Source organism: Phragmites australis, chromosome 4 (genome assembly GCF_958298935.1).
Source record: "Phragmites australis chromosome 4, lpPhrAust1.1, whole genome shotgun sequence".
Classification (NCBI taxonomy): Eukaryota; Viridiplantae; Streptophyta; class Magnoliopsida; order Poales; family Poaceae; genus Phragmites; species Phragmites australis.
In genome coordinates this window covers 14,714,187-14,769,917 of record NC_084924.1, presented here as the reverse complement: position 1 = coordinate 14,769,917, position 55,731 = coordinate 14,714,187, and the positions used below count along the sequence as shown (strand labels likewise).

At 43.6% G+C, this 55,731-nt stretch overlaps 1 protein-coding gene and 2 pseudogenes across 1 annotated transcript; 1 reads left to right on the top strand and 2 right to left on the bottom strand.

The window, feature by feature from the left end:
• The first annotated feature begins 7,318 nt into the window (after window positions 1-7,318).
• Window positions 7,319-35,874, top strand: LOC133914624 (putative cyclin-dependent kinase F-2; annotated as a pseudogene).
• Window positions 35,875-38,308: 2,434 nt separating this feature from the next.
• Window positions 38,309-45,656, bottom strand: LOC133915793 (methyl-CpG-binding domain-containing protein 11-like). Its single transcript, XM_062359098.1, has 3 exons — window positions 45,448-45,656; window positions 39,395-39,536; window positions 38,309-39,274 (listed from the first exon to the last, which is right to left on the bottom strand). Exons 1-3 carry the CDS (start codon window positions 45,556-45,558, stop codon window positions 38,625-38,627), a joined length of 903 nt encoding a protein of 300 aa, XP_062215082.1. The 5' UTR covers window positions 45,559-45,656; the 3' UTR covers window positions 38,309-38,624.
• A 2,729-nt stretch (window positions 45,657-48,385) lies between these two features.
• On the bottom strand, window positions 48,386-50,829 carry LOC133914623 (uncharacterized; annotated as a pseudogene).
• Window positions 50,830-55,731: the final 4,902 nt, after the last annotated feature.

The window sequence follows — 55,731 nt, the reverse complement described above, 5'->3', positions numbered from 1 at the left end:
TGTGAGATGATCTCCCGCTCAACAGCTACAGGTGCAGGTTTAAAAGCAGCTGAAGTAGACGTAGAGGCTGCAGGACTCTACCGGTGCCGAAAAAGTAGGAGTCAGCTCGAAAGAAGGTGTGATGACATGAAGTAGTGGATCATCCTCATCATCATCGAGAGTTCGAAGGTCGCCATCTATAAAGATACTTTCGCTCATCTCTTGTTCATCTGCACACTCAAGAACAGGGCTAGCACAGCGGGTTGATTTATCAAAGGTCACATCACATGATTTTATAATGGTGTTAGTGTCAACATTATAAACCTTATAAAAATGACCATGAAGGAAATAACAGAAGAAGATCCCACTAGAAGAACACGACTCAAACTTGTCAAGATTGTCACACTTTAGCATGAAATAACGACATCCAAAAACTCTTAAGTGAGAAACTTTCGACTTCCTCCCAAAGCGCAACTTATAAGAAGTCACATTCAAGATCGAGCGCAAGAAAATCCACTTGGAGATATAGCAAGTTGTGCTAATATCCTCTACCCAAAATCTCCTAGGAGTTCTATGCTCATCGAGCATCATCCTAGCCATCTCCACCAAAGTTCTATTCTTTCTTTCAACCACATCATTCTATTGAGGAACATGTGGGGCAGAAAATTGATGCTCAATATCATATTCAAGGAAAAAAAAAGCATCAAAGAGATAATTCTTGAACTCAGTATCATTATCACCGCAAATTGCTTTCAATGCACCAGGGAGTTTCTTGAACACTCCAAAAGTATGAGAACACTTCATCCTTACTCACAAGATAGAACACCCGAGAATAGCGAGAGTAGTCATCAACAATGATGAGTACATATCACCTCTCACCAGCCAAACGAACTCAGAAAGGACCAACAATACCTATACAGAGAAGTTTTCCAGGTTGTTCAGTCATCACCAGATTAACTGGTGGGTGAGAGGCAGTAACCATCTTGCCATATCGACAAGGAGCACACAAAATGTTCTTCTCAAACTTGAGCTTGGGAAATCCTCGGATCAAGCCTAGGGTACTCAAACAAGAAAGCAAATCAAAACTCATGTACCCTAATCTCTTATGCTAAGTCCAAAGCTTAGAAGAAGGTTGAACAATTAAGCATTGAGAAGACCCAAAAGATTCAGAGAAATTGGCTCCAAATACTCTCCCTACTTGAGAAATCTGACAAATCAAAGCGTCTGAGGAATCAAGAACTCGGGAAGCATCACGTTTAAAGCGCACATCCAAGTCCTCATCTAGCAACTGAGATACAAGCAACAAATTCTATCCCAGATGCTCCTCCAAAGTCTCGTCTTTTAGTGTGAAACTCTCACTCACTCTTACCATACCTTTGACCTTCACTCTTCCTTTTCTATCATCCCCGAACATGATGTACTCGTGTTGCTTCGTCGGGATGAGGCTGGAGAACCATGATGCATCTCCATTCATATGACACGAACAACTGGAGTCGATGAACTACTTGTTCTCTAGGCCTTCGCCTACCGCCTTAAAAGTATCAAGCTCGAGGTCGCTGTCGTTGCCGTCCGCCATGAAGCAAAGGCCGGTGAAGTCCTTGTTCTTCCTCTTGTGCTTCACAGGCTATTGCAATGAAAGTTGAGATGCCGCCTTGGCTGGCTTCTTGGCCAACTTGTCGCGGTTCTTGAAAGAGGGCTTCTCGGTCTTCGTGGTCATGGCTGCAGTCTTCCTTCTTCTTGAGTCTTGGGAAGTCTTCCTTGAAACTAGTGATGTCACTATACTCATAACAAGCACAAGAACCACATCTCCTTCAGTCTCGTCGATTGTTGTAGAAGCGAGTGAACTTCATCATGATCAAAGTCAAATCATCATTATCAAGTGTGTCCACTTGCTCCTCAGTGATAGAAACCAAGAAAGACAATGCAAATCAACTAGGTGAAAGGTTAGCATAAGAAAAGACACCTCCAGACAAACTACCACTATTAGGTCCTGAAACTAACGCCATGTTCTGAGACATCGGGTTTCCTATGCCTATCCTAGACGCCTTGTTTGTCTCGATGAATTTGAGCTTGCTAAAGTGTTTATCACAAGTTAATGTGTCATAACTGGATGACTCCTCAATGCTCAAAATCTTCACTTCCCATATGTTATGGTTAATAGCATAGAGGAGTTTGATTGCTCTCGTATGATCTGAGTAAGACAAAATCGTAGGAGATCTGAGATTGCTGAAAATCCCATTAAATCGAGCAAATATGACATCCAAAGATTCTTCAAGGCTCTACATGAACATCTGATATTCTTAATTGTACGTGCTTTGGTGCCGAGACTTGATTTGGTTAGTGCCCTCATGAAAGACACTAAGAGTCGACCAAATCTCTCGGACAGTACAGAGGTGCTAAACTATATCGAACTCATTATGACTCAAGCTTATGAACAATATAAACAATATATTTCTAGCCTTATTGTTAGCTTCATATTGTTCAATCTCGGGCTAAGAAGTGCGAGCGACAGGAATCTCATAGTTGGAGTCTACAATCTTCTATATTGAACTTCCTTTGCTTAAGAGGTAAGCCTCAACACACATCTTCTAGTATGAAAAGTCATGACCTTCAAAGAGATGGATCCTCACATGTCTCTCCATTGTTGCCTACAGATCATAAAGCCGGTGAAGATCAACAAGTGATCAAATCGGCTTTGATACCAATTGTAGGACTAAGAATGGTGACTAAAGGGGGTCAATAGACATCTTGCAAATTTCTTTTGAAATTGATGAATTTCTCCTATTTTGCTCACCCAATGCACCTAAAAACTAAAAGCGAAAGCAAGAACCAGAGAGAAATAAGTTGTTATGGAAATTTTCAAGGAAGAACATGACTCTCATGAATGTACATGAACCCTAGATTCCATTTATACTCATTCCATAGGTCATACAAAATATACAAAATATATCCAACAAAAAGATCACCAAAAGAAGAGATTATCCAAATTGATGATTTAGAGGCAAGTGAATTGAAGACTCACTTGTATATATTTGTATGTGAATTTTATGCCTCTAGAAACAAAAAGAACAACTTTTCAAGATGAGAAAATGTCAGCTCATCAACCAAAATGAAAATCATAAAAAAAAAACTCGCAACAAAGCAAGAGAGACAAAAGAAGAAAATTAGAAATAGATGAACACAAGCATCGGAGGAAACATGTACTTCATTTCTTCAAAGGCTAGCCTTCTTTTCGATAGATTACAAGGTATTTTCCTCATAAAAAGCTCTCATATATTACAGAGGCTAAACTCTGCTCTCTCCTTTCCTCTAAAATCCTAGCATACAAACTCAAATGACTTGTTTAAACCTCTCACACAGTCCTACCCCTCTATTTATAGGCCTAGAGAGGTAACTTAGCCTTTAAGTTTTCTTATTCTCAAAATACCCTTCTCTTTTAATGGCCTCTTACCTACCACCAGGATATTTTGGTTTATTTTTTACTCCGTCCATCGAACGGTCATGGCAGTTTTATGACTTAGCTTTGCCTCAACACAAGTTTCACGATGATGCCACTTGTACTCAATCCATCTATGGTTTTGAGGCCAAACTGCCAAACCATTTTGCATGCTTCTCAAAGCATAACTCACTGCCATTTGCTTAAGCCTTAAGCAAGCATCTGATGTTAATGTGTGTACTCCATCTTGCGATCTTGACCACCGGAAAGTCTCTCTCGCTTCCGATCTCTCAGACCGTCTTGTTACTTGCAACGGCATCCGCTTCACTTGACTTTGTCAACACGCTATCTTCATCCATCTTCACACGCATTACTTGACTTCCACATACATAGCTAGGATCACCCTTGACTCCATCTAGCCTCCTCGAAGGTCCGGCACCAAGCACCCCGCTTAGCCCTGATCATCCCACCGCCGGCCGCCAAGTTGCATCCATCACTGCACAACATAGGACAAGCAAATATGCATCTCTAACACCATTATAGATTAGCCAAAATCAAAGTCCTCAATTAAAAGCACAACATAGAAAAATCGTGTACGTTGGATGATCCGGCATTCACACCTCTGAGCGCTGGACCATCCGACATATGCTATGTCCTCATCCAAGCTGTCTACAACCTCTGTGGATAAATTAGCTCGCCATGCATATCATCTCATTGCTGGACCATCCGATGTGTGTGTCTCCACCAGACAACCATTTTGCATTCTCTCTGAAAAATTTAGTCCGGCGTTCACTTCACACCAACACCGGACCATCCGATGTGTACATCTTCACAAGACCAGCTTTTCAACCTCTTTGAAAAATAGTCCGACGTGTACTGCTATCCATCGCTGGACCATCCAACGTATAGTTTAACTTATGCTTCCGTGACGTGAAGTCTTCCTGAGCACCGGATCATCCAGCGTGTACAAATTTCCTAGCGCCAGACCATCCGGTGTATGCAATTTTTCCAAACTCAGAGACAAAACACCAACTCTATTTTATTTGCAATTTGGGTTAGTTATGATCATAATTACAACACATATATATGTTTATGCAATCCCATAAATCAATAAATCAAAATAAAAATCTTATCAATCACTCATCATATATAAACCAAGATACATTTTAACTTGGTTTCTCCATTCATATGGTGTTTTGCACATAACAGCCTGCTTGTACATCAAAATATTGCAAGATGAGATGTAAGTCTCAACACCTTCTGTCTGGTCTGCTCTAGAATGGATGAGGACTGTGGACACCCTTTTTTCAATTGCAAATCAGTTCATGCATGTTGGCAAATATTAAACCTCTCTGAATGTCAATCTGTACTTACTCAAGCACGATCTAGGAAAGAAACCCTTGAAAAGATATGGGAAATGAAGGATGATGTACAGTTGAAATGCATTGTTTTCTTATGGTGTTGGTGGTCTACTCGAAACAAATGCAATTTGGGGAAAAGTGAGTATTAATGAGATATGCTGCGATGTCATTTATCATGGTAGTGTATCTAGATCTGTATAACGGGAGGAGCGTCGCCCCCTAGCACCTCATCGCTGCCCGCTGCCACGTCATCAACACCGCCGAACAGGCAAGCACCCAGGTGATTAAGGAGAATGCCGTCCTCTTGCCGTGCTTCGACAATGGCCCTACGGCTTCCGGCCTGGGCGTGATGGATGGTGTTTCTTCTTCCTCTAATCGGGCGGTGTGTGATCCTGGTGGTCGCTCTCCTTCAACTGCAGAGATCATACTGGCTACTCGGTTGGCAAGTTTCTCCGAGGATGAGATCGTCCAAGCTGAAAGGGATGTTGATGGTTCACTGGCTTCTCTGATCGTCGAGGCCATGGCAAACCATATCATCGCCGAAAGTGAGATCTCGGATGGGGGAGTTGCTCATTGGACGGATGGTTCACCTCCGAATCATTTATCCAAGGATGGTTCTTCTCCGAGTCATTCATTGAGGCTTTCCGTGCCTCATGGATGTCGGGGGAGATGCCGTGGATGGCTTATGCGGCCATGGAAAGGACCGTTGCCAAAAGCGTGACCCCGTCCGGTGGTTGTTTTTGGTCAGTTCATGCTGGCAAAATTGAAGACAGAGGTTTTTCCCAATTGACCAAATCATGATTGCCTTGGTGAAAAATCTACTGGCAAGGATCCCGATCAAGGAATGATTAGTGGATCGGCTCCGGCTGCTTCCTTATTTGAGGGGTCACACAAGGCAAGTTTTGGGAGAAATTGGAAGGATGTTTTTGGTGACATATGGGAAAGAAAGTGCTTCAATCTAGGACATTCACTTCCATCAGAATCATCTGTGCCTGCTCCACACCATTGCCGTGAGCTGAGGGGATCTCGGAAGTCGTATGCTCAGGTGCTCATGGCCAGACATGGGGAGGATCAGTTCCCTGACCAAAAGGCCGGTGGCTCCAAAGGTGCCTTTCGTGCTTCCTCTTCGGCGCAGAACAAGCCAGTCCAAACTCTCTCTGGCCTGGGAACTACTCTTCAATCTTCGGCTCCGATCATCAACTCCCTTTCCTCCGCCAATGCAGCTGGTGCTTTTGGAGGCTTCGGAGGAAATGCAGGACCTGGTTCTGGACAATCCAGCATCTTCTCTTTTGGAGCTCCTGTGAAGCATGCGTCGGCTGCAGGGGCTCTTAATCGGCCGCGTGGTTCAGGGCGCGGGCATGGAAGACCACCGGCTGCACCTCCGTCCTCAACGACTGGTGCTCCATTCTGGACGAACAAGATAGCGACATGATCTTCTTCGCTGCAGACAAATGATGCTCTGGATGGTTCATCAAAGCTAAATAAACCTTATTGCTTCCGGTGTAAAACCAAGGGGCATACTGCAGAGTTATGCAACGCGACTCTCTACTGTGAGATTTGCGACAAGAAGGATCATCTTCCAACCAAATGCCCACTACTACGTCTGCCAAAGCCAAAGGCGACTCCCTTCGGGTTCGGAGGAACCAAACTAGGCTTCTTCCATATATCTGAAACCAGACATAAAGGTATCGCTCCTCAATCCTCTCTGACTGCTATCGTATCTGTGACAAGAGGCCGGGTAACAGCGGATGTGATTCAGAGCGAATTAAGAAATCTCATACGTTCAGATTGGAACTGGGAGGCTATTCCAAAGGGGGCGGACACTTTTCTTGTGGCTTTTCTGACATTGGATGAGCTTCACAGGATGATCAAAGTTGAATTCCGTCTTAAAGCACACGGGGTAACACTCTCTTTTGGAGAATGGATGCCGTCCGATGTGCCTTCCCCTAACTATCAATTGAACAATGTTTGGGTTCATGTATCTGGAGTCCCACCTGCGTACCGACACTATTTGGCCACCTGGGCCATTGGCACAGTGCTTGGCTCTCCACAGGAGATCGACATGAAATGTTTACGGCAGCGAGGCATTATCCGCGTGCAAGTTGCCATGATGGATGCTAAATTGCTATTGGTAAAAATAGACATTGTCTTCGTTCTTGATGGGTATGAAATCACTTTTACTCTTGAAGATCCGAGCTTCTTTGTTGAGGTTGGTACAGATCCACCTTTGGGTGGAGATTTCAATGAGGATGATGACGATTTGCTTGATGAAAGTGATGACCATACCAACGGATAGAAAGAATAGTCCAAAAAATCAAAAAAGAATGATTCAAAGGCCTCAGACAATATTTCAAGTAATTCAGCTCCTATGCAGGTGGACAAAAATATGAAAACATGTTCTCGGCAGATGGAACATGGGGCACGGCATTTACCGTGTCTATCATCACACATGCCGAGTAACATTGTGGTCACACCTTTCAATCTGAAACACATATGTTTTTCTCTCTCGCCGGGCAGCACTTCAGACAAGTCTGCGGGGGATATGCCGACGCCTCTTGTTTTGCAGGATTCATGGGATGATCATCCTGAGGAGGAGGTGCTATCCCTACCGCAGGCGCCTCCCATGTTGGCTGCGCCATCAATGGAGATGGAGCCGGTTCAGAAAAGCATGAAGTCTGCATTGCCTTCGTGTGCTATGGAGGGCTCATGCCTTGGGCGCGAACCTTCTAACCTCATCGCGCCCAGGATCAAAACGTTGCCTCAGGCGGAGGGGCAGGCTCTGCAGATGGCTCTGACCCAGAACGGCATGCTTCCAAAGACTTTAAAGGTGCAGGGGGCTGCGCCGGTCCAAAATGTTCCGTAATCCATAGTTGCTATGGATAATGTCCAGATGTCGACTCCGATTCTTCGCCGAAGCAGCCGTGCTAATGCGGTCTTATCTCCGGACGAAATCGCTACGGCGGATGAAGATATCATGTCCAAGTCCACGAGGTGGGCGGCTGCTCGTAACTTGGATTCCCCTTTGAAGGAAAGCTCAGCTAGTGCTCACTGTGACACTAATCCAGGTATGCTGCAACCGTCTTCCGTTTTTTCTATTGCTTCTCTACCGAATGATGCTTTTACTTCCATTTTGGGTAAATTAGGCTTATTGCTGGGTAGTAGTAGTAATGAAATAAGCTTATCAATCAATGCTTTAAAACATATAGAAGTAGATAGATTGAAGATGACACCTTTGTGCAAAAAGACGAGTAATCTACCAAAGAATGTCTTCACAAAAGAGATAAATCCTTTTGATATAAGTGATGACGAGTGCACTGAACCTGACGGTGACCTACTCGCTCATTTGATTAAAGATGTTTCCGAGGTTGATTGGGATGAGGCGGAGCTAGGCACAAAAATATGTGACCTTTTGGCTACTGCTAGAAAAATCTAAATCATCCTCTAAGAAAAAAGGGCAAAAGGCCCTGAATAATGACAAGAAATTCAACAAAAATGTTTCCCAATGAAAGGTATCTTCTGGAATAGCAGAGGTCTCTCCGACTTGGCTAAAATTCGGTATGTTGCAGATGCTATTAGGGAATATAATTTGGACTTTGTGGCCTTATTAGAAACAGGGAAGCGTGATATGTCAAAAAAGAATCAGGCATGCCTTTCAGGCAGTGCAGATTTTGTTTGGCATTGTCTCCCTCCTCGCGGCAGGTCAGGGGGCATTCTTCTCGGGATTAATCCCTCCATGTTAGATTTGTCTATGATTGCAGAAGGGGAATTTTTTGTTAAATTCCATTTAAGCAATAAGATAGACAAATTCAAATGGATTTTCATGGCAGTCTACGGACCAGCGCAAGATGACATCAAATCCAGCTTCCTTGCGGAGTTAGTGCATGCTTGCCAGCAGAACCACCTCCCTACCCTGATTGGCAGGGATTTCAATATCCTAAGGAATAGCAGTGAGAAAAATAACATCAGTTATAATGACCGTTGGCCTTTTCTGTTCAATGCTATTATTGATAGCTTTGATCTTAGAGAAATTGAGTTAACAGGTCAATAATACAGTTGGGCAAACTCCCTTCCTAATCCGACTTATGAAAAGTTAGATAGAGTTCTTATGAGTACGGAATGAGAGTCTAATATCCGTTGGTCTATGTACACGCTCTGGATAGAGGTGTTTCGGACCGTACGCCTCTGTTGCTTGACACTGGAACGGCGGCCTTCCCAGGGAACCGGAGGCAGTTCAAATTAGAACTTAGCTGGTTGAAATCTGGAATAAGCAGGTAAAAGGTCGTAACCATACCCAACGATGGAATAACAAGATGAGCGCCTTGCGCAGACACCTTCGGGGTTGGGCGGCCCATTCTAGTGGGACTTACAAACAAGAAAAGTCCAACCTTCAGTCCATTGTTAATGATTTGGACATTGCTGCCGAGGCACGCGGTCTATCCGACATTGAGAGAGAGCAGTTAGCTCAATCTAGAGATCGGCTAGCTAGACTTCTTCGTGAAGAAGAAATCAGATTGTACCAACGTGCAAAGGTGACGGACGTCCTGCTAGGTGATAATTATACTAAGTACTTCCAGATGGTTGCCAACGGCAAACATAGGAAGAAATGAATTTTCTGCCTAGAGCAAGATGAAGGCAAAATCGAAGGAGAGATGGCCCTAATGGGCTATATTACCAATTATTATAAAACCTTGTTTGGGCCGTCTGAAGACAACTCTTTCTCACTGGATGAGTCCAGGAATGAGGACATCCCTCAGGTCTCTCAGGCTGAGAATGAATTCCTTACGGCTCCTTTTTCGGAGAAGGAAGTTCGGGATGCAGTGTTCAACATGGAACACAATAAAGCTCCCGGCCTGGATGGATTTCTGGTAGAATTTTACCAGAGATTCTGGTATGTCATCATGTTTTACTTGATGAATTTATTCCACGAATTATATGTGGGTGAACTGCCGTTGTTTAGCCTCAATTTTGGGGTTATAACACTGTTACCGAAAATCAATGAAGCGAATCGGATCCAACAATACAGGCCTATCTGTTTGCTGAATGTCAGCTTCAAGATTTTCACAAAGGTAGCCACAAACCGGATTAATTCCGTTGCAGATCGAGTAGTCAGCCCAACCCAAATTGCGTTCATGCAAAGTAGAAATATCCTAGAGGGTGTCGTCATCTTACATGAAACAATACATGAACTTCCCAGAAAGAAATTGAGTGGGGTAGTTTTTAAGGTAGATTTCGAGAAGGCTTATGACAAGGTCAAATGACCCTTCCTCCTACAAACTTTACGAATGAAAGGCTTCTCATCCAAATGAATCTCTTGGATTGAGACTTTCGTTTTGGGAGGAAGTGTAGCAATTAAAGTGAATGATGATGTCAGGCCTTTTTTTCAAACGAAAAAAGGTCTCCGACAAGGTGATCCCTTTTCCCCAATTTTATTCAACATTGTAGCTGGCATGCTTCCTATCCTTATCAAAAGGGCCAAAGCAGCTGGCCAAATTTGTAGAGTGGTGCCTCATCTCATAGATGATGGTATATCTATCCTACAATATGCCAACGACACAATATTTTTTATGGATCATGATCTAAAAAAAGCTCGTAATATGAAGCTTCTGCTTTGTGCTTTTGAGCATTTATCGGGTCTTAAGATCAATTTCCATAAGAGTGAGTTGTTTTGCTTTGATGAGGCCCATTCCATGTCCGAACAGTACACTGAACTTTTCGGTTGTGGGACTAGTGACCTCCCTCTGCGATATTTAGGCATTCCTATTCACTATAGAAAACTGAGGAATGTGGATTGGAAAGGGGTCGAGGAAAGATTGGAAAAGAGACTCAGTAGTTGGAAAGGAAAGCATCTTTCAACTGGTGGGAGGACATTGATAAATTCAGTGCTCAGTAGTCTTCCCATGTATATAATGTCTTTCTTTTCTTTACCGAGAGGGGTGCTCAAAAAACTTGACTTTTTTCGATCTAAGTTCTATTGGCAAAGTGACGGTCAAAATAAAAAAATACCGTCTTGCTAAATGGAACATTTTGTGTGGACCCAGAGATCAAGGAGGCCTGGGGATTCAGGATCTAGATACTAAAAATATTGCATTACTCAACAAATGGCTCTTTATGTTGCTCACGTATGATGGAATGTGGCAACAGCTGATTCGCAATAAATACCTAGGATCTAAACCCCTATCACAGGTCCAGTGAAAAACCGGGGATTCTCATTTCTGGGCTAGTCTTATGAAGGTGAAGCGGGATTTTCTACGCTTCGGAACCTTCACCATCAAAGATAGCACTCAGATCAGATTTTGGGAAGATCTATGGTTGGGAAACTCACCTCTGCGAGAACAATATCCATGCCTTTACAATATTGTAAGGAACAAACAGGATACTGTAGCAGAAGTTCTTCAAACTTTCCCACCAAATATTTCTTTTAGAAGGAACCTAATATGGCAAAAATTAGTAGCGTGGAATGCTTTACTTCCTCAAATCGCTAATATCGTGCTTACTCATGAGCAAGATGAGTTCCGCTGGAACTTAACCCCGAGTGGGATGTTCTCGGTGAAATCTCATTATCTTGCCTTAGTGCATAGTGATGTTCCCAATATTAACAAACAACTATGGAAACTGAAGGTGCCTCTCAAAGTCAGAATCTTCCTTTGGTACTTACGACAAGGTGTTGTCCTCACAAAAGACAATTTGGCTAAGCGCAATTGGCAAAGTAGTACGTGATGCTGTTTTTGTCACCAAGAAGAGGCAATTAAACATCTTTTTTTTTTTACTGCCGTCTTGCCCGTACCGTTTGGTCTATTATCACATATATTTGATACCTGGTTACGTGGTATTAGGAAGGATTTGAAACTGAAAGTCTTGCTAGGGCGGCGGCTGTATGCTAGTCGCTTTGGTTATACAGGAATGATATGGTTTTTGATAAAAGAAGTATTCATCTCCTTTGCAGGTTATCTACCTTTGTACCCGTTGGCTCCGTACCTGGGTTATTTTGCAGAAGCCAGACTCTCGGGATACGATTACGGTGGCATATCAGCAATTGGAGAGGGTGGTCAAGGATTGTTTTACCCAGGTGTATGGGTGACGGCCTAGATGGACAATCGGAGCGTCATAGCTTTTCCTGTCTTCACCGGTTTTTATACCTTTTGTCTTTTCTTTTTTGGCTGTGTGCATCTTTTGCAGAGGCCGGAAGGGTTCTCAGAACTATTATATCACCTAGATGTAATTTTCTGAGATCAATAAAATCTTTCTTTATCGAAAAATGTCATTTATCACATCTCGGATTTCCAAAAGACGTATCCTGTTTCACAGCAAATATCACAGAGTGCTGTAGTACATTGGCTGGCACCATCTGAAAACTTCTACAAGGTGAACACTGATGGCGCTTTCTTTCCAGAAAGCCAAAATGGAGGGTGGGGTTGTGTTATTAGGGATGCCACCGGAGAGGTTATGGCTGCAGGTTTTGGCAAACGCACACGCCTTCATAGTGCTCTGCATGCTGAAGCAGAAGCTTGTTATCAAGGACTTAAAGCGAGCTGCAAGATTGGGAGTGGAGAGGATCATTTTAGAAGTGGATGCTGCTAATCTAGTATCAGCGTTACAAGGAGACATGTTTGATCGCAATGAGGTGGAGCTTTGTTTAGGGAGATTAGAGATTTCATGCGTTTGGAGTACACTATATGCAAAGTCTCTCTTTTAGGAAAGAAAAACAAATCATAGACCATAAACAGATAGATGATACATATGTCATAAAGAAGAAATATGGAGCAGATAGTAGAAATCGAACCTGTAACCCAAGGTTACCAGCCTTGTGAGCTACCAAACAGCTCTACCTACTTAAATTAAAGAGCACGAATAAAAAGAAGTTAGATACGTCTCCCTACCATATCTATAAAAAAGAATAATCCATTTATACATAATGGTAAAGAAGGCTTTCTACAATCATCAATTTCTGCCGTCGAGAATGTAACATGGTAGCTGATTGTTTGACTAGCCATGGTAGTTCTATAGAGATCTCTGATCAGCCTACCTGGCTTGGTCATTCCCCTGCCTTTTAACAGCTTGGTCTCCAGCGATTTGCTTGATGCCGGAACGCATAGAATGTCATGTTCTTTTTTTTTAAAAAAAAAATCTCCTCCGGCCAACGGCGTCGTCCTCCACCCCGCTCCTCGCCTAGATCTGGAAGAGGAAGGCTCGACCCCTTTGGATCTTGCCGCTCTGCACTGGACCGCCACCTTCTTGGTGCGGACGCGAGGTGACGATTCCCCTCACCGGCGTGGCTTGGAACGGCAGCGCGGTCCGGATCTAGCGGCGCCACTCTCCCACCGGCCGCTCCAACTTCACCGCACCCGAACATCGTCCTGCGCTAGACTGCTAGATGCCGCTAGATGAAGAGGGTTGGTTGGATTCCAGTACTATTTTTGCAATGAACAAAAAGAGTTAATAATTTTTAGATGTCTGAAAATGCCTTCTCTTTCAAACGACAAAGCTCGGCTGTTAGATCTACATCTAATAAAACTGCTCTTCTCTTCATCTTCTCTACGGAGCTAATTATGATACCTCGCCTACAGCTCGCCTCCTTCCAACCCGCTCCTACTCCCTTTCTATCACACTAACTACTCTATTCCAGCTCCCTTCCCTGATGCTGATCCATCCAGCGGTTCTACGCTGGCTACGGGCACTGTCCCTACCACCCCACCCCTACGTCTACCACCATTGTTGATCCTGCCTTCCTCCAGCCGCCTCCCTCTAATCCTATCATCAGAGACATCCTTGCAAGACTCCAACCCCTAAACCCCTTAGCTCTAACCATAACGCCCGTCGCGTATCCATACATATTCACACCTATAGTATTTATCAAGATTTAGATGCTTGAACTATAAGAAGTATAAAACAATAATGGTATGTGAGCAAAGCCCTTTTGTTATATTATCTCTGATCATAAATATTTTATTGTTTTGATTAAGATCTGATCGAACTTTTAAAATTTTGACTATCAATAATTTCTAAAATATTTAGTTTTAAAACATAAAAATTACAGATATAGATTTATCTTGAAAATACTTTTATAATATTATATTTTATTAGATATTATAACTATATTTTAATAAAAAAAATAATGGTTGATGTTGTACATTAAAAATTATAAAAAATTAAAAATAATAAGTATTTATTATCGGAGGAGTAACAAACTTTTCTTTTTTAGCCATGCTAGTTTGTACAGTATGCCTCGGGCTTTTGCCGAATTGGCCTGCTTTCACCAGCCAAGCAGCTCTATGATAATGGCTAGAGTGGCACTACTTTGTCCGTTTTCAAATACTTGTCAGCATTGATGTAGTGGTCAAATTTTAACTAATAATTAATTTAAATATTTAGGCAGGTAATATTGCTATTATATTTGCGTTGAAGGTACTTTAAGAATGTTATATACTTATAACTGTCTACCTATGTAATTGTTAATATTTAAACAGTAAGTTCAAGGTTGACAAGTTAAAAATCGGAGGTTCTGTAAATTTACTCGATTTCGCATATTGTTATCGTTCTGTTGGGGATTTGAAACTACATATATGTAGAGGTGAAAATGCCCAAGAAATCAAATCTAAAACAGGGAAGACAAGTAAAGGATGCCCTGGGGGAAAAAAGGGAGAGTAAAAGATGGAAAAGTTTCCCCCATTAATTATTTTCACGCCGGCTCTGCTCTTTCTTTGTTTTGTCGAGGAAAGTAGTAGACTAGTAGGTTGCAGGTCACTCGCAAATGAAATCGCGCGGAATGGCTCGCTACCGATGGTCGGGTGAGCCCAGCTCAGGGCCTCGCAGTTCTGGGCATGCTGCTGCTGCTGCGAGCCGGGTGGCCGGATGGACGGATGAAAAAGAAGATGCATTGGAAAAAACGAGTACCAACTGCAACGCCTGCAGGCGCGGCTTCCTCTTCCTCCTGCACCGATCGACCGACCAAGCAAATCGAATCAGAACGGATGGAGTGGCCGGCATATCAGGGAGACGGCAGACGTACAGGTTTTTGACGACATGACCTCTTGCTGCATGCTGTAGCCAGTCGATCACGTACCCAGTGTAGTCAAGGCCACCGTCCGAGCTTGCTGATCGGAGTAGTAGGCCCTGCAATTACCAGTCAGCAGCCACGGAAAGAAAATCTTTACCCTCGCGCTCACATGGATTGGGATTGGCTCGGCCGGCGGCCAGCCGTTCGGGCTTTCGGTGGCCGGGCAAGATTTTGGTCTTCGCTGGTTCGTCCTCCCTCCCTTCCACGCTCCTCTCTCGACACCTCTAATTTCTTCATGCAATTGTGCTTTGCTATCATTGAGTGTGCTGCTGTATCAGCTTCGTGATCAGAATGTGTGATTTGGGCGTAGTTGCCTTGCACGCTGTTTCATGCAGACCACGGTGGTTTCTTTGTTGAGCCATGGATTCCCGTGTTTGTTGTTGGCACATCCATGACAGCCTGCAGCAACACCGGTGCCCGGGTTCGAAACCGTCCATTGATGTTTGACTAATAGGCACCATAGCTATGATAACAGCAAAGAAACCAAATCATATTGTTTGATAGAACTAAGAAAAATATCTCTTTTACTTCTTGGTGTATCGGCTATCTTCGTCATTCATTTATTTCCCCTGAAAACAACATTTTGGTTTAACAATTTTGGACTTAGGTGTCTATCTGTACTATCAACAAAAATTGGTTTGTTTAATGTAAAATCTGAAAATATATCTGGTTAAACTCTAATTGGTTATGAATCCTTTTGTACCAGTGATCTAAAGAACATAAAATGACCTGAAATTCTGTTTGAATTCAATCCATGGCTCAACGCCAACCCCAGCGGTTTTTTTTTTTTTTTTTTTTTTTTTTTGAGGAAGAACCCCAGTATATCTTTCATCATTTACCTGCTGCAATTCCCACTCAAAAAGAAACTGAGGTAGGCAAGTAGCATATGGGTGATTTTCAGTATGTCCAGGTTGTGTTCTGTGTCAACACAATATGGCTATAGCTCCAAGGTTTCACTAGCTACAGTTTTGTTTTCCTTGGTGCCTTTTAAACTTGGAAGTTCATAAGAGCCTTCATTCTTTCTATAGGTTCCTTTTAGTACAAGCTACTCATTCAGTAAGTAGAGTTGGCTTTCGTACTTTTTGTGAAGCAACACTTTCCCCTCTATTGGCCATGCTTTCCTTCTTTTTTCTTTTTGTGAAGGCACACTTGCTTTTGCAGGGTTATCTTTAGTTGCCACGGAAGAAATAGTTTTGTTGCCTACTCCTGACATGCAAAATATGAACCGAAGATTAGGGTAGGGAAGCACTGGCCTTTCACCCTCACATTTTACGTTTGAATTTCTTTAAATTCCATTCCTTAACAAAAGGAACATATGTAACTCTTATTTACTTAGATGATCGAAGTAAAGAGTTTACAAACATTTCATTTAGCCCTTTTCCAAAGAAGGGAAGAACAAAACTCAACACGCAACCACGCCCTCCACGGATGTGGTGTAGCATGTCTCCCTACCTAGTAAACTATAAAGCAACGACGCCCTCATTGCCCAACTTTCTCCCTCTTTGTTCCATTCCACCACCCCAAGTGCCAAGCCACCAAGCTAGCCATGGAGATGGTTGTGAGTGCCTCCCACCTCACCATCATGTGCCTTGCCTCCCTCCACCTCCTTGCCCCCACCATCACCAGTGCACACCTCCTGATTCGCAGTCTCACCAACACCAACACCCGCCAACTGCACACCTCCACCTTCCTTCTCGTGGTGTGTCCGGGATATACCGCTGAGATCATCAGGATGGCATACCTTCTCTCACCGCTACTATGCGGTGCCGCCCTCCCTGTCCACCATGCCCAACGCCTCACCGCCACGTGCGTGGACACTATGGAACTTGCTATGGCCATGCTAGCATTGATACACTCGTGACCACCATCAGCGTTGCATATGCCATTGATTCGGCATGTGAGAATCGTCCAAATTGTATTCAAATTAATGAGGTCATGGCCAAACAACCGGTATAGCATGAGATAATCGGCTCCTCCTTTCCATATTCGGGTGTGGTAGTACGGAAAGTGTTTAAGACAACAACACCAACGATTGGTGCTTAAATGACTTGGATGGGCCTATAACAATCGAGACTCCATTTCCAATCCATCCCTATTACCCACTCAAAACTTGCCTCATCCTCATAACTCATTAATCCTTCATGATTAAATTTTGTGAGACATAAATAAACCCCCTAAGCTTGCGAACGATGGATGAATCTTCGCTCCACTTCTACCGGTGACCTAAGCGTTGCTAAGCACAACACGTTCATCTTAAGTTGGACATTTACATGATAACATCCTAGGTTATAATGGATCGAGAGATATACAATATCAAGGTAGAGGCAATGCAACAAAATATGATCTGCCCACAAAACCCTGACATTGACTCGCTAAACATGCATAATGTACATATAGCGATAATTTATCAAATTAAACAACACATGTTCCAAAGTAAGGGTGAAATATGCATAGATGCATACCTTGGTGCTCAGTAGCTTCACAATCAACATTACAATTAGGTTCTACCTCGAGAATACCCTCGTCGCCCTCCGGTTCATCGATCGCTAAAAGAAGGATGATGCAACACAATTAATATGATGAATGCTATGAAGTATGCTCCAAGGTGAATGAATGTGTAGAGCTGTAGTACACTAAGCTGTGAGTACATTGACACGCGAAAGAAAATAAAGTCCCTTTGATGGGAGCATCCTGGTAACATCAGAACTTTCGATATATTGGACCTTTCAAAAATTTGAAACACTGGGTCCTCGGGTTGCTAATAATATTTGATAGGAACTTCCGGTATTTGGTCAAAACTTCTCATCATGGTCGGAATCTCCGGTTTTTGCAAACGTGGATTTCTTAGGTTGTTTGATTTTTACTTAATCAGAAGTTCCAGTATTTGGTCGTAGCTTCCGATGATGGTCAAAATCTCTGGTTCTTGTGAATATGAGTTTCTCGGGTTGGTTGTTCTCTATTTAATTGGAAGTTTCGATCCAAAAGTCAGAACATCCGATCGAGCTAACATGCTTAAGTTCGCATCGATTCCCAGCCGATTCAACCCACATGTCAAAATCCAATCCATAGGAGTATGTGCTTGCACTTAACACAAAGATTCTAGGCTTCATTGACCAATCAAACGAGAAAAACTCATAGGTGCTTACTCTAAACCATCTCCCTCCTAATAGCTCGTTTGCAACAAGGAACACAGTGGAACTTCACAAACATGAGAATGCAGCTCAAATAAGAGGAATTTAACTTTTTGCCACCCTTTTGGATGGCGCACTCCAAAATGTCACCCTAACAGATTCATGCGCGCGTCCCTCATGCCGCGCCGTGCTATCCCATCGATTTGGGTTGCGCACAGACGAGGAGAGCCATCACCATAGCGCTGCTCGCGCGCTACCACTTGTTGTCGTCGGGCTGTTAGGACACGTCGTCACCTGATTCCTTCCTCTGGCACCATCTACGTGGTGCCAAGAGTCCAACTGTGCTACCGATTTGAGATGCGAATGGCCGTGGAGAGTTGCCCACAAGCGCATGCCGCCACCATGTCGCCCGTCATCTCTAGTCATATCAACACGTCACCGTCAGAATTGCCGCCTCAGTGAGCTCCAAGAAGGCCCAAGGAAGTGAGATCCATAGCCCACTTCGCTTGTGTTGCCTCCCAGTGAGCCCTCATTGTGAACCCCTCCTGCTGCCACTCAAGTTGGGCGTCAGCCCAATTTCAGCCATCGCCGTCCGGCGCACCGCCTCAAGTGGGACCATCCTGGTCCTCATCTGACACCCTGAGGCTAGTTCTCGTTGCCAGTGCTACTGCTACTACCGATGCCTGAGCCGCGCCTTCGGCCACGCCCTGTGCTGCGCAAAGAGGCAGTGTGGTGCGGCATGCACTACGTAAGAAACCATCAAAGGAGACATTGTATTAGTGATGGATGTTTAGTACATGTCACTAATGACCCATTAGTAATGGCTCACAGTGACGACACGTCACTAATATTATCCGAGCTAGGACCCATATCAGGCCCATCACTAATGACAAACCATCACTAATAAAAAACCATTAGTGACGTGTGAGAAAATCATCCGCCACTAATGACAATAGTGATGGGTCATTTCACAACCTGTCACTAATAATATAGTCATTAGTGACAGGTTACAGAGGGACCACTCATTAGTGACGAGTGATAACAACACCCGTAACTAATGTAATAGTCATTAGCGACGGGTCTTGAAAACACCCGTCACTAATGTGAAGAGGCGGTTGCTACTGATCGAACTTTCTATCCAACTGAATGAAGAGCAGACTCAAGTCTGCACTGTCTCCCTTGTGTGCCAACCTTATCTCTTCTGTGCCAGCTTTACCTCTTCTCCTTGTCCTCCTCCCTCTCTCTCATGAGTGCTCTCCCCCCCCCCTTCTCTCTCTCTCTCTCTCTCTCTCTCTCTCTCTCTCTCTCTCTCTCTCTCAATCTCCTCACTCGTTGGCCCGCACGTGCACAGTGGTGGTGGCCAAGCATCCATAGCGAGACAGTCCGGCCCAACCGAGGTCGATAGGGAGGTGCGGTCGCGGTGGGCTCTCGCAGAGGGGGCGGCGGTGGGTTCTCGCGGTGGCGTGCGGTGGCGGTGCCAGTCGGACTAGGAGACCACAATTTGGATCAGGAGACCACAATTTGTATCTGCTCCAAGACATTACGGATCGTGGCATGGTGCCCACCTTCCACCTTGCTCCTGACCTGCGGCCCGTCCCTTGCCTTTGCTTCGGTCTAGGCTCACCACCCTCTCTCTCATCTCCTAATGGTGCCCCCTTGGATCTGCGCTTCCCAGAGCCATCCTTCCTACTGCTTCACGTCAGCTTTTAGGCACTTGAGCAGCCATTGGTGCTTGCAGTGGTGGAGGATTTGGAACCTTGGGATGGGTTTGCAGTGGCTTCCTATTGGGGTATGCTTGGGCAGTGCGAGATCTGGGCAATCATTGATGGATTTTTTTTTATTTGGTCGTGATTTTATAGCCTCCTTCTTCCCTTGCTTGCTTCCCCCACCTTGTTGGTGGTTCTATGCTTAGGATGGTCATTCGGATGAGTGATAACTAGCACAGCTCCACTTACATCAGGGTGTTGTGTAGCAAGAGATGTTAGGGATGGGTTCCAGTGATCGAGCAAAGGTGAATCTTACCCCTCCTTTTGCTACACAGATGATCAATTTTTGATGTGGGAAAACTAGCTACATGCTGCACCAGATCGCCACTTAGGGGCTACCTTAACCATGCACTTGCTGCTGGCCACTTAGGTTGCAGTGGTGGGGGCTGGGAATCATAGGTGGTGTTGTCTGGTGCAGCTCCCGAAATGATGGTTTTTTTCATCTGAGGTGATATGAGAGATTTTTTCTTTTGTATCGATGGATGGTTGTTCGCTACTTGTCCTCTGGCTACTAATGTTGTGCTGAACTTGTCCCAAACAGGTCTGAAGTGCCAATGTGGGGCAATGATGATTAGCCTTTTCTAAGAGCATGCCTTTGACTTTGAGCAATTGAGGCAGGTGTGGGGTATCAAATTTTAGTTGACCCTTTCCTCTCTTGGAGCCTATGCTACCATTCCTTGTTTGTGGTTTTGTGCCTAGGATGGTCACTCATACGAGTTGATAACCAGCGAGCTCCACTTACATCAGGATGAGTAGCTTTTGGTGCTAGAGATGTTAGGGTTGGGTTTATATGATTGAGTAAAGGCGAAGCTGAGCTATCTTGATGCTATTTCACTTTTGATGGTACTGTCATGCATGATAGTATGTTTCACATTGTTTTTTCTCCATTCATTTTTGAAGCCATTGTCAACTTCATATATATATGATCAGTTTTTTGATGTGGGAAATACATGTTGCATCCAGGTCTCCACCTTAGGGGCAGCCTCAACCACATCCTTGCATCTGGCTGGAGGCTCTTCACAGGAAGAGGCTGTAGACATTAGTGATGTGCATATGTTTGGAATGAGTTTAATTAAAAATCTCAAGATGTACATGTAAATATGTATTTTGTGTTACATGGCACTATTTGTCATGATGTATTTTGAGGTTTTTGAACTTAATGTGCATGTAAATATAAACTTACATTTTGGATCTGGACCCGATCTGGATATTTTATATTTTTATTTTTAAACACACATTAGTGACGGGTCTGGACTCGACCCATCACTAATGTGCAGTCATTATTGAAGGGTTTGGTCCAGAACCATCACTAATGTATGTCATTAGTGATGGGCCCAGACCCGTCACTGATGAGTTCACATTAGTGACGTGGTAAGAGTGACGGGCAAAATACCCATCACTAATGGGGGTTATCACCCATCACTAATGTGGATTTCTAAGGTAGTGGTGATGGACGCACGCGTGAATATTGGCCGGGTGGCATTTGGGAGAGTAAATCCGGTAGGGTGACATTTTGGAGTGCGCAATTTGGTAGGGTAGCAAAAGTTAAATTCCCCCTTAAAATACTCAAGTTACACCCAACTAATGCATGCATTACCACCATGGGGCTTCTAGGAAACTTAACCCAATGTCTTTGTTGAGGGTGGTGACCATCGGTTGGGGAAAAGGACAGGGAGAGAGCTCGGGGAAGAGGGGAAGTGTTGTTGCTCCTTGTGGCTTCAACCAAATTAGAGAGAGCGATTAAGAATAACGAGAAAACCTCAGCGCATGTGCAAGATACTTAGATGGATGGAGAGCCTAAAGACTAAGGAATGCAATAGTATAAAATGAACACCTTGATTTCAGATTCTTGAGGTGGGAATTGGAGTGGAGAAGAGAGGAGATCTTGCTCTCTCTTTCGATGGATGTTTTAGTGAGAGTGAGAGTGAGAGAGTGAGAGGGTGACCTGTTGCTGAAAGGAGGGGGCCAGCTACTGGGCCCCAGTGAAATAGTGCCCCTTTATCAATTTCCACCAATTATCTTTTCCTCTCTTTCTTAAAACAACCCATGGTGTTCTAGGGCTCCAAAACTTTAAGAATTTTTTCAGCAACTATAATTCAAGATGAACTCATTCGAATTGGATTCACCTCCAAAATCTATATGGAAATTAAACTAAAATTCTCCAAAGTTGTTTACTCTCACAACTTCTAATGTTGTGTACTAATTTCCAAAATTATTTCCAACCCATTGGTTATTTGGTGAAAAAGTGAGTTTATTTATAATGCTTTGTTTAATTATATTTTTATCATTTCATGTGATTCTCACTTTTTAATTCAAATTGAATTCAAACCAATTCAATTTGCACAAATTCAAACAAAAACTTATGAATGCTTATGATTTGCATGTAAACACGAATATGCATGAATTTGGGGTGTGATATGGCACCAGGCGGTGTCGTCTGCATCATCGCCACGCTAGCCAAAGGTGTGTTTGGTTAGGTGGATATACCTGGATGGGAGATGACTATCCTATTTTTAGATGTATTTGGTTGGATAGCAAGTTGGATGGGGTGGCCAAGTAGAGAGAATATTCCTCCTAGAGACTGATTGAGTTGATCTTGTGAAAACTGCTGGATGAGGCCGCTCGTGACTCAATTGAATCCCTCATTGCCTTGTTCCTCTCACCTCCCCCGACTCAATCAGCCCGTTCCTCTCACCACCCATCCCTCCCTACAGCCAGACCCCTCCACTCAAGCCACCCTCTCCACCTGAGCCACCCCCTCCCTCCCCTATCACTGGCCCCCTCCACCTGAGCCTGCTCTTCATAACTAATAGTCTGGAGGCAGGGGCAAGTGAGCAACGGTGATGCACGCCTGCCCTCTCCCAGCTAGGGATGACGAGATCATTTGTTTGTGGCAAGTGTGAGGTAGCGGTGGTTCTCGTTGGCTCCTCCTATGGATCTATAAAATGGAGCCCTAGGCTCCATTCCTCTCCATCTTGTGAAGCACCACCATCACCTCCTCTCTCCTCCACCTCTCTCCGCTCAATCTTGCCTAAGGGTGGCAACAGGTCGACTCGAGGCTAGGTGGAGTGAGAATGCACCTGACCCAAAATCCAAACTCTAAACCTGATCCGGCCTTGAAAATCAAAATGGGTCCGAAACCACCCTCGACCCTGGCCCTAGCAGGGACCCGAGACCCAATTTAATTTTATCTGCAACTCTACACTCTGCTATCTTTACAATTCAAGATTAAGTAATACAAGCACATGATGACATGCAACACAAGTTCACGACATTGCGAGTGCACACATTAAAGATAGCTTTGAGCATAGCACGGATATGCGATGAAGAGGATGAAGACTGACGAGTAGGAGGAGAATGACCCCTCCTAGAAGCTTCTTGAGTAGATGACATGGGGGTTGATTTGCAGCTCGTCAACCTAATCCTCAATGGCTCATGCTTAACTTCCTTGAAGAATTCCTTATTTGTCACTTTCTCAATCAAGAACATGATATAAGGATCATAAGCACAACTCTTATTTGGGGTGTGGGATGTTGTGTGAATCTCTCTCAAATAAAATCAACCAAAATAAAGGGATCACATTCATTGGACTAGCAAGCAAATTCCTTATGATCGATTGCACACTAGCGGCATCACCACTTTTTAGAGTAAGAGTGGCACAGAACAAAAGGTTGAGATACTTGTAGAATGGCCTCATGCCCTTGGTTATTCCAAATGCCACTTCACCAATATTATCATCATACATAAATTCCATCTCATTGGTGGAAAGTTTTTGCTCAATATGAATCTTGGACTTGCTAGTGTCACGAATGTCAAATCCAAACAAGTGACCAAAAGTATTGTATTTGATTTTGTACTTTTCACCCTCAATCATCCAATGCATAGTTTGCTTGTCTTCATGATCATAATAAAGAGTAGCATATAACTATGCAATTACCTCAACACTCCAATTATACTTAAAACCCATGATTTGATTGACTTTCCAGTGCTCACAAGCGGCTATGACTTCATTGAAAGATGGATCATTCTTCTTGGTCATATACTCCTAATCTTTCTATTACATGGGAGTGATGGGTTTCTTCTTTGAAAGGATCACTATTTCATAGAAGTCGGATTGAAAGTCAATCAAAAACCAAGGATCTGATGCATTTTTATCGTACACAAATGGATCTACATATCTTTCCTTCCCATATTTGCCAAACTTGTTCATGTAATTTACCACTTTTCTGGGTATCTGACTAAGATTCACACCTGCATGGTAAGATTTGTGAAGCTTCAAAGGTGGAAAGATAGTCCTTTCTTCTTGTTCCCACACATCCTCTTCCATTTCTTCAACTTGTGCTCGAGAGCCAAAGGCCACTGACTTTCCTTGCCCTCTGCTTGCACCTATTCCTCTTCTAGGTGGCAAAGTACCACCACGACCTACATTGATGGTTTGAGCTGTCTCATCAGTGTGAATGCCGCTAGATCGAGATAATGAAACTTTTCGAATGGCCTTGGGGCTTCATGTTGCACTTGCTCATTGTCACCATCACTGCCACTATCATTTCCCTTTGAATGTCTTGGTGCTTCAACTACGGGATCATGTCGAGCCTTTGTTCTCTTTTGGTAAGATTGATTATCAAACCTCTCATGCCCCATCTCACACTATCTTAATAAACATAGATGATATGTTTTAGATAGCAAAATATTGAACAGGAAAGGGAATTGAGGAACATGATTTAGATGATAGTTACTAGACAACCTGGAACTTCCAGGTTGCGTAAGCAAGGGTAGGAATTAGGGTTTTGAAAGATTCATCCAAAGAAATTTCAAACCCTTAAGATCATGATTCTAGTATAAATGAGGAACCATATTACCAAAGGAAATCAACTCTAAAGCTTGACATTGAGAGATCAAGGGAAAATCAGTTTGAGGTATACCTTGAGTTCAACCGAAGATCCTGGAGTCGATTCGGAGGAAGGGCTGGAGATTCTGACTACATGAGGAGTTGACTTGGAGGAGTACTCGAGATTTTGATGGAGAAATCTTGAAAACACTGGAGATGCAACGCCGGGTTGAGAAGGTGTGAGACGAGATGAAAGGTTAGAATGAAAGGGTAGAGTGAAAGGGTATCTCTCAAGTAAGGGAAAAAGGTTCCAGAACTCAGAACTTCTAGGTGAAGCTCGGAACTTCTGGATAGACTAACAGAATTTGGAACTTCTGGGTGGACCTGGAACCTCCGGGTTCAGTCACCTTGATAGATTTGGAAAGAATCGAGGAACTTCCAAAATCCAGAACTTCCAGGTTGAGGCTAGAACTTCTGTATTCGGGAGGATGACAGAACTGATTTTGAACGAGATTCGATTCGGATATTTGAGAGATTGGATAGTTGGACATATAAGAAGTTTTACAACTTGTGATCAACCAACAATCAACAATACATAAAAATGATCACAAGTAGCAAAATATGATCAAAAGACCAAAGAATCAAATCTTTTGGAAAATTCCACTTAAAAGGAGATTTTTGCAAACTTCTAGCTATCAAAGCTACTAAACTAAATCAACCAATTGTATGCAGCATATCAAACCACATTGCGAGAATCTAGGATATTTAGCTCACTTCTGAACCCGCAAAATCTTTTCTCATCTAGTGACTTGGTGAGGATATCGGCTAATTATTTTTTGGTTCTCACATGGCGAATATCGATATCCCCTTTGGTTGAGTGGTCTCTTAAGAAATAGTATTAGATATCAAAATGTTTGGTTCTTGAGTGTTGTATGAGATTGTTGGCTATTTTTATAGCACTCTCATTGTCACACAATAGTGAAACTTTGGTCATGTTATAGCCATAGTCTCTCAAGGTTTGCCTCATCCAAAGTAGTTGAGCACAACAAGAACCCGCTGCAATGTACTCAACCCCGGTGGTGGATAGTGATACGAAATTTTGTTTCTTTGAGAACTAAGAGACCAATGACCTACCCAAGAATTGATAAGTCTCTGAAATACTCTTCCTATCCACTTTATAGCCGACATAATCAGAATTCGAATATATGATTAGGTCAAAGGTTGAACCTTTAGGATACCATAAACTAATGTAAGGGGTATGAACAAAATATCTAAGAATTTTCTTAACGGCAATTAGATGACACTCTTTTGGAGCGGCTTGAAATCTTACACACATGCACACACTAAGCATAATATCAGGCATAGATGCACAAAGGTAAAGTAGAGATCCAATCATAGAGCGATATACCTTCTGATCAATGGCCTTACCTTCTTCATTTAGGTCGAGATGTCTATTATCTTGTATGGGAGTTTTGATAGGCTTGGCATTCTCCATGTCAAATCTTTTGAGTATATCCTTGATGTACTTGGTTTGATATATGAATGTCTCTTCCTTTAGTTGTTTGATTTAAAATCCTAGGAAGAACTTCAACTCCCCCATAATTTACATCTCAAACCTTTTGGTCATAATCCTACTAAATTCTTCACAAAAGGATTAATTAGTAGAACCAAATATAATATCATCGATATATATTTGGTAACTAAATAAATCATTATCAACTCTTTTAGTGAAGAGAGTAGTATCATCTTTACCGATATCAAAGCCTTTTTGATAACAAAATCCCTATGGCATTCATACATAGAGGTGCTTGCTTAAGCCCATAGAGTGCCTTATGGAGTTTGTACACATGGTCAGGGTATTTGGGATCTTCAAATCTGGGTGGTTGCTCCACATACATCAATTCAGAGATTGGGCCATTTAAAAATATGCTCTTCACGTCCATTTGATATAGCTTAAAATCATGGTGAGTAGCATAGGCAAGTAATATACAAATTGACTCAAGCCTAGCTACGTGAGCATAAGTCTCACCAAAATCCAAACCTTTTATTTGTGTGAAACCTTAAGTAACCAACCGTGCCTTATTTCTTATTACGATCTCATTCTCACTTGTTTGTTGTGGAAGATCTATTTGGTGACAATCACATTTTGATTGGGTCTTTCCATCAAGGAACATGCTTCATTCCTTTTGAAGTTGTTGAGCTCTTCTTGCATGGTCATTACCCAATCCGGATCTCTAAGTGTATCTTATACCTTCAAAGGTTCCAAAGAGGAAACAAAAGAGTATAATTCACAAAAAATTTATTGAACATGTTGTTACCCCCTTTTGTTTATCACCAAGGATGTTGTCGACGGTGTGTTCTATTTGGATGCTTTGATGAACTCTTGGATATGGCACTCGGGATTGGTTTTGAATGTCTCCCTCTTCATCATTATTAAAAAAATTGTTGGAGTCATCGTGAGATTTATCTTGATTATGATCTTGTTCTTGAATTGATGTAGATGGCTCCACTTTAGTTGATGAGAAAGGTTGATCTTGATTACTTTCAGCCATTTGCAACTTTTGAGGCTCTTGAGGCTTGATTTCACCTATTGCCATCTTCTTGAGCGCCTCACTTAGAATTTATTCATTACATAAAATAATAGTATCAACTTTCTCTACTTGAGAGCCATTAGTCTCATCAAATGTCACATCACGCTTGATTTCAACACAACCAGAGGTTTTGTTGAAATATGGTATGCATAGGCATTTGATCCATATCCAAGTAAGAAACCTTCATCAACTTTAGACGCAAAAATATAGAACTTTTGGCCTACTTATTTAGAATAAAGCATTTACTGCCAAAAACTCTAAAGTAAGACACGTTTGGTTTGTTACCGGTTAGTAGCTCGTATGCGGTCTTCTTCAAGATCTTGTGGAGATGCAACCGGTTGATTGTATGGCATACGGTATTGACAACCTCCACCCAAAATTGATCTGGAATCTTATACTTATCAAGCATGGTCCTTGCCGACTCTATAAGAGTCATATTCTTCCTCTTGACAACTCCACTTTGTTAAGAGAAGTATGGTGCCGAGAATTCATGCTTGAAGCTTTCTTCATCAAGAAAGTCTTCAACTTGAGTGTTCTTGAATTCACTTCCATTATCACTTCTCACCCTTTTTATTTTCACATCAATTTAATTTTGAGTTCTTCTCATAAATTTCTTTAATATAGCTTGTGTTTTACTCTTATCATGTAAAAACAATACCCAAGTGCAACGAGAAAAATCATTAACAATAATTAAGCCATATTTGTTACCGTTATTACTTATGTAGGTAATTGGTCCAAATAGATCTGTTTGGAGAAGTTCCAATGGCCTTGTGGTTTTCATCACATTCTTGGCGGGGTGAGGAGACCCTACTTGCTTTCTTGCTTGACATGCGCTATAAATTCTATCTTTCTTAAAGAAAATATTTGTTAGTTTAATGATGTGCTCCCTTTAGAAGTTTAGATAAATTACTCATTTCAACATAGGCTAGTCGGCGGTACCATAGTCAACCCATATTAGACTTAGCAATCAAACACTTCTTAGGTTTTACTTCATCCGTTAAAAAATCAACAAGATAAAGTTTGCCCTTCAAATGACCGGTGAAAGCTATTGGGGAGTTATCCCTTCTAGAGACGGTCACATCCTTGTTAGTAGAAAGACAATTTAGCTCATTTCATAAAGTTGTGATACAGACAACAAATTATAGTTAAGAGATATGACTAACGATACATTTGAGATGGAATGATCATTAGAAATAGTAATTTTACCTAGATCCATTACCTCTCCTTTCCCATCATCACCACACACAATATTTTTATCCTCCATTCTCTTCAAATGATGAGAACATACTCTTCTCTCCGGTCATATGATTTGTACATCCGCTATCAAGCACCCAACTTGTTCTACCGGAGGAGTATGCCTACAAAATGAATTACACTCTTGCTTTAGGTACCCAAATTTGTTTGATCCTTTTATGTTAGTTACAAGCACTTTTGGCACCCACATATTTCTTTTCACAACACGATTCTTTGTACGGGCACCAATATATAGAGCAACCACTTTAACAAGGTTGTTCCTCTTAAGCACATAAGAAGCATAAAAATGTAGCTTGAGGTGCATGACCTTTGGATTGCTTGACTTGTGTGGTTTGATTAACTTGCTTGCCTCCTTTGATGAACTTATGGTATTCCTTACCATTTATCACCACACGTTCATTTGAATTGCTCATATACATATCAAACACAAGCCCTCCTTTTTGTTTATTGTCCTTGACCTCAATGGTCTTGTATAGGGCATCCTTGGATTTGTATGTCTTAATGCACTTATACTTGACTAAGATATTTAGCCTCTTATTTTTCTTTTGTAATACTTGCAAAGATTGAGCATTAGTAGCACAAGCATTTATATCAATATTATACCAACAAGAGCAACCTTGACTAGAAGCATTAGAGAGCAATGTTGCATCATTAGAGGATAAAATGCTATTCCTAAGGATATCAAATTGCACTTCAAGAGTTTTATAAGTTTCATCCAAACATTTGAAATTCTCTTGAGTGTGGCATTGCTAACATCTAGACTAGCAATAGATTCATCGGCCAAGCTTAATTGCTTGGTCAACCCCTCAACCTTCCCTTTCTCTTTAGCAAGAAAGTTCTCTAGTTCAAGGTTTCTATCCTTTTCAATGATGAGCAAGTCATCTTGCTTCTCGAGAATCTCCTCTTGACTCTCTATTATTTCCATTAGTTCTTTTATTTTAGTTATGGCATTTTTGCTTAAACCTTTTAGCAAGGTTTCACAACCACTATCGCTATCACTATCAAGGACCTTGGGTTGTGATTTTACCTTGCACCCATTTTTCCATAAGACAAATGGGTGTGTCATCATCGTCGCTCATGTCACAAAAAAATGACTTTATCAGTGGAGAGGAACAGATGATGATGGTGGTGACCCCTTCATCATCGGAGTCGGAGTCGTTGGAGTCCCACTCCTCACCATTGTGAGCTTGAATCGAATAGAGTTTCTAGTGGGTCTTGCGCTTGTCTTGCTTATAAGGCTTGCCCTTTTTCTCTTCATTGTCCTTGTTCTTTTTCTTGTTAGGACACTCAACTATAAAATGCCCACCTTCGCCACACTCATAGCAAGCTTTCTTGGATTGTCTTCTCTTGGACTTGTTGTTTTTGTACTTGCTATAGCCGTCTTTCTTCAAAATTTCTTCACAAATAAAGCAATTTCTTTATCATCGGAGCCCTCTTCTTCACTTGAACTAGATTCTTCATTTTGCTTGTTTTTGCTTGCTTTCAATGCCACTTCTTTGACCTTGGAGCTTGAGCTTTGCTTGACAAGGTTCTTTACTTCCATGGATTCCCCCTCCATGAGTTCATGAGCTAGGATCATTTCTAGCACATCACTTGGCATGAGTTTCTTGTAATCCTTTCTCTCACGTATGAGTGTTATCAACGTAGGATTCCTTAGTGAGAAGGCTCTCGACAATCTTCTCACCACCTTATGGTCATCTAGCTCATCACTTCCAAGCCCTTGAATCTTGTTCACAAGTACCATCATGCAGTCATACATATCTTGAGGGGTTTCATTATCTTTCATCACAAACCTTCCCAATTTTCCTTCCAAGGGCTCGATCTTTAACTCTCTCACACTTGTGGTGCCCTCATGTGCCACTTGGAGCATCTTTCAAATTTCCTTAGCTTCCTCAAGCCCATCCACCTTGTTTTCCTCGGGGCTCAAGGCACTAAGGAGGACGCTCATTGCTTGAGCATTCCAATGAATTACTTGTTCTTGCTCTGGTATGAGTTCCATGTCTTCCTCCAGAAAATTAAGACCTACACACACGATCTTCCAAATGCTCAGATAGAGCGAAATTAGATGCATCTTCATCTTGTGCCTCCAAGCGGCATAGTGCGTACCATCAAAGTACGGTGCACACTCGGAAGGCATGGAGATGAAGCTGTTAGAAGATGAATTTAATTTGCTATAATTGAAACCGACTTTGACTCCCCTTCTATCCTTAGAGCCGTTTGTTGTTGAAGCATCGCCCAACTCAATAGGCCTCTTCGACCCGTCGCACAATGTTTCATCCTTCGGACTTTTCAGACTCTTCTCCCGAACGCCGACATCTTCAATTTCTCCAAGCGGTGAAGCCTTGTAGAAGATTAGTCTCTGATAGCAATTGAATATTCGATATGTCTCCTACAGGGGTGAATAGGTGTTCCTAAAAAATTAAAACTTTGCAGCGGATTAACAGAATCTGGAACTTTTGGGTTCAATCCGGAACTTACGGGTACCGGAAGTTCCGAGTTCAACATGGACTTTCCAGATGCAGAGAATGAAATCGAAATATAAGTATGTCTAAGCAAATCTATTTGATTCTAAGTGTTACCACATGTTACTAGAAATGTAGTAGGTCATTTCCACAAGTCACATGCAGTCATAATCACATAAACACGTAGATCGTGGCAAATCACCCAAGAATCAACTAGAACAAGAATGAACACAAGTAAGTAAGGAGACAAGAATTTGTTTCCTGAAGTTCGGACCCCTCTAATGAAGCTCCTACATCTCCATTAAGGAACTCCAAAGAGTCGAGTCTCTCTTAACCCTTTTTCTAACCAAGCGACCACTTAGATCGAGCTTAGGCTTAGTCAAGTATCATTCTCCCTTGTGGAGGCGAGGATGATCCTTCACAAACGTTCTTGCGGAACACCACACACTTGGGTGCTCACAAGCGACGCCTAGCCGTCTAGGAGCCCGAAGCTCCAAGAGTAACAAATGCGGAATGATCGGCTTGATGACAAGTGCTCAAAGAATGGAAATGTAACTCACTAGAACTCAATCTCAATCTCTCAACCCAACTCTCAAATTCTTGCAAGAATTAAAGCCAAAAGGAGTGAGGGAGAGCTATTGAAATGGCTTTGAAAACATTTGTCACGTGGTAGGTCAGCAGCAAGTGAAGAGAGGGAATGAGGGTGTATTTAAACCCAACCCCCAAAAACTAGCCGTTATGCACCTTTCTGGTTTAACCTGGAATTTCTGGGTTAGTACAAGATTTAGCAACCGAGAACTCAGCTCGGAAAAAATCTAGAGGTTTCGGCTACCTGGAACTTCCGAAAAAACCAAACCGAGCTCCCTGCTCAGAGCCCTACCCGGAGGTTCCAGCTACCTGGAACTTCCGGGTCAACCCGAAACTTTCGGGTTGGTTTGAAAAACAAAACCGAACACCCTGCTCGGAGCCCTACTCGGAGGTTCCGACTACTTAGATTTTCCGAGTTGCACCCAAAACTACTAGGTACACAGAGCAACTTAGAAAACCCGGTGTTCGTGGGGTGTTATGTGTCTCTCATGTTTAAGCTAAATGTGTACTTTGAGCACTAAAACATCCTTAAGACTATCTATACGTATCTCTCTTAATAGTACGGCATAACTATACTAAATTGTAAAAAATAAAATGAATTTAAATCTATTGAGTAGGTATATGACGCTTCTCTATTCATTTTTTAAGGTCGCTAGCGTCTTTAACTTTACATTTGGACTAACACATGTTGCATAAACTCATTAAACTTTATTAGTCTCTTAATCGCTCGTCATCAATTATCTATAAGGAGTTTGGATGCACTTTCAACAATCAATACCATTATCTTGAGTTAATTGATCAGTTATTGAATGTCAATTAGTAAGGCATCATTATAGAAAAAAAAAAGGGTTCCTGGAAGACAGTTGTTTCCATTATAAAAGGACAGGGAGACATCCACGTACATGAAAAAAAACTAACAAATACCTCCATCTTTCCACATCTTCTACCTTTGGTGATTTGTGTTGTGTGTTTTGAGTTGCTAGACCTCGTCGGATCTCTCATTGACATGCACCAAGGTTGAGAGTGAGTGGTATCTTCAAGCAGTTGCTATCGCGAAGCTTGTATGAAGGGCGGCAATAAGGTTTCTAGGCAGTGCAACCGCTCGTATGTTGCCTCATTGATGATCTGTGTGGCTGCAACTCATTACTGCATCAACTCCTCTCTTCATTGACCGAATGAGTCCATATCGTTCTTAATATTTATTCTGGTTCATAGCCTATTATTTGTGGTAGATTATTTTGCATCAATTAATAGTTATGAAATATGTATCCGAATAGAATCTGTTATTATTAGAATAATACACATATTTCCAACAAATTAGGTACTAGCTACTCTATGTGAGGTTGAGCCTAGTGGCCAATGTTCCACCATTTCTTGGGTTTAGGTACATTCCATAGTGCTCCAGTGGGTTCCGATCTCATCATTCATCAGTGTTTGGTCGGCATATTTTCGCAAGCCCTTGCATCTTGATGCAGAATTTTGGTGAAATTGACAATTTGCCACTCACAAGGAACGGTTTTGATAAAATGCTATCTTAAGTTTAGGCTTTGATAAAATACCACTCTATAGAAGTACCCTCTTGATTATATGCCACTAAAGTTTGGTTCTTGCCACTAAAGTCTAGTCATTTCTTTCTTTCTTCTTCCACCTTGATGCTACGACGCTCCTTCTTCGCTCCTTGTTGGACAAGCCTGCCACCACTTCTTCTTCCCCAACACCGGTTCCTTCTCCTAACTCGTTGTTGTTGCTAAGCGGGAGCGAGCTGGTAGCAGTGAGTCATAGCGACATGGTGAAGAGCCCAGTGTGGAGCTCATCAACGGTGGTGGCAGCTCAAATCCACCCTAGATAGATCTTGGACATATCGTTGCCAGCCTCGTCACCCACATCAAGGCCTAGCCTAGCATAGAGCCTCATCTCTCTTATCCTCCCCTCGCCTATATGCGACATCAGCCTTGAGGAGTAGGTAGCATGAGGGAGCAGCGACCTCGTTGGACTTGTGGTAGTGGAGAAGGGAGCATTTCTCTAATCTGTTATAGTAGCAAAGGATCAAGAGATATCCTTCTCGGGTGATATTTTGTTGAAGTCCAAAATTGAAGTGGCATTTTATCAGAACTAGTTTTATCAGTGGCAAATAATCAATTTCGTTAAGATTTTCTTTTTTGTTTGTTTCTAGAAAATTGTGTTATTCATTGTACCATGGGCCATGGTAGCGCTGCTAGCCCAATGGCTAAATTTTCTAGATTTGTTAATCTAACACATTATTGGTCGTATATATGAAAGGTCATCCAAAGTCGTTGTTGCCTGAGTGGCACGCGCTTAGAGCACGATCTGAGCGAATCGCCGCCAAGAACCCACAGTCCGCACTGCACTGCTCCATCCTCCGCCGCCTTCGTCCTTCGCGCCTCATAAGGCTTCGTTTGGCAAGCTGGTGAGATCACCCACGTGGGGCCTAACCCCCACTTGGATTGGGTTAATCCATGTCCAATCACCCAATCCACGCCAGGGTCAAATCATATCAAAGATATAACCCGGGGTTATTTGGAAGTTGTTCGGTAAAGTCCTTTGGAAAAGTTAGAAACAACTAGAACACAGACGACCCACAAATTGCATGGGAAAACATCCATAAACCTGTTTGACGCATCCCATCGATGAACCACAAATTGCAAGGGGACAAATAAGAACCTCTAAACATCTCACAAATATTAGAAAAAAAAACATTACTCCTCATTGTTGACACATTTCATCAAACACGCGGCATGCATAACGTGTTGTTGACACACACCTCTTCGACACAGGCCTAGCATTGTCATCGTTGCCATCGGAGACATGTCATCGGTGTCGGTCCGCTGGCAACTTTGCATGCTATAACCTACAGGCTACTAAACATGGAAGACATGATGTTCACTCACTGGTGTTTGATCGCCAGAGTTTGATGTTCATATACAGCCTACCCATCCAAACTACGATGATGCGGTAGAGATTTCTTCGAAGAGATCCCTTATCGGCTCATCGTAGTACAGTATGGCAAGACACCGATGTTGTCACCATCCAAGACATTGATGTATCCCTGGACGGCCTTGTGTCGCTGCTCCACAAGGAGAACCCACCGATCCATGAAGTGACATCGCACAGCTCCCTAACGGCTGACACCCACCACGATGGATCTGAGAAGTTGGATGGGCATAGGGTGCGTGGTCGTGTTGCATGCTGAGACCGCCGTCGATCGGGCATAGAGGTAGCCTCTTGGACAGTTAGTGTTGTTAAGGTCGCCGCCGTGTTGGATATGGTGTTCAACTAGCACCGTATCCTCTACCCAGCGCCTCTTCATGACAGTCGGAGAAGCTAGGCAGCGTCGCCGGTGGAGAAGAGAGGTGGCAATTGAGGAGAGATGTGGCTCTCGTCGTGATGGCTAGAGAGGGTGATCGTGCTACTCCGTGACAACCGACGAGGCAAAGAGTGGAGAGATGAGAGAGGGAGGCGACGGCGATGATGGGCGCTGAGTTGCGACGCACTCCTCAGGAGGGGATAAGTTCCACGCCTCCCAACTAGAAGTTTAATATCCCCATTTAATCGCTTGGATTGGGAGGGGATTTTCCTCTTTCAAAGTACAGCCAAATGCACTTTTTACTTTGGCGGGGAAGAATCACATGGGTGGTTTGGCACATGTGGATTGGGCCCTGTTCCCCGCTGATCCAAGGCTTGCCAAACGAAGCCTGAGGGCTTCATCTCCATCAAGCCTAACACCATCACCAAGGGGGTGACCCGCAACAGGAGGCGCATCACCGTCGGTAGCACCGAAGAGTACGAGGTGACGTGCTTCCTCAGTGAGGATGGCTTGGGCACCATCGTCAAGGCACGCCACCGGGCAGACGGTCGCCATCAAGCACCTCAACACACCTGACATCGACCGCGCGAAGGAGCTGCTGCGCGAGGCACGCTTCCTCGAGGCGCGCAGCAGGAACCCTTTCATCGTCAGCTTCCACAGCCTTGTACGCGGCCCAGCCACCATGGACCTCTACCTCGTCATGGAGTGTGTGGAACAAAGCCTCCACGACTACCTTCGCCAGTGGCGTCACGGTGACCCGCCGCTCCTGGAGGCCACGGTGTGCGCTGTCATGTGGCAGCTGCTGACGGGTGCCAAGAAGATACACGAGTGCCACATCGTTCACTAAAACATAAAACCCAAGAACATCCTCTTCGCCAAAGATCAGACGCTCGTCAAGATTTGCGACTTTGGGCTCACCATGTCTATGTTCGTACAGCTGCCGTACGAGCCGGCCAGCACGGTACAGTACCAGGCGCTCGAGATGCTGCTGGGGAAGCCTGACTACGACGAGCTCGTTGATACCTGGTCGCTGGGCTGCGTCATGGCGGAGCTCATCAAAAGGAGGGCTCTGTTCCAGGGCTACGGCGAGGAAGAATAGCTCCACGAGATCATCGATGTGCTTGGCGTGCTAGACGACAGGATGTGGCTGTGGTTCTTGTCCACGCCGTACGCCACCAAGGTGTTGCCGGAACTGGACGTGAAGCGGCAACCTGATGTTAACGCGAAAAGTTGTCACGCCAAACACACCGAGCACTTCGTGTGCAATATTCGGCGAGCAGCACCCAGGATGCTCTAGTCGTGGCGCTACGTTGTCGATCCTTCGTTGTCACCTACGCTCGGGAGGAACCCTGTCGGAGTGCGGGTGACCGGTGGTTTGTCCTTGGTCATCGAGATCAAGAATAGGAAGCAATATAGATGGGAAAAAAGAACAGGACTACGAGAGCTAGACAAAAGACGAAAGATATTGTAAATTGTATTTGATTGATTGGTTGATGCCCTCAATTGGCCATAACCCTCTCATATTTAAAGGGCAGTAGGTCTTAGCCGTAAGAGATCAGGACTCCTAATTCAAACCGAACAAGAGTTACAGATATAATTCGGCTATGCCTACCTGATCTTCAAACTTTCTATAACAAACATATATTTCCTATTTGAACACGTAAAACTCTCATATATCTACCTGCATACGCTTTAATGTAGTTCGGCATTCTTAGATTCGACCAATTCTTCTATCTGTCCTGAGACTAACTGTTGGAACAAACCATGATCACTGATCGCCTGGTCATTAGTCATAACCACAGATCGTGTTCACTGGTCGAAGGTTACTATTCACTAGTCTGAAATCACTGTTCACTGATCGGAGGTTACTGTTTATCTGGTCGCAAGTACTATTCATCTGGTCATGGTTACTATTCACTGGTCAGAGTACTGTATATTGATCGTAGGTACTGTTTATCTGGTCACAGTTACTATTTACTAGTCAGAGTACTACGCATTGATCACATGTACTGTTCACTAGTCAACCAGAAAATTTCCAGAACTAAAATTCTTCATAATATACCAATTTCGATCGTTAACACCTGCTGCGCGAGTTGTTTCCTAAGGAGAAGCTGTCAGAGGAAGGATTCAAGGTCCTCAACGGCCTCCTCACGTGCAACCCCGACAAGCGGCTCACGACGGCCGCCACGCTCAAGCACCCATGGTTTCGCCAAGATCGACGCGATGGCGCTGCCAAAGAAAGATGAGGTGGCATCGGCGTTGCCCGAGAAGACGAAGGTGCTGATCGTTCCTCCGGCTCGGAAGCTGCAGTGCATGTGACTTGGGAGTCCTCCGATCTGCATTGCATATGCATGTAAAAATCGATATGTCTATTGATTCTATTCTTCCGAACAAATCCTGTAATGTTCTTCTGCAATGCATGTAACGATCATTGACGTCGTTGCAGAGCTTGGCCTCCTCGAGGGCTTGTGCGTAGGCGTCGATGGCGCAGCGGAAGGCGGCGAGGAGGTCCGGTCAAAAAGCGTCGCCGAGGCGAGGTCCGGCCCGCGGTAGTAGGCACCGGTAGCCTCCCCAAGACCCGCGCTTTGGTGATGGTCCGAGCTCATCTTCATCTTCGTGGCCTTGCGCGGGGTGACACCCGGCGAAACGTTCTCCCTGTCGTCGTCGTCGTCGTCGCCCCCACCGCCGTCGTAGACGATCGGGGGCAGCTCTTTCGCCGCCCTCGCTACATCAGCTATTTCTACTTCTTGCTGCGACGGCGATGAGGGGCCGGCACTAGGAGGTTGCGGGAGGAGAAGGTTGGACTGCGCGGCAACGTTGGGGAAGGACTGCAAGGTCCTGAGGATCCTCGATCTGAGCCCTCCCATTTCTCCTCCTGACCTTCTTTCCCTGTGTGTGATCGCCTCTCACGATTGCTGCTCGATTCTATGGAATGGAGATACATTGATTGTTTAGCTTCTACATGTGCCTTCTTTTCTCTGTTGATTATTAGGATGTGCACAGGGCCATGGCAAGGGGGACCCTTGGGTGGGCCTAGCAACGGCTAGATCAAAGGAAGGGGAGGATTTGTGGCTTGCCGTTTCCGAAGGAAACAGGAGGCCCAATGGGAGCGCGAAGGCACCAAAATCGATCGATCTAGCACCAAAATTAAAATTAAGGTTATGTATTTACTACACTACAGTGGACTGAAATCGCAAAATAGGAGGCCGATGGGAGCGCAAAGAACACTAGGCGATCCATCGATCGATCGATCTAAAAAAACTAGGTGATCTAGCACCAAAATTAAAACTAAAATTACGCATTTAAATACACTATGCAATCTCAGACTGTCAGATGGAGCGCCGCTGGATAGCTGAGGAGCATGTCACTGTGTCGCGCGGGATACAAAACGAAGCTAAGGTTGAAGAAGATACAGTAATCATCAATTCACGATGCAAGACCAAGGCTCATCTCCAAGCCGAATAATCATTAGCACAAGATACTTAATACAGCCCAATATCATACAAGCAATACGGTGAAAGCTGCGCTGCGCCTGAAGGTGCCAAGGGAAATGAGAGCACAAGGTACAACCCTCATGACCTTATTTATGGATAATTAGGTCATTAACACAAGGTACAACTCGCACAACATCACGTTACAACTCCAGTCCTCTCCTGACATCAATGTGCACGCTAACGACTTACACAGGTTGGTACAAGCCTGCGTCAACACAACACCGCTGCCTTAACAAGGGAAGGATAGCTACATGCTGGGAAGCCTACTGCTACTCAGCGCTGTCAGATCAAACACGCTTACAATTATCAAAGCAAATGCGACGTATTGTTCTACACACACAGTGACGGAGCATCTTCAGGTGCACTTCACGGCGGATGCACCAGGTTGGATCTGCCCCTTTTTGTCGCAGTTCACCGCCGATGGTTCTTTCGGTGCGGCATCCACCCCGTCATCCTTGTGGGCGTTCTCAGTCTCTTTTACTGCCTGTGCTGCAGGAGCGTCTGCCTTCGTTTCAGCCACAGGTGGTGCTGCGGGTTCAGTCGCAACGCCATCCTCTTTCTTCTCTCCCTCGGAAGATGCTGGGAGACGCACCGCGGATTCAATTGGCAGACTGTTCTCGGTCTTCTCACCCTCTGGAGGAGCTACTTCAGATTCAGCTGGCTTTCCGTCTACTTTATTTTCTGAAACTGGGGCAGGGACATTATTTGGCTGATCTGGGCCTTCAACCTTGCCTTCGCCACCTTCAGTCTTCTCCACAGCATTTGCAGTAGGCGCCTCTTTCTTCTCTTCTTGGGCATTTTCAGCATCTTTCATCTCCACATCAGTGCCTTTAGCTTCTTCTGAAGTGCCATGATCTCCAGTTTCAGTGGCATCCACTGCATCTTTTTTTTCCCTTTTGCCCCTCTTAGAACTTGATCTTTCCCGTTTAGGGGTCTTCTCGTCCTCTGGGCTCTCCGTTGCCTTAACTTTCTCACTTAACCGTGCTGACCGCCTGGGAGTATCACCTGCTTACAAGCTTTTTAGAGGGAGCAGCCAGTCTTTGAATATTGGGAGTCCTACCAGTATCATGATACATAACAGAACGATACAGATATGATCAAGAAAAAAGGAGAGTAGGTGCCTACTGGTGTTCCAATCGAATTCTGAAGATGCAGGACCTCCAGGGTGTGCCTTCAGGTATTGGCTCAGCTGTCTCTTGCTCTTAATCTCCTCACCAGTTGGGGAAACAAAAAGAACCTCAAATTTTCCACCTCGAATGGGTGCAAGCTGCAATGGAACAGGAAGAAGTTAGCTTTACAAACATCTGATGAAACTATATTGCAACAAAAAATGGTATGAGCCAATCTGAACGAATGAGCTGTTATGCAGGTGGTATTCTAGACCTAATATGTGAAGCAATTCCAGCAATCTCAGATTATTATATGATACGAACACTGTAGAAAAGAGCCAAGCAAACAACATGCATATGAAACAGAGAAAAAATGAATATTGCCACGTGGCAACCATAACTATATATGCCCAACAACACAACTAAAATATGATTGCAACACATGTAATGTACTAAAGGTCCAGCATAAATTCAGAATAGATACACTCTAGAAAGGTCATACTAAATTCAGTCTCCAAACGAATGCTCCCAGATGATTTGTAGCCACTCATTGAAGTTTTTTAATGCATTCTGCTTATGAGCGCACACTACCAAGACTTGGATGCTGAAAGTTGCAATGCCGATGCCCAAATTACTGAAACTGGCTTAATATGAACTCATTGCAGAAACAATTAAAAATTTCCACTTGAGATTCCTTTCTCTTTTGTGAGGACCTCTTGTAATTTGCCATAAGAATGTTAAGCATGCATTGCCACGTTGGTTCCACAACCTTCAGGAGATTTTATCTACATTCTTCAGATATGAGAAGAGCAATGCATTAGATACATAAATAAATGAAAAGCAAATTTTTAATTGGAACCATATATTCAGAACTCACTCGTTCATAATAACCACTTGTTTGAAAAGGAAAAAAAAAAACACAACCAACTATACCAATATCATGCTGTCGTGCTCTATCAATATCAATCTAAATACAAACAATATCATTTTTTATAGTATTATCACTTGTTCGATAAGGAAACACCCCATGCTTTGTCAGTTTCTCTCTATATAAGTTGGTTCTACAATTCTGTCTGCAGGGCCTCTTGGTGTAACTATGACAGTGTTAACACTCGAAACACCATTAGTCCATCTAAAAATAAACAACAACAACAAAGCCTTTCAGTCCCAAACAAGTTGGGGTAGGCTAGAGATGAAACCCATAAGATCTTGCAAGTCTAGTCATGACTCTGGCACGTGGATAGCTAACTTCCACGCACCCCTGTCCATAGCTAGTTCTTCGGTGATATTCCAATCTTTCAAATCTTTCTTTACAGACTCCTCCCATGTCAAGTTTGATCTACCTCGACCTCTCTTGACATTATCCGCACACTTTATTCTTCCACTATGTACAGGCGCTTCTGAGGGCCTGCGTTGTATATGCCCAAATCATCTCAAACGATGTTGGACAAGCTTCTCTTCAATTGGTGCTACACCAACTCTATCACGTATGTCCTCATTCCGAACCCGATCCTTTCTTGTGTGGCCACACATCCATCTCAGCATGCGCATCTCCGTTACACTCAACCGTTGGACATGTCGCCTTTTAGTTGGCCAACATTCTGCGCCATACAACATCGCAGGTCTAATTGCCGTCCTATAGAACCTGCCTTTTAACTTCTGTGGTACTCTCTTGTCGCAGAGGACGCCGGAAGCTTGGCGCCACTTCATCCATCCAGCTTTGATTTGATGGCTCACATCTTCATCGATTTCACCATCCTTCTGCAGCATCGACCCCAAATATCGAAAGGTATCCTTCTGAGGTATCACCTGCCCATCAAGGCAGACCTCATCCTCCTCGTACCTAGTAGTACTAAAATCACACCTCATGTACTCAGTTTTAGTTCTACTAAGCCTAAAACCCTTCGATTCCAAGGTCTGTCTCCACAGCTCCAACTTTCCATTTACCCCCGTCCGACTATCGTCGACTAGCACCACATCATCTGCAAAGAGCATACACCATGGGATATCACCTTGTATATCCCTTGTGACCTCATCCATTACCAAAGCAAAAAAGATAAGAGCTCAAAGCTGACCCTTGGTGCAGTCCTATTCTAATTGGAAAATCTTTGGTGTCACCATCGCTTGTCCGAACACTTAGTCACAACATTATCGTACATATCCTTGATAAGGGTAATATACTTTGTTGGGACTTTGTGCTTCTCCAAGGCCCACCACATAACATTCCGCAGTATCTTATCATAGGCTTTTTCTAAGTCAATGAACACCATATGCAAATCCTTCTTTTGCTCCCTGTATCTCTCCATAAGTTGTCGTACCAAGAAGATAGCTTCCATGGTCAACCTCCCAGGCATGAAACCAAACTGATTTTTGGTCACGCTTGTCATTCTTCGTAAGCGGTGTTCAATGACTCTCTCCCACAGCTTCATCGTATGGCTCATCAGCTTAATCCCACGGTAATTAGTACAACTTTGAATATCCCCCTTATTCTTGAAGATTGGTACTAATATACTCCGCCTCCATTCTTCGGGCATCTTGTTTGCCCAAAAAATGAGGTTGAAAAGCTTATTTAGCCATACAATTGCTATGTCTCCAAGGCATCTCCACACCTCAATAGGGATACCATCAGGGCCCATTGCCTTGCCTCCTTTCATCCTTTTTAAAGCCTCCTTGACCTCAAACTCCTGAATCCTTCGTACAAAACGCCTGTTGGCATCATCAAAGGAGTCGTCCAGCTCAATGGAAGAGCTCTCACCTCCTCCATTGAACAGCTGGTCGAAGTACTCTCACCATCTATTCTTAATCTCATCTTCCTTCACCAGAAGTCGATCTGTCCCATCCTTGATGCATTTGACTTGGTTGACATCCCTCGTCTTCCTCTCACGGATCTTGGCCATCTTATAGATGTCCCTTTCCCCTTCCTTCGTGTTTAACCGCTGGTAGAGGTCCTCATACGCCCGACCTCTTGCTTCACTCACTGCTCGCTTTGCGGTCTTCTTCGCCACCTTGTACTTCTCTACGTTGTCAACACTCCTGTCCAAGTGTAGGCGTTTGAAACATTCTTTCTTCTCCTTGATAGCCTTCTGAACATCCTCGTTCCACCACCAGGTATCTTTCGCTTCGCTTCTACTTCCCCTCGTCACCCCAAACTCCTCGGAAGCCACCTTCCGAATGCAAGTCGCCATCTTTATCCACATATTGTTTGCATCACCTCCTTCCTCCCAAGAGCCCTCCTTAATTACCCTCTCCTTGAAAGCTTGAGCCGCTTCCCCCCTGAGCTTCCACCACTTCGTTCTAGCGACTTTAGCGCGCTTATCCCGCTGGACACGTATCCGGAAGCGGAAATCAGCCACCAAAAGCTTATGTTGAGGGACAACACTCTCTCCAGGTATCACCTTACAATCTAGGCAAGCACGCCTGTCTTCTCTTCTCGAGAGGACGAAAAATCGATCTGGCTAGAATGTTGGCCACTACTAAAGGTCACTAGATGGGATTCCCTTTTTTTAAAGAGGGTGTTAGCCACGATCATGTCGTAGGCTAGAGCAAAGCTTAAGACATCCTCTCCTTCTTGATTCCTGCTTCCATCTAAAAATAAAGACCTGAAGAATTAACACGTCACAGGACAATTTTTCTTCAGAAGTGATTACACCCATTCTTACTTTTAAGAATGTAATGAATCCAAAAACATTGTGATGAACAAAGGTCATGCCACTAGCTAAATTCATCATGATCTCTTGCGACGCGAGACCATAACTAAACAAATAAACAAGGTTACAACAAGTTCAAGCAAGATACATGTAAACTAATTCCAGCAGTGTTATTGCTCAGCCTTTCCCAGCATCTCTAGCAGGCTGAAACCATCATTTACGAAGAACCATGTACTATCATCCAAAGAAAGAACTGTTTTATGATTTACAAATACTACATAACATCACAGTCCTGTAGACTTGACAATTGTTTTGACTTTTGAGCACTACTGAAAATACAAACTGAAAGTGACCTAACACTAGTGAGATGTCATTGGAACATCATTACTTAGGGAATGGCTATTCAGTGAGAGAATTCCTTAAGGGTGAGATGTCATGCATATCATTAGCAAAACAATGAATCAACAATCACGCATATGATACTTTGACCGCAACCATAAATCATCCGAAAGCCAGATATATTCAACGAATAAGGACAATGGTGTCGTCACCAAATGCTTGGGCACTGTTATTATCCAATGGAGAACATAAGGTCGGATGCTCTAAGCATGAAGGATACATTAACAATGTTCCTGGGCTATTTGGACAACATACTTAAATAGTTGAACTATCCAAAAGCCAGGCCCCATTATTATCTAATGAATATTATAAGGCTTGGATTTGAAGTCATGGAAGATAACTTTACAACAATGTGCTAAGATGTTTTAGGGAGTTAATCTGTACTCTCAAATAATTGGATAAAACCAGCATTGCGGAAGCTAAAATGAAGGATCCTGCAGAGGAATCCTGCTAAAGGACATATGGATGATGCAACTAAGATAGTATGCTTCCTTTTCCTCTCATTTCGCTTTAGATGCGAGATCAAATAAAGAACAAGTATAACTGTGCCAGGCTCAACAAACCACGTACTGTGCCTCAACACAGATTAGCTAAAGCAATGCCGACCAAGAAAATAAAGTTACACACGAACCAAATGAGCCAAGATCAAGAGAAGATGTAGAAAATAGTTAATATTTGCTATAGTCCAGATGAATTTATAATCCATTTGGCATAGTCTAGTTTAGTTGACGAGATATAATCTATAGAATAGCATCTTACTATATCAGTGGGACTCAAAAACATTAATGCAGGCCAGTCCAAATCACTAATCAAGACTCTGCAATCCACCAACAAAAAATTTACCACAAACTGACATTGGAAGCGGTATGTCCTATACATAGGCAACACAAGCTCCAAAAATCTATAATCTGACCAAATCTACAAAGACGCAAATTATCACCACCATTTACAAAATTAACTGCATAACTGGTAACCAGATGGTTACCAGAACGCCTGTCTGGATGGACCTTGATCCCCACTTCCCTTTAAATGAAACTAGACCTATTTGATTCTGACTCATGGCTGATTCCTGGACATTCTAGGCCTTCACTCCTATGTGTCTCTAGCAAGATATTTCATAAGGTTGCTAAGAGAATCATTGCGAACTAAATAACTAATAGACTTTATTTTCACTCTTTCTTAAGAAAAGGACATAGTTGTAAAAGCTCAAACGTCCCGACTCAGGTTCAATTATAGCTTCATTTCAACTAATGGGTCTTTAACATTTATGAGCACAGAGCTCCTAAAATTGTTGTACTGTACAGACATGACTGAATCTGGAAACGTTCAATGAAACCAGATTCTTCATCCAAGAAGTTCGGACCTCGAAAAGGTTCCTGAAACAGACCCAACACGAAAAAATGGATTGCACCACGAAACATGCTAGGCAGCACCCAAACTGCTTCACAAGGAGGAGGCCTTAAATGACCTACACAAACAGCCCAACAACGTCCATGTCCTGTTCGTCCAAAAACAGAAGAACAACAATCACGGTTACAACAAAACCGCACAGCCATAAACTGGTTAAAACAAATCCAGTGGAGGCCCTAAGAAAACCAAATCTAGTTGGAGCGGACAGATCGAAGCTGCAATAGGGCGACCTAATAAATCCGTAGTCTATAATACTCGCAAATGTGTCGAGCCAATCGCGTGCCACGAACAACGAGCTCTAATTAAGCTCCGAAACCTTTAAACCGTGCCCGCGTAGCCTTAAGACTCCGTAAAACAACAAGCGCCGCACGTACACCAGGACCCCTACTTCAATCGAGCTCAGAAACCCTAGAATCCGACGCCTCAGCCCTAACCGCTCGAGCAAAGACCCGCGTCGAAATCTCCCCCCCCCCCCCCCCCACAAACCGAGACAGGGACCCTCAGATCCGAGCCCAGACATGGCCCACGCACCCCCCACGGACCGAAGCAAGCGGCGAGCAAAGAGGACGTGTGGAAATTGGGTATGGGCCGGCCGAGCGGCAGGAAGCCAAACCTTCTTCGTCCAGCCGGAGGGCGCGGGGAGCTCCGTTGCGCCGGCCTCCTTCTTCTCCAGCGTCTCCTCCTCCGCCGCCGCCGCCGCCACGCGCTCGCCGTCGGTGGCCATGCCGCTCGCCGAGGTTTCGAGTTCCCGCTTCCCGCTCTCGCTGTCGCAATTCGCGCAGGCGCTGGCTGCAGCTGCTGATGCTGAATTGGGGAATGGATTGGAGCGGTGGGGACGGCAGAAATAACGGTCCTCGTGGTGGCCTGCGCCCCCCGTGTCTCGGCCACGCAGACGGCGTGAGCGGACTGAAAATTGCTTGGGCACGGTGCATGGACTCACGACTGGGAGTCGTTCGCGTGCTGCGGAAATCGATCGGTGGATGGAGCATGGACTGGGTGCAGAAGGACGTCGTGGGCGGCTGCGGGGAGCAAACGGCGGGACCGAGAAGGTGGCAGAAAACCGCATTGCATTCCGCGAGCCAGGACGGTTCTAGTCCGCTGTTCTGCGAAAGGCGGTGCGTACGAAGCGAAATACCAGTACGCTACCGAACCGGCTCATGACATGTGGGCCTCAAAAATGAACTACCCCCACATGTCATTAGATATTGGTTGCCCTCTCCACGTCGCTCCCCGCTGCGCTGCTCGGCGCGTGGGGGGCTGGCTCTTCGGTGAGAGACACGTGGCGAGTTTCGGTTGGAGTTTGGTAGTTGCACGCAGAGGTAGGTAGGTGCGATCCTATCGAGCGCTCGGCACGTGCTGTGCGAGGGGGGCAACGCGTGGGTCGGAAAAGACGAAGACTGGAGGATTACCCTATGAGTATGATAGACTAAGAAGCTTTATACTCCCTCTTTTGCAAAATACTGTATCCTTGCCTAAACTTTGAAGCGAAATTTTCTACCAAGAGCTCCTCGAAAAAATTTACATAACAGCTAGTTATCTTGCGCGTGATTTTGGGGTCAAAATCATGCGCATTCCTGATCTTGCAAATGATGAGTAGATTTGTGTTAGAGGCAGCGTAGCCATCCTCTCTGTCGTGCTCCGGTTGTCTCTTCTTCCTCTCGGCACCACCGGATTAGCATTAAGGATTAGGGTTCGAGAGCTTTAAGACCTATTTATTTCAACTTAAGATTATAATAAGCAGCTTATAGACGGTGGATTATAATAAGCTGAATTATGATAAGTTATAGGCAAATAAGCTGTAAGCTGTTTGGCAATCTGTATTATTGAAGTTTAGATTATTATTTTTTAATGTGTAACGTCTGCAATGCCCTCAACTTTTTTAGTGAATTGTTTTTTCTTTTGTGACACAGTAAATATGCAATTGAATTAACAGAACATTTGTAAGATATAAAATTAATTTTTCAATACCTCACATCATAGCATATTGAAGTGGAAACAAGTTAATATGTGTGTCCTTACATGTTGTCCTTACACATATGCTCTCACAAACAAATTACTCTCTCCTAACAAATAGAGCATTAGCAATATTATCACGAAAGGCATTCATGCCTCCCTCTTCATCTCCCAATTGACTTGCACTCCCCTGAGATGAAGGCATCGGCATGTAGTGTTCATCTCGATCACACCGGTCAAACTCTTCATCACCCAAAGCACTATCTCGAATGAAGTTATGAAGAGTCATGCATGCATGTATTATTTTAGTTTGCTTGCGCATAGGATAACTTGGCAAGTCCAATAAAATTCTCCACTTCATCTTCAAAACACCAAATGAGCGTTCAATCACATTACAAAGAGATGAATGCAAGTGGTTGAATACCTCCTTCTTGCCACTTTTACGCGGACCATTCCGAAACTCTGGTAAGTGGTATTTGGTCCCTTTGTATGGAGAAAGAAAACCAAGTCGGTTCGGATATCCAAAGTCAACTAGATAAATTTTTTCTAAAACCAAAATAACACACCATGAGACATAGATTAATTTCGTAATCTAGTGAAATGTAACCAGATAAAATGTTACTATACCATGTGGAGGATGTGGGAATTGAGCAGCATATTTATGTAAAGCATCATTGAACACTCTCATATCATGTACCGATCCCGGCCATCCCGCAACAACGAAAGTGAACCTCATGTCAAAGTCGCATATCACCAACACATTTTGAGTAGAATATCCATGCCAACCCACATGTTGAACCACTTTTGCCGAAGGCACAACAACTGGTATATGAGTTTCATCTATTGCACATATGCAGTTATTGAAATGAGGCATGAACCGAGAACTTAGAAGTCTTGGATGAATCGTCGAGAAGTTTGGGTCTCTAGGTTTGACAATATCTGCTGAGAGTAGGTAAACACTTTCTAACACTTCATTGAATTTCCTACTAATTGTTTCTTTTGACCTTGCAAATCGGTTCTTCACTTGAGTAAATGACTGAGGAGCCCCAACAGTCCATAAAAACATGCCTAAAGCTTCAATAGAACTCATCTTACTACTTGACTTCAAACCATAAGTTGACACCAACAAGTTATACAATCTATCAAAAAGAGGTCTACTCATCCTAAACATATCATAACAATCTTTTGGAACATTAAGGGTCTTCATAACCCAATCGTGACCTGAAAGAATAGGTTCAATCCTCTCTGACTTGTTCAAATAAGTATCAGTATAGTACATACCAATTGCGCAAGTAATATCTCCATATTGTTGCATCATATCTAGTTGATTGTGTGCAACCAAAAAAGTATCATCATCACTTCCATACAAGTGCATCTTCATACATTGGAACAAATATTGTCACACAAATAGTTCAAACAAATAATATTACATAGCCAACACAAAGGTACATAAGTTCATGAAAATCAAATACTGCCCCATATAGGTTGAAGCAATAAATTACATAGGCAACATAAAGTAGATAAAATCACTGCTAACATAAATCGCTCAACTCTAGTAGTAGATTTCTACACCAAGCCTTCCTTCGTACACCACCTCTTCAACCAACTTAGCCTTCCTTCCTTAGTGGTAAAGGTTTTGAACATATCACGGTGTTCAGGTTTCACAAATAGTTGTGTTGCTATGAAATGCTCCACACTTCCTTCTATTGCCCCGCATTCCACAACCAAATCCATCACTTCTTTAATTGAATTATACCTAAATTCACCTTGCATCACCTTGTTTGCAATAGCACAGTTGTTCTCCAAAGTGGCATGAATGCCCTTCATTACCTTAACCATGGGGTTCTTAGCTACCTTTTGTGGACTATTAACCGTGCTACTTAAACCGTGCTTCAATGGATTGGTACCCTTTGAAATGGTCTCCAAGGAACCATGTCCTGCATGTGTGTCACCAACCCCTTCTCCAATCACACCTCCAACACCTCCATCATCCTCACCAGGTATTGTAGAAGAAGAACCATCAACAGCAACAACGCCGAACATTTCCTTCATCAGATCTTCACACTCCAGTGGACCATGCTGCAGCTTCTTTCATTCTGAATGTCCCTAAAAAAACCGTAAGGAAACTTTAGTTTGAACACTACATATAATACACATATTTCTGTATTACGTATGTTTTAACACATAATTGTTACCTTGGTGACTTTTTTTTCCAATAATCATCGCTTGCATAAACAGTTCCTTTAGCTTCATCCCATCCAAGGCCGGTATCTTTGAGAAGGCCTAGCCAAAAGCTATACAAGCCTTTGAGTAAATTCCATCGGTTCTTCAATTGTGTTCTAGAGTAACGCAACCCTGTCCTTTGCAAGTACTTAACAGCAATGTTCTAGTAGCCCCTATTAGTCATGAGCCCAATGGGCCTATTCCCAGCCCGTATTTCTTCAATACAAATTTCACAAAAAGTCCTAATGTTCGAGGAGGACCAATCTGCTTTGTCGAAATCCTCTTTCTATTCGGTACATAGAGGTTAAAGATGTCAAAATCAGCATACATATAAAAATTTGCAAACTGAAATTTGCAAACTGCGTTAGATAATTTCAGCTACCATACATGTGTTAAAGATGTCAAAATCAGCATACATATAAAAATTTGCCAACTGAGTTAGACTACTGTTGGACTCTGTTTGACTTGACTTCCATTATGGACATTATGATCTTGTATGTGTTTTTGTTTGGTCATTCGTAAATTCAGGCAGCATCAAAACTGATCAAAACCTCTGTTGCACCTGTTCTTGAACAATATAGGCCAGTAATAATAGCTTCCCTCAAGTTCTCAAAAGTCACTCTTGGTACTGAAGTACTTGAAATAAAACAAAAAAAAATAAACAAAAGAGTTTTAAGAGTCCACTGTGTGAAGACCCCTTTATCTCTTTTAGATGCATAATACCTTGTCAATAAACAGAGCTGTGTCCTATGAGAAAAGACTAACCAAATATGTGGTGTAAATCCGTAAATCTCCTGGTGGATGCTAACCTGTAAGTTTGTTTACTGATTTGGTGCATGTGTTTCAATAGTTGACAATAAGGACTCAGGTATCATTATGTAGCTAGAGATGAACTAGGATGCCAATCCAAGTATCATTCTAGATATAAAAACTATACTTGGTGAAGCACTTCCGATACAGGTGACCTATTTCACAGCTCTGCCTTTTGTGCAGTAATATGAGTGCTGCAATACAAATTGCCCGCATGAATTATACCTAGTTCACATAACTATTTACCAGCATGGTTACTCTTTCTCTTTTGGAACAATGAATTGATCTTCTTGTGCATCTGATAAGTAACATAAATTTAACAGTTGAGAGTCAAATGTTATCTAGTTTACTCAACATCCAAAATTGGAGCATTTGATGTTAGTTCATCAGCCAACTTTATACCAGAATTGACCATGAGCCAAATGATGGTTAACATGAGTTGGATAATTTCAGCTGCAAAACCAGATTGTATGCTACACTGCCATTCATCTAGAAGATTAAAAACAAGGCTCCATTGAATCAACTCAGTACTCAATAGATGCTGAAATTAACTAACTCAAATCCATCTGTACAGACAGGGCAAGATTACCTTGTTGCTGGTGTTCACATGCGCAGCAGCATCCGCCTCACCATCGTCCACTACCGTGGCCGCGTCGGCATCATGGCCACCAGTCACGGAAGATGGACGCGGCGCCTTGTATGGGTGTTTCCCTCGCTGTGCAGCAGGGGAGCCATCCGCGACGGCCGCACCTTGATGAACAGTCGAGTCACGCCTCACTCGCCGCAGCAATGCCGGGGAAACCTCCCCTGAGTCCACGGGCACCGGGGCTGCAGCGCCAGGCACCGCCCCCACCGAGATTCCGCCCGCGTCGGAGGAACCTGCCACGCCGAGCAAAGACGAGCCACCTTGCGTCGCCAGCATACTGTCTTTGGCCAAAGCATCCCGGTAGGCGAGGGCGAGGGCGAGGGCGAGGGTCTCCTCCGCATCTTCAACGTTGATTGGCTCCATCCTCCCCTGACCACCGGCTAGCTCATCGAAATTGGGGAGAGAGAGGGGGGGGGGGGAACCGGATTGACCGACCTTGAATTTCTCGGGGGCGAACGGGGAGGCCGAACGGGAGGCGACTTCTGGAGAGTGGCGATGCCGGAGAGACCGAACGGAGAGGCGCCTTTGGGAGAGGTGCCGCCGAGGAGGCCGAAAGGGAGGCACCACCGGGGAGTCCGAAGGGGAAGCGCCACCGGGGAGGCCGAACGAGAATTGCTTCCTGGGAGACTTATCGGGAGGCGCCTTCGGGAGAGGTGCCGCCGGGGAGGCCGAAAGGGAGGCGCCGTCGGGGAGTCCAAAGGGGAAGCACCGCTGGGGAGGCCGAACGAGAATCGCTTCCTGGGAGACCTATCGGGGGGCGCCGCCAGGATTGAAGAAAATAACGGAGTCGCTGCAAACAGAACGAGGAAGAAGCGGTCGGTTCGATGTTATGAATGGCAATTGCGGGTAATAAAGAGAAAAACTATGGGTACTCTAATAAAGGATGGAACTATAAGCTGAAATAAGAACCTCTTCTACAACTTATAGGATTATTATAATCTAGACTATAGCTTATAATAATCTGAAGAAATAATCTACCTGTTTGTTTCCACTTTGCACAAATAAGTTGGCTTATTATAAGCTTAAGTGCAAACAAACAGGGCCTTAGATGGATGGCCTAGAGGTTAGTCGGCCTGCACGATGGTGGCAGGTGGTGAGTGAGATAGTGAGGGCCCCGCCGACAATGGTGCGGGGGCAGTGGTGGCGGACTTAGAGGTGGGAGCTGTCAAAGATGTAGGAGGAGGGTGACATGGGGGTGCCCTACCGGACAAATATCACACCCAGTTTTAAAGGAACAAAATCAAGTACAACATATGTATGTCAGGATCAAATTTTTATACATGTGTTATATCATCAGTGTATCGTCACAGTGCCATAATTATAATAACGTTATTAACTTATTACAAAAGGACTCGAGTGTCTAAAAGAAAATACAGCGGAAAAAGAGAGCTTCAACCCTAGAGGGTCTTCCATCTTCCACAGGTGTCAACTGCGGGCACACCAGCCTAGAACAGGAGCTCCGGATCGAAGTCGTCCTCATCGAACAATGCAGTTTCATTGACAGCTTCTGAACAACAAAATGGATGTAAGAAAGAGGAACAACGGGTGTGTACAATAATGTACTATGCAAGTATAGAAAAATATGATATAGGGCTTAAGCCCAGGAAAGGTTAGACACTGGTTAACAGCACTAAGCAACCTTAATCTATGACTTCAACAACAGACATCCTATTTACTAAGTGTGAAAATATAACTATAACAAAAGGAATGACTCATCGAATTCTATCCGACTACCAAGACTCACCAGGTAATACCATTATCTGGCTACCTGACCATCCATACCAAAACCTTAATCCTAGCAAATCAAGAAGAAGTCCAAGCCGCTCTTGACCGTGAGTACAACTGATCGATCAGTTTGACACTCGGCAGAGTTTGCACAGCTTTTCCTACGAGTTGTGATTCTCGTGTTGCTTCACATTTCTAGGGTGTGAAGTTGAGATCTCACTATAAGGCCTTTACAAAGCTCCTACTTACTTGGATACATCCACTGAGGTTTCATCGCTAACAGTGATTCCATCACTGTAGAAGCTCCCTTTTATGCCACACAACCGTCCACTGGTGCCCATAGAATCGGAGGGATGGCTAATTAGTTGGCTACGCCGTACCCATATAAGCATCGTGGTTGTGCGGTTTTACCGGGTTACATGCTTCAAGAACCAGTCCTTAGGATCCCACACAGGAACAACCACAAACAAACTGTGCATTACCCACATACATGCATTCCTGCACCATCATCACACAAACATCCTGTTAAGATCCCTATATCATGTTGCTACAAAATTATCATACCCAGTTCTTGTTGCATACATATTAGTCAAGATTAATATTTATCTAACTATGACAGCACTAACATAACTACTCATCATTACCCATGATTCATCAACGATGACAACGATAATCATACAGAATTTAGTAACCCTAACATGGGATTCCAATTTAGACAAGCATGCAATAAAGAATAAACAACTATATAAATATCCTAAAATAGGAGCAAGATATTAAAGGACACTTGCCTTCAGCTGAGGGTTGCTCGAAGTCTTCAAAAACTTGATCTTGCAGATTCCCAAACTGATCACCTCCTAATGACACAACAGAAAAGTATATAAGAAAACTACTAAGAACAGTATACCAAACAGTACTAAAACTAGGTTAAAAAAACCTATAAAAAGATTCTACATGTCGCTTTAAACATTTAAGCTCAAAAATCGCCCAAATCGGAGCTACGAACAAAAAGTTATAAGCTTTTGAAGTTCTACGGGCTATTCTGCAAGTTTTACTTGATTTCTGAGAATAAACCGATTTGTTTTTATACTAAAAATCTTATTTATGATGTCATAAATCAAATAACAAAATTATTTTTCAATTGAAAAACGCATGGAATAGGTCATGGACCACTACCTGGAGGCCAGTCCATGATCCATGGTGGACGGATTTCTCAAAACAAAGGGGTATACGATCTCGTCTGTTAGATCAAGATCGGACGGCTCAAAGGCGAAGGGGTGGACTGGGCGGTGCTGGACACGGCTGGTGGCCAAACGACGGCGACGCGTCGCCAGAACCTCACCGGAGAAGCGCGAAAAGCGCATCTGGCCATGGAATTCGATGGGGAAAAGCATAAAATGAAGATGAGGGCATGGGGAGTCTCACCACGGGCTTCTCAGTGGTGGAGAGGGATTGTGGGAGGCCGGCGACGATGAGGGGCGGTCGGGTGGAGCACGAGCTCAGTGCGGTGGCGCTCCGAGGGTCGGGCGACACCGAGAAGCGGTCGGGAGTCTCTACGGCGACCTTGCGATGCCGTAGAGGGGAGATATGAGGTTAGAGGGGCTTGGCCATGCAAAATGAGCGACGGCGGAGCTCTTTACCGGTGTTGGGGAAGAAAGGCACAACGACAATGGAAGAGCAAGGGAGAGAGGGCAATAGCGGCCAGACAGGGTGGAGAACGAGCGCACGATGCTCGGGAGGGGCTTAAATAGGGAGGAGGGGGCTCGGGAAGGGAGATCGACATGGTCGGAGCCCTTTTCAAACCGGTGGCCACCTTCCATAAATCAGAGTAAAGAGAGGGGAAAGAAGGGGAGAGGGCCCGGGCAGTTTCCATGTGGTGTGTAAAGGAGGGGAGGGGATCGTGGGCATGGCATTGAATCGGCGAGAAACGGCTCGGGGAGGCGCTGGATTTGAATGGCCGGTGGGAATTAGGGAAGGATTGATGAGGAGAGAGGAGGAAGAAGGAGAACCAGGCGGGTGACTTGGGCAGCTCTAGCCGGGCTCACTGGCAAAGAGAGGGGCGGGAGGGGGCGACTCGGGCACGGGGGAGCTAGCTCAGCTGGGCGGGCTCGGCCCACGAGAAGGGAGGGGAAGGAGAATGGGTTGTGGCCCAAGTGGGTGAGAGAGAAGGCGGCCCAGAAAGAAAAGAAGGGGAAGGAAAAAAGGATTTGTGCTAGATTAGAGAGAGAGAAGTCGGCCCAGGTCGATTTTGCAAAAATTAAAATTTCTTTTCTATTTATATTTTGAACCATTTTTAAGAGAGGTTTGAATGAGCGCCTTCTAGCGAACTTTTGCAAATATTTTTCACACATAAAATCATATTGCAACTACTACAGCATGAATGCAACAAACTTAACTATAAGCTATGACAAATTTAAATTTAGAAAATAATTTCTTTCTATTTGATCAAAAATTACAACTCTATTTAATTATAGCAAAATTTTAAACTGTAGGATCAAATATGCGTAAAATACCCAATCAGAGGGCGGTGAATGATTGCAGAAACTAAATTCAAAGATTAACTCACCCAAATTGAAACTCAATTTAAACTCGGTATTACACTCGAAACAGATTATACACGCTCTAGTAAAAATGATGTAGAGAAAGATCTGGTTGTCGGATTACTCTCAATTTTGGTTAGCAGAAACTAGATTCAAATAAGAAACTAATTCAACAAGTATCGAGTAAATCAGATACGTGGATCAAAAGTTATTCCTGGTCAAAGCAGATTTTGTCAACTAGTATCGAGTAGATCAAAATTTAGTCGAGTTGATGAAAAGCTACTCAAGAACAACCCAAATCCACTCGAAGTTTTCTCAAATCAAACACTTGATACTCTAGCAAAGTTTTGGATGGATTAAACCAAGATGAAACTTCATAGACACGCGAAATTAACTAAAAACCAAAACCGAGCATGCAGAATATAAAATAGAGAGAAAATTCTGAATCAGCAACTCATCAACTTACGAAACTTGATTTTTATTGCATAGATGAGTTTACAAGATGCCTCTCTAAAACATCCAACAATGATTTCCACGAAATCCCAAAATAGCTCTCTCTCGAGTTTCTCTATTGCGTTCTGCGCCCTTCGTTGTACTCTACCCAATACAACATACCTATCTATTTATAGGGTAGCCACACGCATAAACATGATCGAATCGAACTACAATGCCCTGTCGTATTCAATCTAGTCTCTATCCTCCTCTAATCACAAGAGGACAAACAACTTTCGCTAATTAAGCTAATTAGCCAACAACTATTACGTAATCATGCATGCACATCTCTCATGCATACATGCATATACGTAACCAACTCAGAGTCTATACGTAACCAACTCAGAGTCCGTCTCCGACACCAACTCTTGTCTCGAGTCCAGCCACCACACGACTCCCTCATGCCTACTCCGACTCGAACAAGAATTTGTTTTCAAGTCCTCTCACGATTAGATCGCCTCCAGCGTCCATTGTGAAACCTTGTCTCCATATGTGTTATTCTCTCAGCTCG

Bases quoted from the DNA above. Each gene is read 5' to 3' on its own strand.
- LOC133915793 (XM_062359098.1), bottom strand. From the start codon at position 45,558: ATGGCCACCGACGGCGAGCGCGTGGCGGCGGCGGCGGCGGAGGAGGAG. The intron at 39,537-45,447 runs GTTTGGCTTCCT...GTTCCATTGCAG, and splicing joins CCTCCGGCTGGACGAAGAAG to CTTGCACCCATTCGAGGTGG. The intron at 39,275-39,394 runs GTAGGCACCTAC...GCTTGTAAGCAG, and splicing joins AGAATTCGATTGGAACACCA to GTGATACTCCCAGGCGGTCA.